The 71661-nt window shown below is 47.4% G+C and overlaps 7 non-coding genes across 7 annotated transcripts; all 7 read left to right on the top strand.

The window, feature by feature from the left end:
* Nucleotides 1-4413: 4413 nt before the first annotated feature.
* LOC137500686 (5S ribosomal RNA) lies at nt 4414-4532 on the top strand. The gene has a single exon (XR_011018195.1). It is a non-coding gene; the product is annotated as a 5S ribosomal RNA (ribosomal RNA).
* Nucleotides 4533-13812: 9280 nt separating this feature from the next.
* Nucleotides 13813-13931, top strand: LOC137500678 (5S ribosomal RNA). Its single transcript, XR_011018187.1, has one exon. It is a non-coding gene; the product is annotated as a 5S ribosomal RNA (ribosomal RNA).
* A 9281-nt stretch (nt 13932-23212) lies between these two features.
* LOC137500667 (5S ribosomal RNA) lies at nt 23213-23331 on the top strand. Its single transcript, XR_011018176.1, has one exon. It is a non-coding gene; the product is annotated as a 5S ribosomal RNA (ribosomal RNA).
* Nucleotides 23332-37441: 14110 nt separating this feature from the next.
* On the top strand, nt 37442-37560 carry LOC137500658 (5S ribosomal RNA). The gene has a single exon (XR_011018166.1). It is a non-coding gene; the product is annotated as a 5S ribosomal RNA (ribosomal RNA).
* A 14195-nt stretch (nt 37561-51755) lies between these two features.
* On the top strand, nt 51756-51874 carry LOC137500647 (5S ribosomal RNA). The gene has a single exon (XR_011018155.1). It is a non-coding gene; the product is annotated as a 5S ribosomal RNA (ribosomal RNA).
* A 9281-nt stretch (nt 51875-61155) lies between these two features.
* On the top strand, nt 61156-61274 carry LOC136886947 (5S ribosomal RNA). Its single transcript, XR_010861898.1, has one exon. It is a non-coding gene; the product is annotated as a 5S ribosomal RNA (ribosomal RNA).
* A 9281-nt stretch (nt 61275-70555) lies between these two features.
* Nucleotides 70556-70674, top strand: LOC136886954 (5S ribosomal RNA). Its single transcript, XR_010861905.1, has one exon. It is a non-coding gene; the product is annotated as a 5S ribosomal RNA (ribosomal RNA).
* The last annotated feature ends 987 nt before the right edge of the window (nt 70675-71661 follow it).

Below are 71661 nucleotides of genomic sequence, written 5' to 3'. Positions count from 1 at the left end.
CAAGGTGGACTCTGAGAAGCTGGCCCCTTTCATCAAGAAGTACCTGAAATCTGCCGTGGCTTCCGGAGAGCTGGTCCAGACCAAGGGGAAGGGAGCTTCAGGTTCCTTCAAGCTCGCTTCGGCTGCCAAGCCGGAGAAGGCCAGCGCAGCCCCTGTCAAGCGGTCCGCTGCCCCCAAGGAGAAGCGCATCCCCAAGGCGAAGAAGGCTGGTGGAGCCAAGGCTGCAGCCAAGAAAGCCATTTCCAAAAAGCCTGCCGAGAAGAAGAAGGCCGCTCCTGCTCCCAAACCCAAGCAGAAGGCTCCTTCCAAGGCTAAGAAGGCCGCCAAGGTGCCCACTAAGAAACCTAAGGCACCTAAGCCTAAAAAGGCCGCTAAGCCCAAGGCCTCGCCTAAAAAGGCACCAGCAAAAAGGAAGTGAGGACATTTCATGTTCTTGCTTCCTTCTACACGCACCTCTTGCTCTCGTAGGAGCAGAGGAAAAACGGCCCTTATCAGGGCCATCAATTTTATTCCCCAAGAGAGCATATTATGTCAGTCACTGTCCAAGGCTGGAACCCTGGCCTCTCCTATCTCTGCCTCCTAAACAGGCTAGTTTGTCTCATTGCGGGGCGACTCACTCTTCAAATTTCATTATTATTGTACTTAACTACATTTTTCTTTATCCTTACTTACTGCACTTTTGCTGTTGCTGTTGTTGTTGTTATTATTATTATTATTATTATTATTATTATTATTATTATTATTACTATCACGTCCTAGATATTAATTAATGAATTATTGTACTCAATACTCAAGATTATTATTATTATTATTATTATTATTATTATTATTATTATTATTGTTATTATTATTATATTCTGTTACTCTTAGATTTTTCCTTGAACCTAGAGGAACCACTAGCTTTTTTTCTTTTCGTTTTCCTTCTATCCTAGACCAGAGAGACAATAACTACTCTTCTAGGAAATTTTGGTGGCCCTGAAAAGGGCCGTTTGGTAAAGCTCCAGCCATAAGACAAGCACCGGACTTAGGCACGTTCGCCACGGATGCGGCGGGCGAGCTGGATGTCCTTAGGCATGATGGTGACACGCTTGGCGTGGATGGCACACAAGTTGGTGTCTTCAAAAAGACCCACCAGGTAGGCCTCACTGGCCTCCTGCAAGGCCATGACAGCCGAGCTCTGGAAGCGCAGGTCGGTCTTGAAGTCCTGAGCTATCTCTCTCACCAGCCGCTGGAAGGGCAGCTTGCGGATCAGAAGCTCAGTGCTCTTCTGGTAGCGTCTGATCTCACGCAGGGCCACGGTACCGGGCCTGTAGCGATGAGGCTTCTTCACTCCTCCGGTGGCAGGCGCGCTCTTACGGGCAGCCTTGGTGGCCAGTTGCTTGCGCGGGGCCTTGCCTCCGGTAGATTTACGTGCAGTCTGCTTAGTACGGGCCATCACGTGCTCACTGTCGACTCGTCCCAGGAAGAATGGTTCGGGGGCTTGCTGCCCGACTGTTTTATTGCTTCGCTTCCCCCACCCTCGGTAGCAGCTGCACTCCCATTGGCCGGGCGGTGCTGACGTCACCGGGGCCAGGCACTTTCAACAAAAGCGAGGGGCCTCGAGTGCCAGCCGCATTCTAGCTCTGAACTCGCAGCTCTACTGATCTATCATGACCGGACGAGGCAAGGGAGGCAAGGGACTCGGCAAAGGAGGCGCCAAGCGTCACAGGAAGGTGCTCCGAGACAACATCCAGGGCATCACTAAGCCTGCCATCAGACGTCTCGCTCGCAGAGGTGGAGTCAAGCGTATTTCGGGACTTATCTACGAGGAGACCCGTGGCGTGCTCAAGGTATTCCTGGAGAACGTTATCCGGGATGCCGTCACCTACACCGAGCACGCCAAGAGGAAGACCGTGACCGCCATGGATGTCGTCTATGCTCTCAAGAGGCAGGGACGCACCCTGTACGGTTTTGGTGGTTAAGTCTCCTCCGAGCGTGCTCCCGTTTGTGAGCATGCAGTATTTAAAAAACGGCCCTTTTCAGGGCCACCACTTACCTCTCAAAAGAGCACAGAGTCCCACTTACAGTACTCCTCTAACGTAGCTTGCGCTATTCTCCCTCTCAAAACAGTCATCTCCCCGAAACCTGCACGGAAAAAAGCCCTCATTATCAGTTATGATGTCTACATTTTAATGCTAACAAGAGAAAACAAACATTATCTTCCTTGCTGTGCACGTCTAAAAGACAAAGTATTGTAAATATACTACTTTAAGTATCCTTTCCTTTCCTTTCTAGTTAAGTGTGTGTTCTTACATGCATAGGTTGGTAGTATCCAGCAGTCAAGAACAGAATTATACAGCATAAATGAAATGAAAAGAAATCTATAATGTACTTCCTTCTTCCTTCCCTTCTGAAAATTAAATATTAAGAGGGGCCTGGAGCTACCTTACTCATTTCCCCCTTAAATAAATAACCTCAAAGGAAAGGCTATTCTTGTGCTCTCCTGGCTAATGTTACAGATGCCCTCATATTTGCAGTGTCTCATTATTGTTATTATTATCATTATTATTAGGAGAGTTGTCTGAACTGCTCTATCACTTCAGGATTTCTCCATACTTCTGCTAAGATAGCTATAGCAGCATGATAGACAAACAGCTCTTATCTTAAGGAGTTGGTGGCCCTGAAAAGGGCCGTTTATTTATATTTTTCCGGTGAGCCAACGCCCTGACCGAGAACAGGAACTTAAGCCTTCTTCTCGGTCTTCTTAGGCAGGAGCACTGCCTGGATGTTGGGCAGAACACCACCCTGGGCAATGGTCACTCCAGACAGCAACTTGTTCAACTCCTCGTCGTTACGGATGGCCAACTGTAAGTGACGAGGGATGATCCTGGTCTTCTTGTTGTCACGGGCTGCATTGCCCGCCAACTCAAGAACTTCAGCTGCCAGGTATTCCATGACTGCAGCCAGGTACACAGGAGCCCCAGCACCCACTCGCTCAGCGTAGTTTCCCTTGCGGAGGAGACGGTGGATACGGCCGACAGGGAACTGCAGGCCTGCACGGCTGGAGCGACTCTTGGACTTGCCCTTCACTTTTCCTCCCTTTCCTCGTCCTGACATGATGCTATGATGCTCTGCTGCTCTACTTCGAAGGGAAAATGATACCGAATCACTCTGCGCACCAGTTTTGTAGCCTGCAAGGTTGCTCAACGTTACGAGCCAACCAATAAGGCTGCAGTAAGCTTGCGCTCATTGGCTAGTCGCATGCAGCCCTCTCGGTCTTAAAAAGAATTGCAAGGGGGCCGAAAAATTTACTTTCTAGGAGACATCCCAGACAACCATGCCACCCAAGACAAGCGGAAAGGCAGCCAAGAAAGCCGGCAAGGCCCAGAAGAACATCTCCAAGGGAGACAAGAAGAAGAAGCGCAAGAGGAAGGAAAGCTATGCCATCTACATCTACAAGGTGCTTAAACAGGTACATCCTGATACTGGCATCTCCAGCAAGGCGATGAGCATCATGAACAGCTTTGTCAACGACATCTTCGAGCGCATCGCCGCTGAGGCTTCCCGTCTGGCCCACTACAACAAGCGCTCCACCATCACCAGTCGGGAGATCCAGACTGCCGTCCGCCTCCTGTTGCCCGGTGAGCTGGCCAAGCACGCCGTCAGTGAGGGTACCAAGGCAGTTACCAAATACACCAGCTCCAAGTAAGGTGCCAGGTTTTCTGCCTTGCTGCATTCTTAACAAACGGCCCTTTTCAGGGCCACCACACCTTTAAAAAAAAGAGCAGCATCTGTTAGCCTTGTTATCAACTCCACTCTGATTTTATCTATCTGTCCTACTTCATATACATCGAAAGACAGTGCAAAACATTCAAATCATAAGCTAAGGAGGGAAGAACTACTACTACTACTACTACTACATTACCTTATTGCTAAAAATCCTCCTGCTTTGTCCTTTACAATGAAAACCAGACCAAGCCCCATGGCACTACAGCCCCTAAGCAAGCAGGCTGAGTGGACCTCAAAGCAGCCATTAGATCGAGGTAAAATTCCTTTGCCTGGCCGGGAATTGAACCCGGGCCCCCCAGCTACGAGGCAGGCACGCTGCCCCTGCGCTACAGCGCCGGCCCCTTCACAACCACCTTCAGTAATTATTATTATTATTATTATTATTATTATTACAACCCTCGACACTTCCCGTGTGTGTGTGCGCGCGCGCGCCAGCGCGCGCGTTTTTTTGGGGTTAGGTTACGAGAAGTGGGGTTAAGTCGAGTTAGGGTACGTTTCGCCGCGGAGCGCGACAACCACCCGCGCCCGCTCCGCGACGGCGACCTCCGAGCACACCCCTGCACCATTGCCAACGCCCCCGCGCCACAAAGACCTCCAGGAAACTCGCTTTGCGGTTCGTATGGACGTTTCAAGCTCCGTTCTCTCGCCAACGGCCATACCATGTTGAATACACCGGTTCTCGTCCGATCACCGCAGTTAAGCAACATTGGGCGTGGTCAGTACTTGGATGGGTGACCGCTTGGGAACACCACGTGCCGTTGGCTCAATTCCCTTTTTACCAAGTTTCCCAGTCCCAGTACGACAACTTACTTTCAACTTTTGCCTCAGGCCAGCAGAAATTGCTTAAATCACGTTTTTTGTTACGTCTGAAACTAGCTAGACCTTTTGCTGCTCTTCGACCCCGTGGCTATACAGGAACGAAGCTTAGCGTAGTATTGCATTTCCTCCTAGGTGACCGGCCTAACCTGGCGGCGGCGACATCATCATCATCGTTGTTGTTATTATTATTATTATTATTATTATTATTATTATTATTATTATTATTATTATTATTATTATTCGTCGTCTCTCTCTCTCTCTCTCTCTCTCTCTCTCTCTCTCTCTGTGTGTGTGTGTGTGTGTGTGTGTGTGTGTGTGTGTGTGTGTGTGTGTGTCGACCTAGGGGACCCTTGCTGAGCCTAGCACCGCTTCCAATTACTCGTGCCAGGATTTTAACTTTCGTACCTCCTATCGTACGTCCCTATGTCTAAACTTGCTGTTCTTATTCTTTTAGGTTAGTGTAGCTTATCCTGCAGGCCTCTTATGGCACATAACATCATTCTACGTCCTATTTCTCCCAATATTAAGATTATTAAAGGGCGGAACGAGGCTTCTAAACTCCCCGCCCACCTTGAAAATCGCGAGGAAGGTGGTTTCCATGCAACGTCATCGACACTGTCGTGATTACAATGAAAGCCATGTCCTAGCAACCGACCGCGGCATTTAGCAGCCCCTCAAAGAGTCGAACAATTTCCTTTTATGTTCTTTCAGGTAAGTAGCTATTCAAATTACGACACGGTTCGGCAATAAGTTACAAGTTTGTAGTACGCTCGTGTCTCTCCCGGGCTTCCTTACGAACGGTAGGGCACCAGTGCAGTACAGTGGCCTACACACAGCCCGCTATCTTCGAAGTGCGTGTGTTGCGATGTAACGTAGTTTTGAAGCCTAGGAACTTGTAAAACTCTTTCATTTCTATCAAAGACGAGACGCCCTTCAAATAAGACTGAGAAGGTAACCTTTTGACGACAAGGGTTAGTTCAAAGAGTCGTGACGTTTTAGGTTAGGTGAAGGGAGGAAAGCACTCGTTTTTGTTGTTTGTACGTCAGCTGACCGATCTTTTGGCAAGTGATAAATTGAGTAGAACGAATCGGAACTCCGTATAGTTACTGTTACCGTCCTAGAATTAAAATTAGACCATTCTGAGCCCTACTTGACAGGTTCGACACCGGCTCACTCGTGTGATATTTCGATGGTCTGTAGATATGGGCGCATAAAAAGAACTCCTGCGGGACAAACTTCCGGCACCTCGGCATCTACGAAAGGCGTAAGATAATAGTGAACATAACCTTACTAGTAGTACCACCACCACCATTACTGCTACTAATACGACTATTACTTAAGGCAGTGGACAATTTCGAACTCAAGCAATAATGTGTCCTTTTGCTGACCACCTGATCACTGCCTCTTGCCTTACTACTACAGGCTAGCGTTCAAGGAAAGAAAGAAAGAAAGAAAGAAAGAAAGAAATAAGTTACCGTTCTTCCCAAGTCAGGTTAGGATTTCTGCATCAGACACGGCTAGGGCTGATCGTGGATCTACTAGTACCTAACATGCTAAATTGTGCTCCGTTATATCATCACCAGTCGTGAAGTCACACCTGCATCTTCTAATTACAGGGTAGATGCTACATATTTCGGGCAATATATAACCCAGGTTTGGCTTGGATAACCTAAAAATATTCAGGTACTGGGTCTGGCCTGGTTATATCAAGTGTCACCCTAGATCAGCAGGGCTAAGAATCATCAGGTCTCTGTCATGAATTTAAATGGCTTAGTACCCCTCATTATGGTGTACTTCTCTTCATATTTGAGGGAAGAGGAGTAAAACTTAAAACTTTATTGCCTGTCTTAAACCACCTACTTTCTTTGGGGTATTGTCTAGCACAAACTTCTAAGGCGACCACATCACACAGCCCGATGCTCGAATACTGCTTGGGCAGGGGTGTAGGTGGTGGTTAGTGGTTGCAAGAAGGGTCCTGGAAGGGAGGGATAATAAGCCAGTACGCCACTTGCTCTTAAGTCTGTACCTTTCATTATACGGTTTCATTAACTATTTTTTACACCTGCCCTGTAGTATGGTACCATTTAGTAAGAGGTCTCTAGAGTTTGGCCTAGTACAACCTTCAATGAAAGTAGTTTTCAGGAGTGGTTAGGTACCCCTATACTTACTTTCTTTCTTTCTTTCTTTCTTTCTTTCTTTCTTTCTTTCTTGGATTACAAGGTGTCGGTAAAGCAGCTGATCGTTGCTTATGTACAAAAAAATGTTCATACATGGGCTTTCATTCGCTGAGGTAAATGATAATGATAATAATAATAATAATAATAATAATAATAATAATAATAATAATAATAATAATAATAATGGCAAGAACACAAAGGGTCCTTTTCTCTGCAGCTGATTTTTAGCATGAAGGACAGAGGCTGTCATGATGATGATGATTACCGAGTGATACCGTTAAGCTAAAACCCAGTAGGGGATTAATATTAACAGCAGGGAACGTTGTGCAGAATCATTCAGTAAAGATGTAATGGCAGGGGGAGGGGGGGAAGAGGGCGTTCAGTATAATACACCATCAACCCAAGTACAGTGCATATTTAGCTCTATGTTATGTAATGCTCTCTCTGCTCTCTGTACCTTTATTTGGCCCTACAACTTGTCTCACCAAGTGAAGGAGATCTTACACATAGTTACTGTACTGTACTTAATTTCACGCTGACTTCAACTGCTAGTAGGATACGCACGTCGAACCATGCAGAAACCTGCACGATTTCAAACGACTGCCGACTAGATAGCGACTAGGCCGAAGAAAGAAAGGGCATCTTATAAATCGAGAGCGACAATTCATTTTCGAGGTTAGGGTTACCGCTTGGTTCTCTTAGCCAAAGAAATCATGAAACCATTTTGCGAGTAAAAACTGATGTTACCTGAATTTTGGATACAGTTATTACTACCATCATCATCATCATCATCATCATCATCATCATCATCGTCATACGCTACTCTGTATGATGAAGGTGGGTAGCAAGATCGAGTCTCGGCGCGATCAGTTGGCTTCAAATTCTGCTTCACCTCGTTCAGAGTATACATATTCAAGGTAAAAACACTAGCTTCTCTCAAAAAATAAACTCCTATTGAAGGGTCATTAAACACAACTTCTTCTTCTTCTTCTTCTTCTTCTTCTTCTTCTTCTTCTTCTTCTTCTTCTTCTTATTATTATTATTATTATTATTATTATTATTATTATTATTATTATTATTATTATTATTATTATTATTATTTTCCTTTCTTTCTTTCTTTCTTTCTTTCTGTCTTTCTTTCTTTCTTTCTTTCTTTCTTTCTTTCTTTCTTTCAGGACCATTTAAGTGAGATGTTAGCTGTATGAGTGTTGCAGCACCTCAAACCTTTACATTTTTTCCCTTGTAAGTTGTGGCAATGTCTTGCAGAGAAGTTTGTTGGGAAACCATGGTCCTTCCTTCCTTCCTTCCTTCCTTCCTTCCTTCCTTCCTTCCTTCCTTCCTTCCTTCCTTCCTTCCAATAAATCTGCTGAGTTGCTGTCTCAAAGGGTCTCTCATCCTAAAGAAATTTGACCGAAGGTAAGGGATGTTGCCAGGTCTATCAAACTGACAGACTTATCATCTCCTGGTACAGGAAATCTGTTCTTTGAAGAGTCTGGACTGACTGCCCCTTCCTCCGTCACGGTGTTCTCGATCCTGCCTTCGCAGCCCACTGGAGGCAGTAAGATACGACTCACAATGCCTCCATCCAGCAGGCGAGGGGTGAAGCCTCTCCTGAGGCGGTACAGGCTCTGTAGCGAACTGGAAATTTAATTATGCCCTAAGAAACATCTAGAGGTTCCCTTGGGCAGGCTGTCCCTTTTCCCAACCTGAGCTTTCGACCCCCGACAGGGGCTGAAAGCTGCTGGATGTGAGAGACTGTACAGAGTTGAGAGCCTTATAAATAGAGGCCTAAAGGCTAGGACTTTACGAGATTGGCGCTACCAGCAGGAAAGCAGGAGTCGAACGAGTCATGGAGGCTAGCTTCTAACTTATGTCCTTTATCCTGTAGGTCCTTTCAAGCAAAGCTACAAGAGGCAGATTACAGCAGGTCTGCTTCACTCTGTGGAAAACTACCTAAAGGCTGACTTGCCTTTGCTCTCACTCGGAAGGGGTTAGAGCCTGAGGATGGCCGTTCAGCTCCATTGCTAGAGGAAGGATTGGGCTTCCTTCAGGTAAGAGGGGGTCACTCCCGGGGGCGTCGCGACGACGACGGCCGCCCCTAAACGTCGGCATGGAGAGGCGGCTGGTGAAATGCTGCCCATCGAACGCACCTCCATCAGGACGCCCGAAGCAAGGTGACGAGTACTTCTGCCACCTGAGGAGCAGCGTCAAACCTTTGACTATCCCTTCCTAACCGAACCCTGATTGTAACCCACCCCTTAAAGACGCAGGGAGCACGAGAAAGGAGCTAGGAAGCACGTCCCCAACTTGTCGCCGCGCAACCCACCCGACAGCCAGCCACTGCTGTTTCCTGCGCGGTCCGAGTAGCCTGATACACTCAGATAACCAGGGGAGCGCGCGAACACATTCTCATCGTGACCATGGCTGACACAGCAACAGCATCGGCAGCATCTGCACCCGCCTCGGCTCCGGCCCAGGCGTCGCCCAAGAAGAGCAAGGCTTCTGCATCGAAGAAACCTCGCACCAAGCCTGCCCATCCGAAAACCTCCGAGATGGTGGGCAGTGCCATCAAGAGCCTGAAGGAACGAGGTGGATCTTCTCTGCAGGCTATCAAGAAGTACATCTCTGCCAACTACAAGGTGGACTCTGAGAAGCTGGCCCCTTTCATCAAGAAGTACCTGAAATCTGCCGTGGCTTCCGGAGAGCTGGTCCAGACCAAGGGGAAGGGAGCTTCAGGTTCCTTCAAGCTCGCTTCGGCTGCCAAGCCGGAGAAGGCCAGCGCAGCCCCTGTCAAGCGGTCCGCTGCCCCCAAGGAGAAGCGCATCCCCAAGGCGAAGAAGGCTGGTGGAGCCAAGGCTGCAGCCAAGAAAGCCATTTCCAAAAAGCCTGCCGAGAAGAAGAAGGCCGCTCCTGCTCCCAAACCCAAGCAGAAGGCTCCTTCCAAGGCTAAGAAGGCCGCCAAGGTGCCCACTAAGAAACCTAAGGCACCTAAGCCTAAAAAGGCCGCTAAGCCCAAGGCCTCGCCTAAAAAGGCACCAGCAAAAAGGAAGTGAGGACATTTCATGTTCTTGCTTCCTTCTACACGCACCTCTTGCTCTCGTAGGAGCAGAGGAAAAACGGCCCTTATCAGGGCCATCAATTTTATTCCCCAAGAGAGCATATTATGTCAGTCACTGTCCAAGGCTGGAACCCTGGCCTCTCCTATCTCTGCCTCCTAAACAGGCTAGTTTGTCTCATTGCGGGGCGACTCACTCTTCAAATTTCATTATTATTGTACTTAACTACATTTTTCTTTATCCTTACTTACTGCACTTTTGCTGTTGCTGTTGTTGTTGTTATTATTATTATTATTATTATTATTATTATTATTATTATTATTACTATCACGTCCTAGATATTAATTAATGAATTATTGTACTCAATACTCAAGATTATTATTATTATTATTATTATTATTATTATTATTATTATTATTGTTATTATTATTATATTCTGTTACTCTTAGATTTTTCCTTGAACCTAGAGGAACCACTAGCTTTTTTTCTTTTCGTTTTCCTTCTATCCTAGACCAGAGAGACAATAACTACTCTTCTAGGAAATTTTGGTGGCCCTGAAAAGGGCCGTTTGGTAAAGCTCCAGCCATAAGACAAGCACCGGACTTAGGCACGTTCGCCACGGATGCGGCGGGCGAGCTGGATGTCCTTAGGCATGATGGTGACACGCTTGGCGTGGATGGCACACAAGTTGGTGTCTTCAAAAAGACCCACCAGGTAGGCCTCACTGGCCTCCTGCAAGGCCATGACAGCCGAGCTCTGGAAGCGCAGGTCGGTCTTGAAGTCCTGAGCTATCTCTCTCACCAGCCGCTGGAAGGGCAGCTTGCGGATCAGAAGCTCAGTGCTCTTCTGGTAGCGTCTGATCTCACGCAGGGCCACGGTACCGGGCCTGTAGCGATGAGGCTTCTTCACTCCTCCGGTGGCAGGCGCGCTCTTACGGGCAGCCTTGGTGGCCAGTTGCTTGCGCGGGGCCTTGCCTCCGGTAGATTTACGTGCAGTCTGCTTAGTACGGGCCATCACGTGCTCACTGTCGACTCGTCCCAGGAAGAATGGTTCGGGGGCTTGCTGCCCGACTGTTTTATTGCTTCGCTTCCCCCACCCTCGGTAGCAGCTGCACTCCCATTGGCCGGGCGGTGCTGACGTCACCGGGGCCAGGCACTTTCAACAAAAGCGAGGGGCCTCGAGTGCCAGCCGCATTCTAGCTCTGAACTCGCAGCTCTACTGATCTATCATGACCGGACGAGGCAAGGGAGGCAAGGGACTCGGCAAAGGAGGCGCCAAGCGTCACAGGAAGGTGCTCCGAGACAACATCCAGGGCATCACTAAGCCTGCCATCAGACGTCTCGCTCGCAGAGGTGGAGTCAAGCGTATTTCGGGACTTATCTACGAGGAGACCCGTGGCGTGCTCAAGGTATTCCTGGAGAACGTTATCCGGGATGCCGTCACCTACACCGAGCACGCCAAGAGGAAGACCGTGACCGCCATGGATGTCGTCTATGCTCTCAAGAGGCAGGGACGCACCCTGTACGGTTTTGGTGGTTAAGTCTCCTCCGAGCGTGCTCCCGTTTGTGAGCATGCAGTATTTAAAAAACGGCCCTTTTCAGGGCCACCACTTACCTCTCAAAAGAGCACAGAGTCCCACTTACAGTACTCCTCTAACGTAGCTTGCGCTATTCTCCCTCTCAAAACAGTCATCTCCCCGAAACCTGCACGGAAAAAAGCCCTCATTATCAGTTATGATGTCTACATTTTAATGCTAACAAGAGAAAACAAACATTATCTTCCTTGCTGTGCACGTCTAAAAGACAAAGTATTGTAAATATACTACTTTAAGTATCCTTTCCTTTCCTTTCTAGTTAAGTGTGTGTTCTTACATGCATAGGTTGGTAGTATCCAGCAGTCAAGAACAGAATTATACAGCATAAATGAAATGAAAAGAAATCTATAATGTACTTCCTTCTTCCTTCCCTTCTGAAAATTAAATATTAAGAGGGGCCTGGAGCTACCTTACTCATTTCCCCCTTAAATAAATAACCTCAAAGGAAAGGCTATTCTTGTGCTCTCCTGGCTAATGTTACAGATGCCCTCATATTTGCAGTGTCTCATTATTGTTATTATTATCATTATTATTAGGAGAGTTGTCTGAACTGCTCTATCACTTCAGGATTTCTCCATACTTCTGCTAAGATAGCTATAGCAGCATGATAGACAAACAGCTCTTATCTTAAGGAGTTGGTGGCCCTGAAAAGGGCCGTTTATTTATATTTTTCCGGTGAGCCAACGCCCTGACCGAGAACAGGAACTTAAGCCTTCTTCTCGGTCTTCTTAGGCAGGAGCACTGCCTGGATGTTGGGCAGAACACCACCCTGGGCAATGGTCACTCCAGACAGCAACTTGTTCAACTCCTCGTCGTTACGGATGGCCAACTGTAAGTGACGAGGGATGATCCTGGTCTTCTTGTTGTCACGGGCTGCATTGCCCGCCAACTCAAGAACTTCAGCTGCCAGGTATTCCATGACTGCAGCCAGGTACACAGGAGCCCCAGCACCCACTCGCTCAGCGTAGTTTCCCTTGCGGAGGAGACGGTGGATACGGCCGACAGGGAACTGCAGGCCTGCACGGCTGGAGCGACTCTTGGACTTGCCCTTCACTTTTCCTCCCTTTCCTCGTCCTGACATGATGCTATGATGCTCTGCTGCTCTACTTCGAAGGGAAAATGATACCGAATCACTCTGCGCACCAGTTTTGTAGCCTGCAAGGTTGCTCAACGTTACGAGCCAACCAATAAGGCTGCAGTAAGCTTGCGCTCATTGGCTAGTCGCATGCAGCCCTCTCGGTCTTAAAAAGAATTGCAAGGGGGCCGAAAAATTTACTTTCTAGGAGACATCCCAGACAACCATGCCACCCAAGACAAGCGGAAAGGCAGCCAAGAAAGCCGGCAAGGCCCAGAAGAACATCTCCAAGGGAGACAAGAAGAAGAAGCGCAAGAGGAAGGAAAGCTATGCCATCTACATCTACAAGGTGCTTAAACAGGTACATCCTGATACTGGCATCTCCAGCAAGGCGATGAGCATCATGAACAGCTTTGTCAACGACATCTTCGAGCGCATCGCCGCTGAGGCTTCCCGTCTGGCCCACTACAACAAGCGCTCCACCATCACCAGTCGGGAGATCCAGACTGCCGTCCGCCTCCTGTTGCCCGGTGAGCTGGCCAAGCACGCCGTCAGTGAGGGTACCAAGGCAGTTACCAAATACACCAGCTCCAAGTAAGGTGCCAGGTTTTCTGCCTTGCTGCATTCTTAACAAACGGCCCTTTTCAGGGCCACCACACCTTTAAAAAAAAGAGCAGCATCTGTTAGCCTTGTTATCAACTCCACTCTGATTTTATCTATCTGTCCTACTTCATATACATCGAAAGACAGTGCAAAACATTCAAATCATAAGCTAAGGAGGGAAGAACTACTACTACTACTACTACTACATTACCTTATTGCTAAAAATCCTCCTGCTTTGTCCTTTACAATGAAAACCAGACCAAGCCCCATGGCACTACAGCCCCTAAGCAAGCAGGCTGAGTGGACCTCAAAGCAGCCATTAGATCGAGGTAAAATTCCTTTGCCTGGCCGGGAATTGAACCCGGGCCCCCCAGCTACGAGGCAGGCACGCTGCCCCTGCGCTACAGCGCCGGCCCCTTCACAACCACCTTCAGTAATTATTATTATTATTATTATTATTATTATTACAACCCTCGACACTTCCCGTGTGTGTGTGCGCGCGCGCGCCAGCGCGCGCGTTTTTTTGGGGTTAGGTTACGAGAAGTGGGGTTAAGTCGAGTTAGGGTACGTTTCGCCGCGGAGCGCGACAACCACCCGCGCCCGCTCCGCGACGGCGACCTCCGAGCACACCCCTGCACCATTGCCAACGCCCCCGCGCCACAAAGACCTCCAGGAAACTCGCTTTGCGGTTCGTATGGACGTTTCAAGCTCCGTTCTCTCGCCAACGGCCATACCATGTTGAATACACCGGTTCTCGTCCGATCACCGCAGTTAAGCAACATTGGGCGTGGTCAGTACTTGGATGGGTGACCGCTTGGGAACACCACGTGCCGTTGGCTCAATTCCCTTTTTACCAAGTTTCCCAGTCCCAGTACGACAACTTACTTTCAACTTTTGCCTCAGGCCAGCAGAAATTGCTTAAATCACGTTTTTTGTTACGTCTGAAACTAGCTAGACCTTTTGCTGCTCTTCGACCCCGTGGCTATACAGGAACGAAGCTTAGCGTAGTATTGCATTTCCTCCTAGGTGACCGGCCTAACCTGGCGGCGGCGACATCATCATCATCGTTGTTGTTATTATTATTATTATTATTATTATTATTATTATTATTATTATTATTATTATTATTATTATTCGTCGTCTCTCTCTCTCTCTCTCTCTCTCTCTCTCTCTCTCTGTGTGTGTGTGTGTGTGTGTGTGTGTGTGTGTGTGTGTGTGTGTGTGTGTCGACCTAGGGGACCCTTGCTGAGCCTAGCACCGCTTCCAATTACTCGTGCCAGGATTTTAACTTTCGTACCTCCTATCGTACGTCCCTATGTCTAAACTTGCTGTTCTTATTCTTTTAGGTTAGTGTAGCTTATCCTGCAGGCCTCTTATGGCACATAACATCATTCTACGTCCTATTTCTCCCAATATTAAGATTATTAAAGGGCGGAACGAGGCTTCTAAACTCCCCGCCCACCTTGAAAATCGCGAGGAAGGTGGTTTCCATGCAACGTCATCGACACTGTCGTGATTACAATGAAAGCCATGTCCTAGCAACCGACCGCGGCATTTAGCAGCCCCTCAAAGAGTCGAACAATTTCCTTTTATGTTCTTTCAGGTAAGTAGCTATTCAAATTACGACACGGTTCGGCAATAAGTTACAAGTTTGTAGTACGCTCGTGTCTCTCCCGGGCTTCCTTACGAACGGTAGGGCACCAGTGCAGTACAGTGGCCTACACACAGCCCGCTATCTTCGAAGTGCGTGTGTTGCGATGTAACGTAGTTTTGAAGCCTAGGAACTTGTAAAACTCTTTCATTTCTATCAAAGACGAGACGCCCTTCAAATAAGACTGAGAAGGTAACCTTTTGACGACAAGGGTTAGTTCAAAGAGTCGTGACGTTTTAGGTTAGGTGAAGGGAGGAAAGCACTCGTTTTTGTTGTTTGTACGTCAGCTGACCGATCTTTTGGCAAGTGATAAATTGAGTAGAACGAATCGGAACTCCGTATAGTTACTGTTACCGTCCTAGAATTAAAATTAGACCATTCTGAGCCCTACTTGACAGGTTCGACACCGGCTCACTCGTGTGATATTTCGATGGTCTGTAGATATGGGCGCATAAAAAGAACTCCTGCGGGACAAACTTCCGGCACCTCGGCATCTACGAAAGGCGTAAGATAATAGTGAACATAACCTTACTAGTAGTACCACCACCACCATTACTGCTACTAATACGACTATTACTTAAGGCAGTGGACAATTTCGAACTCAAGCAATAATGTGTCCTTTTGCTGACCACCTGATCACTGCCTCTTGCCTTACTACTACAGGCTAGCGTTCAAGGAAAGAAAGAAAGAAAGAAAGAAAGAAAGAAATAAGTTACCGTTCTTCCCAAGTCAGGTTAGGATTTCTGCATCAGACACGGCTAGGGCTGATCGTGGATCTACTAGTACCTAACATGCTAAATTGTGCTCCGTTATATCATCACCAGTCGTGAAGTCACACCTGCATCTTCTAATTACAGGGTAGATGCTACATATTTCGGGCAATATATAACCCAGGTTTGGCTTGGATAACCTAAAAATATTCAGGTACTGGGTCTGGCCTGGTTATATCAAGTGTCACCCTAGATCAGCAGGGCTAAGAATCATCAGGTCTCTGTCATGAATTTAAATGGCTTAGTACCCCTCATTATGGTGTACTTCTCTTCATATTTGAGGGAAGAGGAGTAAAACTTAAAACTTTATTGCCTGTCTTAAACCACCTACTTTCTTTGGGGTATTGTCTAGCACAAACTTCTAAGGCGACCACATCACACAGCCCGATGCTCGAATACTGCTTGGGCAGGGGTGTAGGTGGTGGTTAGTGGTTGCAAGAAGGGTCCTGGAAGGGAGGGATAATAAGCCAGTACGCCACTTGCTCTTAAGTCTGTACCTTTCATTATACGGTTTCATTAACTATTTTTTACACCTGCCCTGTAGTATGGTACCATTTAGTAAGAGGTCTCTAGAGTTTGGCCTAGTACAACCTTCAATGAAAGTAGTTTTCAGGAGTGGTTAGGTACCCCTATACTTACTTTCTTTCTTTCTTTCTTTCTTTCTTTCTTTCTTTCTTTCTTGGATTACAAGGTGTCGGTAAAGCAGCTGATCGTTGCTTATGTACAAAAAAATGTTCATACATGGGCTTTCATTCGCTGAGGTAAATGATAATGATAATAATAATAATAATAATAATAATAATAATAATAATAATAATAATAATAATAATAATGGCAAGAACACAAAGGGTCCTTTTCTCTGCAGCTGATTTTTAGCATGAAGGACAGAGGCTGTCATGATGATGATGATTACCGAGTGATACCGTTAAGCTAAAACCCAGTAGGGGATTAATATTAACAGCAGGGAACGTTGTGCAGAATCATTCAGTAAAGATGTAATGGCAGGGGGAGGGGGGGAAGAGGGCGTTCAGTATAATACACCATCAACCCAAGTACAGTGCATATTTAGCTCTATGTTATGTAATGCTCTCTCTGCTCTCTGTACCTTTATTTGGCCCTACAACTTGTCTCACCAAGTGAAGGAGATCTTACACATAGTTACTGTACTGTACTTAATTTCACGCTGACTTCAACTGCTAGTAGGATACGCACGTCGAACCATGCAGAAACCTGCACGATTTCAAACGACTGCCGACTAGATAGCGACTAGGCCGAAGAAAGAAAGGGCATCTTATAAATCGAGAGCGACAATTCATTTTCGAGGTTAGGGTTACCGCTTGGTTCTCTTAGCCAAAGAAATCATGAAACCATTTTGCGAGTAAAAACTGATGTTACCTGAATTTTGGATACAGTTATTACTACCATCATCATCATCATCATCATCATCATCATCATCATCGTCATACGCTACTCTGTATGATGAAGGTGGGTAGCAAGATCGAGTCTCGGCGCGATCAGTTGGCTTCAAATTCTGCTTCACCTCGTTCAGAGTATACATATTCAAGGTAAAAACACTAGCTTCTCTCAAAAAATAAACTCCTATTGAAGGGTCATTAAACACAACTTCTTCTTCTTCTTCTTCTTCTTCTTCTTCTTCTTCTTCTTCTTCTTCTTCTTCTTCTTCTTCTTATTATTATTATTATTATTATTATTATTATTATTATTATTATTATTATTATTATTATTATTATTTTCCTTTCTTTCTTTCTTTCTTTCTTTCTGTCTTTCTTTCTTTCTTTCTTTCTTTCTTTCTTTCTTTCTTTCAGGACCATTTAAGTGAGATGTTAGCTGTATGAGTGTTGCAGCACCTCAAACCTTTACATTTTTTCCCTTGTAAGTTGTGGCAATGTCTTGCAGAGAAGTTTGTTGGGAAACCATGGTCCTTCCTTCCTTCCTTCCTTCCTTCCTTCCTTCCTTCCTTCCTTCCTTCCTTCCTTCCTTCCTTCCAATAAATCTGCTGAGTTGCTGTCTCAAAGGGTCTCTCATCCTAAAGAAATTTGACCGAAGGTAAGGGATGTTGCCAGGTCTATCAAACTGACAGACTTATCATCTCCTGGTACAGGAAATCTGTTCTTTGAAGAGTCTGGACTGACTGCCCCTTCCTCCGTCACGGTGTTCTCGATCCTGCCTTCGCAGCCCACTGGAGGCAGTAAGATACGACTCACAATGCCTCCATCCAGCAGGCGAGGGGTGAAGCCTCTCCTGAGGCGGTACAGGCTCTGTAGCGAACTGGAAATTTAATTATGCCCTAAGAAACATCTAGAGGTTCCCTTGGGCAGGCTGTCCCTTTTCCCAACCTGAGCTTTCGACCCCCGACAGGGGCTGAAAGCTGCTGGATGTGAGAGACTGTACAGAGTTGAGAGCCTTATAAATAGAGGCCTAAAGGCTAGGACTTTACGAGATTGGCGCTACCAGCAGGAAAGCAGGAGTCGAACGAGTCATGGAGGCTAGCTTCTAACTTATGTCCTTTATCCTGTAGGTCCTTTCAAGCAAAGCTACAAGAGGCAGATTACAGCAGGTCTGCTTCACTCTGTGGAAAACTACCTAAAGGCTGACTTGCCTTTGCTCTCACTCGGAAGGGGTTAGAGCCTGAGGATGGCCGTTCAGCTCCATTGCTAGAGGAAGGATTGGGCTTCCTTCAGGTAAGAGGGGGTCACTCCCGGGGGCGTCGCGACGACGACGGCCGCCCCTAAACGTCGGCATGGAGAGGCGGCTGGTGAAATGCTGCCCATCGAACGCACCTCCATCAGGACGCCCGAAGCAAGGTGACGAGTACTTCTGCCACCTGAGGAGCAGCGTCAAACCTTTGACTATCCCTTCCTAACCGAACCCTGATTGTAACCCACCCCTTAAAGACGCAGGGAGCACGAGAAAGGAGCTAGGAAGCACGTCCCCAACTTGTCGCCGCGCAACCCACCCGACAGCCAGCCACTGCTGTTTCCTGCGCGGTCCGAGTAGCCTGATACACTCAGATAACCAGGGGAGCGCGCGAACACATTCTCATCGTGACCATGGCTGACACAGCAACAGCATCGGCAGCATCTGCACCCGCCTCGGCTCCGGCCCAGGCGTCGCCCAAGAAGAGCAAGGCTTCTGCATCGAAGAAACCTCGCACCAAGCCTGCCCATCCGAAAACCTCCGAGATGGTGGGCAGTGCCATCAAGAGCCTGAAGGAACGAGGTGGATCTTCTCTGCAGGCTATCAAGAAGTACATCTCTGCCAACTACAAGGTGGACTCTGAGAAGCTGGCCCCTTTCATCAAGAAGTACCTGAAATCTGCCGTGGCTTCCGGAGAGCTGGTCCAGACCAAGGGGAAGGGAGCTTCAGGTTCCTTCAAGCTCGCTTCGGCTGCCAAGCCGGAGAAGGCCAGCGCAGCCCCTGTCAAGCGGTCCGCTGCCCCCAAGGAGAAGCGCATCCCCAAGGCGAAGAAGGCTGGTGGAGCCAAGGCTGCAGCCAAGAAAGCCATTTCCAAAAAGCCTGCCGAGAAGAAGAAGGCCGCTCCTGCTCCCAAACCCAAGCAGAAGGCTCCTTCCAAGGCTAAGAAGGCCGCCAAGGTGCCCACTAAGAAACCTAAGGCACCTAAGCCTAAAAAGGCCGCTAAGCCCAAGGCCTCGCCTAAAAAGGCACCAGCAAAAAGGAAGTGAGGACATTTCATGTTCTTGCTTCCTTCTACACGCACCTCTTGCTCTCGTAGGAGCAGAGGAAAAACGGCCCTTATCAGGGCCATCAATTTTATTCCCCAAGAGAGCATATTATGTCAGTCACTGTCCAAGGCTGGAACCCTGGCCTCTCCTATCTCTGCCTCCTAAACAGGCTAGTTTGTCTCATTGCGGGGCGACTCACTCTTCAAATTTCATTATTATTGTACTTAACTACATTTTTCTTTATCCTTACTTACTGCACTTTTGCTGTTGCTGTTGTTGTTGTTATTATTATTATTATTATTATTATTATTATTATTATTATTATTACTATCACGTCCTAGATATTAATTAATGAATTATTGTACTCAATACTCAAGATTATTATTATTATTATTATTATTATTATTATTATTATTATTATTGTTATTATTATTATATTCTGTTACTCTTAGATTTTTCCTTGAACCTAGAGGAACCACTAGCTTTTTTTCTTTTCGTTTTCCTTCTATCCTAGACCAGAGAGACAATAACTACTCTTCTAGGAAATTTTGGTGGCCCTGAAAAGGGCCGTTTGGTAAAGCTCCAGCCATAAGACAAGCACCGGACTTAGGCACGTTCGCCACGGATGCGGCGGGCGAGCTGGATGTCCTTAGGCATGATGGTGACACGCTTGGCGTGGATGGCACACAAGTTGGTGTCTTCAAAAAGACCCACCAGGTAGGCCTCACTGGCCTCCTGCAAGGCCATGACAGCCGAGCTCTGGAAGCGCAGGTCGGTCTTGAAGTCCTGAGCTATCTCTCTCACCAGCCGCTGGAAGGGCAGCTTGCGGATCAGAAGCTCAGTGCTCTTCTGGTAGCGTCTGATCTCACGCAGGGCCACGGTACCGGGCCTGTAGCGATGAGGCTTCTTCACTCCTCCGGTGGCAGGCGCGCTCTTACGGGCAGCCTTGGTGGCCAGTTGCTTGCGCGGGGCCTTGCCTCCGGTAGATTTACGTGCAGTCTGCTTAGTACGGGCCATCACGTGCTCACTGTCGACTCGTCCCAGGAAGAATGGTTCGGGGGCTTGCTGCCCGACTGTTTTATTGCTTCGCTTCCCCCACCCTCGGTAGCAGCTGCACTCCCATTGGCCGGGCGGTGCTGACGTCACCGGGGCCAGGCACTTTCAACAAAAGCGAGGGGCCTCGAGTGCCAGCCGCATTCTAGCTCTGAACTCGCAGCTCTACTGATCTATCATGACCGGACGAGGCAAGGGAGGCAAGGGACTCGGCAAAGGAGGCGCCAAGCGTCACAGGAAGGTGCTCCGAGACAACATCCAGGGCATCACTAAGCCTGCCATCAGACGTCTCGCTCGCAGAGGTGGAGTCAAGCGTATTTCGGGACTTATCTACGAGGAGACCCGTGGCGTGCTCAAGGTATTCCTGGAGAACGTTATCCGGGATGCCGTCACCTACACCGAGCACGCCAAGAGGAAGACCGTGACCGCCATGGATGTCGTCTATGCTCTCAAGAGGCAGGGACGCACCCTGTACGGTTTTGGTGGTTAAGTCTCCTCCGAGCGTGCTCCCGTTTGTGAGCATGCAGTATTTAAAAAACGGCCCTTTTCAGGGCCACCACTTACCTCTCAAAAGAGCACAGAGTCCCACTTACAGTACTCCTCTAACGTAGCTTGCGCTATTCTCCCTCTCAAAACAGTCATCTCCCCGAAACCTGCACGGAAAAAAGCCCTCATTATCAGTTATGATGTCTACATTTTAATGCTAACAAGAGAAAACAAACATTATCTTCCTTGCTGTGCACGTCTAAAAGACAAAGTATTGTAAATATACTACTTTAAGTATCCTTTCCTTTCCTTTCTAGTTAAGTGTGTGTTCTTACATGCATAGGTTGGTAGTATCCAGCAGTCAAGAACAGAATTATACAGCATAAATGAAATGAAAAGAAATCTATAATGTACTTCCTTCTTCCTTCCCTTCTGAAAATTAAATATTAAGAGGGGCCTGGAGCTACCTTACTCATTTCCCCCTTAAATAAATAACCTCAAAGGAAAGGCTATTCTTGTGCTCTCCTGGCTAATGTTACAGATGCCCTCATATTTGCAGTGTCTCATTATTGTTATTATTATCATTATTATTAGGAGAGTTGTCTGAACTGCTCTATCACTTCAGGATTTCTCCATACTTCTGCTAAGATAGCTATAGCAGCATGATAGACAAACAGCTCTTATCTTAAGGAGTTGGTGGCCCTGAAAAGGGCCGTTTATTTATATTTTTCCGGTGAGCCAACGCCCTGACCGAGAACAGGAACTTAAGCCTTCTTCTCGGTCTTCTTAGGCAGGAGCACTGCCTGGATGTTGGGCAGAACACCACCCTGGGCAATGGTCACTCCAGACAGCAACTTGTTCAACTCCTCGTCGTTACGGATGGCCAACTGTAAGTGACGAGGGATGATCCTGGTCTTCTTGTTGTCACGGGCTGCATTGCCCGCCAACTCAAGAACTTCAGCTGCCAGGTATTCCATGACTGCAGCCAGGTACACAGGAGCCCCAGCACCCACTCGCTCAGCGTAGTTTCCCTTGCGGAGGAGACGGTGGATACGGCCGACAGGGAACTGCAGGCCTGCACGGCTGGAGCGACTCTTGGACTTGCCCTTCACTTTTCCTCCCTTTCCTCGTCCTGACATGATGCTATGATGCTCTGCTGCTCTACTTCGAAGGGAAAATGATACCGAATCACTCTGCGCACCAGTTTTGTAGCCTGCAAGGTTGCTCAACGTTACGAGCCAACCAATAAGGCTGCAGTAAGCTTGCGCTCATTGGCTAGTCGCATGCAGCCCTCTCGGTCTTAAAAAGAATTGCAAGGGGGCCGAAAAATTTACTTTCTAGGAGACATCCCAGACAACCATGCCACCCAAGACAAGCGGAAAGGCAGCCAAGAAAGCCGGCAAGGCCCAGAAGAACATCTCCAAGGGAGACAAGAAGAAGAAGCGCAAGAGGAAGGAAAGCTATGCCATCTACATCTACAAGGTGCTTAAACAGGTACATCCTGATACTGGCATCTCCAGCAAGGCGATGAGCATCATGAACAGCTTTGTCAACGACATCTTCGAGCGCATCGCCGCTGAGGCTTCCCGTCTGGCCCACTACAACAAGCGCTCCACCATCACCAGTCGGGAGATCCAGACTGCCGTCCGCCTCCTGTTGCCCGGTGAGCTGGCCAAGCACGCCGTCAGTGAGGGTACCAAGGCAGTTACCAAATACACCAGCTCCAAGTAAGGTGCCAGGTTTTCTGCCTTGCTGCATTCTTAACAAACGGCCCTTTTCAGGGCCACCACACCTTTAAAAAAAAGAGCAGCATCTGTTAGCCTTGTTATCAACTCCACTCTGATTTTATCTATCTGTCCTACTTCATATACATCGAAAGACAGTGCAAAACATTCAAATCATAAGCTAAGGAGGGAAGAACTACTACTACTACTACTACTACATTACCTTATTGCTAAAAATCCTCCTGCTTTGTCCTTTACAATGAAAACCAGACCAAGCCCCATGGCACTACAGCCCCTAAGCAAGCAGGCTGAGTGGACCTCAAAGCAGCCATTAGATCGAGGTAAAATTCCTTTGCCTGGCCGGGAATTGAACCCGGGCCCCCCAGCTACGAGGCAGGCACGCTGCCCCTGCGCTACAGCGCCGGCCCCTTCACAACCACCTTCAGTAATTATTATTATTATTATTATTATTATTATTACAACCCTCGACACTTCCCGTGTGTGTGTGCGCGCGCGCGCCAGCGCGCGCGTTTTTTTGGGGTTAGGTTACGAGAAGTGGGGTTAAGTCGAGTTAGGGTACGTTTCGCCGCGGAGCGCGACAACCACCCGCGCCCGCTCCGCGACGGCGACCTCCGAGCACACCCCTGCACCATTGCCAACGCCCCCGCGCCACAAAGACCTCCAGGAAACTCGCTTTGCGGTTCGTATGGACGTTTCAAGCTCCGTTCTCTCGCCAACGGCCATACCATGTTGAATACACCGGTTCTCGTCCGATCACCGCAGTTAAGCAACATTGGGCGTGGTCAGTACTTGGATGGGTGACCGCTTGGGAACACCACGTGCCGTTGGCTCAATTCCCTTTTTACCAAGTTTCCCAGTCCCAGTACGACAACTTACTTTCAACTTTTGCCTCAGGCCAGCAGAAATTGCTTAAATCACGTTTTTTGTTACGTCTGAAACTAGCTAGACCTTTTGCTGCTCTTCGACCCCGTGGCTATACAGGAACGAAGCTTAGCGTAGTATTGCATTTCCTCCTAGGTGACCGGCCTAACCTGGCGGCGGCGACATCATCATCATCGTTGTTGTTATTATTATTATTATTATTATTATTATTATTATTATTATTATTATTATTATTATTATTATTCGTCGTCTCTCTCTCTCTCTCTCTCTCTCTCTCTCTCTCTCTGTGTGTGTGTGTGTGTGTGTGTGTGTGTGTGTGTGTGTGTGTGTGTGTGTCGACCTAGGGGACCCTTGCTGAGCCTAGCACCGCTTCCAATTACTCGTGCCAGGATTTTAACTTTCGTACCTCCTATCGTACGTCCCTATGTCTAAACTTGCTGTTCTTATTCTTTTAGGTTAGTGTAGCTTATCCTGCAGGCCTCTTATGGCACATAACATCATTCTACGTCCTATTTCTCCCAATATTAAGATTATTAAAGGGCGGAACGAGGCTTCTAAACTCCCCGCCCACCTTGAAAATCGCGAGGAAGGTGGTTTCCATGCAACGTCATCGACACTGTCGTGATTACAATGAAAGCCATGTCCTAGCAACCGACCGCGGCATTTAGCAGCCCCTCAAAGAGTCGAACAATTTCCTTTTATGTTCTTTCAGGTAAGTAGCTATTCAAATTACGACACGGTTCGGCAATAAGTTACAAGTTTGTAGTACGCTCGTGTCTCTCCCGGGCTTCCTTACGAACGGTAGGGCACCAGTGCAGTACAGTGGCCTACACACAGCCCGCTATCTTCGAAGTGCGTGTGTTGCGATGTAACGTAGTTTTGAAGCCTAGGAACTTGTAAAACTCTTTCATTTCTATCAAAGACGAGACGCCCTTCAAATAAGACTGAGAAGGTAACCTTTTGACGACAAGGGTTAGTTCAAAGAGTCGTGACGTTTTAGGTTAGGTGAAGGGAGGAAAGCACTCGTTTTTGTTGTTTGTACGTCAGCTGACCGATCTTTTGGCAAGTGATAAATTGAGTAGAACGAATCGGAACTCCGTATAGTTACTGTTACCGTCCTAGAATTAAAATTAGACCATTCTGAGCCCTACTTGACAGGTTCGACACCGGCTCACTCGTGTGATATTTCGATGGTCTGTAGATATGGGCGCATAAAAAGAACTCCTGCGGGACAAACTTCCGGCACCTCGGCATCTACGAAAGGCGTAAGATAATAGTGAACATAACCTTACTAGTAGTACCACCACCACCATTACTGCTACTAATACGACTATTACTTAAGGCAGTGGACAATTTCGAACTCAAGCAATAATGTGTCCTTTTGCTGACCACCTGATCACTGCCTCTTGCCTTACTACTACAGGCTAGCGTTCAAGGAAAGAAAGAAAGAAAGAAAGAAAGAAAGAAATAAGTTACCGTTCTTCCCAAGTCAGGTTAGGATTTCTGCATCAGACACGGCTAGGGCTGATCGTGGATCTACTAGTACCTAACATGCTAAATTGTGCTCCGTTATATCATCACCAGTCGTGAAGTCACACCTGCATCTTCTAATTACAGGGTAGATGCTACATATTTCGGGCAATATATAACCCAGGTTTGGCTTGGATAACCTAAAAATATTCAGGTACTGGGTCTGGCCTGGTTATATCAAGTGTCACCCTAGATCAGCAGGGCTAAGAATCATCAGGTCTCTGTCATGAATTTAAATGGCTTAGTACCCCTCATTATGGTGTACTTCTCTTCATATTTGAGGGAAGAGGAGTAAAACTTAAAACTTTATTGCCTGTCTTAAACCACCTACTTTCTTTGGGGTATTGTCTAGCACAAACTTCTAAGGCGACCACATCACACAGCCCGATGCTCGAATACTGCTTGGGCAGGGGTGTAGGTGGTGGTTAGTGGTTGCAAGAAGGGTCCTGGAAGGGAGGGATAATAAGCCAGTACGCCACTTGCTCTTAAGTCTGTACCTTTCATTATACGGTTTCATTAACTATTTTTTACACCTGCCCTGTAGTATGGTACCATTTAGTAAGAGGTCTCTAGAGTTTGGCCTAGTACAACCTTCAATGAAAGTAGTTTTCAGGAGTGGTTAGGTACCCCTATACTTACTTTCTTTCTTTCTTTCTTTCTTTCTTTCTTTCTTTCTTTCTTGGATTACAAGGTGTCGGTAAAGCAGCTGATCGTTGCTTATGTACAAAAAAATGTTCATACATGGGCTTTCATTCGCTGAGGTAAATGATAATGATAATAATAATAATAATAATAATAATAATAATAATAATAATAATAATAATAATAATAATGGCAAGAACACAAAGGGTCCTTTTCTCTGCAGCTGATTTTTAGCATGAAGGACAGAGGCTGTCATGATGATGATGATTACCGAGTGATACCGTTAAGCTAAAACCCAGTAGGGGATTAATATTAACAGCAGGGAACGTTGTGCAGAATCATTCAGTAAAGATGTAATGGCAGGGGGAGGGGGGGAAGAGGGCGTTCAGTATAATACACCATCAACCCAAGTACAGTGCATATTTAGCTCTATGTTATGTAATGCTCTCTCTGCTCTCTGTACCTTTATTTGGCCCTACAACTTGTCTCACCAAGTGAAGGAGATCTTACACATAGTTACTGTACTGTACTTAATTTCACGCTGACTTCAACTGCTAGTAGGATACGCACGTCGAACCATGCAGAAACCTGCACGATTTCAAACGACTGCCGACTAGATAGCGACTAGGCCGAAGAAAGAAAGGGCATCTTATAAATCGAGAGCGACAATTCATTTTCGAGGTTAGGGTTACCGCTTGGTTCTCTTAGCCAAAGAAATCATGAAACCATTTTGCGAGTAAAAACTGATGTTACCTGAATTTTGGATACAGTTATTACTACCATCATCATCATCATCATCATCATCATCATCATCATCGTCATACGCTACTCTGTATGATGAAGGTGGGTAGCAAGATCGAGTCTCGGCGCGATCAGTTGGCTTCAAATTCTGCTTCACCTCGTTCAGAGTATACATATTCAAGGTAAAAACACTAGCTTCTCTCAAAAAATAAACTCCTATTGAAGGGTCATTAAACACAACTTCTTCTTCTTCTTCTTCTTCTTCTTCTTCTTCTTCTTCTTCTTCTTCTTCTTCTTCTTCTTCTTCTTATTATTATTATTATTATTATTATTATTATTATTATTATTATTATTATTATTATTATTATTATTTTCCTTTCTTTCTTTCTTTCTTTCTTTCTGTCTTTCTTTCTTTCTTTCTTTCTTTCTTTCTTTCTTTCTTTCAGGACCATTTAAGTGAGATGTTAGCTGTATGAGTGTTGCAGCACCTCAAACCTTTACATTTTTTCCCTTGTAAGTTGTGGCAATGTCTTGCAGAGAAGTTTGTTGGGAAACCATGGTCCTTCCTTCCTTCCTTCCTTCCTTCCTTCCTTCCTTCCTTCCTTCCTTCCTTCCTTCCTTCCTTCCAATAAATCTGCTGAGTTGCTGTCTCAAAGGGTCTCTCATCCTAAAGAAATTTGACCGAAGGTAAGGGATGTTGCCAGGTCTATCAAACTGACAGACTTATCATCTCCTGGTACAGGAAATCTGTTCTTTGAAGAGTCTGGACTGACTGCCCCTTCCTCCGTCACGGTGTTCTCGATCCTGCCTTCGCAGCCCACTGGAGGCAGTAAGATACGACTCACAATGCCTCCATCCAGCAGGCGAGGGGTGAAGCCTCTCCTGAGGCGGTACAGGCTCTGTAGCGAACTGGAAATTTAATTATGCCCTAAGAAACATCTAGAGGTTCCCTTGGGCAGGCTGTCCCTTTTCCCAACCTGAGCTTTCGACCCCCGACAGGGGCTGAAAGCTGCTGGATGTGAGAGACTGTACAGAGTTGAGAGCCTTATAAATAGAGGCCTAAAGGCTAGGACTTTACGAGATTGGCGCTACCAGCAGGAAAGCAGGAGTCGAACGAGTCATGGAGGCTAGCTTCTAACTTATGTCCTTTATCCTGTAGGTCCTTTCAAAAGCTACAAGAGGCAGATTACAGCAGGTCTGCTTCACTCTGTGGAAAACTACCTAAAGGCTGACTTGCCTTTGCTCTCACTCGGAAGGGGTTAGAGCCTGAGGATGGCCGTTCAGCTCCATTGCTAGAGGAAGGATTGGGCTTCCTTCAGGTAAGAGGGGGTCACTCCCGGGGGCGTCGCGACGACGACGGCCGCCCCTAAACGTCGGCATGGAGAGGCGGCTGGTGAAATGCTGCCCATCGAACGCACCTCCATCAGGACGCCCGAAGCAAGGTGACGAGTACTTCTGCCACCTGAGGAGCAGCGTCAAACCTTTGACTATCCCTTCCTAACCGAACCCTGATTGTAACCCACCCCTTAAAGACGCAGGGAGCACGAGAAAGGAGCTAGGAAGCACGTCCCCAACTTGTCGCCGCGCAACCCACCCGACAGCCAGCCACTGCTGTTTCCTGCGCGGTCCGAGTAGCCTGATACACTCAGATAACCAGGGGAGCGCGCGAACACATTCTCATCGTGACCATGGCTGACACAGCAACAGCATCGGCAGCATCTGCACCCGCCTCGGCTCCGGCCCAGGCGTCGCCCAAGAAGAGCAAGGCTTCTGCATCGAAGAAACCTCGCACCAAGCCTGCCCATCCGAAAACCTCCGAGATGGTGGGCAGTGCCATCAAGAGCCTGAAGGAACGAGGTGGATCTTCTCTGCAGGCTATCAAGAAGTACATCTCTGCCAACTACAAGGTGGACTCTGAGAAGCTGGCCCCTTTCATCAAGAAGTACCTGAAATCTGCCGTGGCTTCCGGAGAGCTGGTCCAGACCAAGGGGAAGGGAGCTTCAGGTTCCTTCAAGCTCGCTTCGGCTGCCAAGCCGGAGAAGGCCAGCGCAGCCCCTGTCAAGCGGTCCGCTGCCCCCAAGGAGAAGCGCATCCCCAAGGCGAAGAAGGCTGGTGGAGCCAAGGCTGCAGCCAAGAAAGCCATTTCCAAAAAGCCTGCCGAGAAGAAGAAGGCCGCTCCTGCTCCCAAACCCAAGCAGAAGGCTCCTTCCAAGGCTAAGAAGGCCGCCAAGGTGCCCACTAAGAAACCTAAGGCACCTAAGCCTAAAAAGGCCGCTAAGCCCAAGGCCTCGCCTAAAAAGGCACCAGCAAAAAGGAAGTGAGGACATTTCATGTTCTTGCTTCCTTCTACACGCACCTCTTGCTCTCGTAGGAGCAGAGGAAAAACGGCCCTTATCAGGGCCATCAATTTTATTCCCCAAGAGAGCATATTATGTCAGTCACTGTCCAAGGCTGGAACCCTGGCCTCTCCTATCTCTGCCTCCTAAACAGGCTAGTTTGTCTCATTGCGGGGCGACTCACTCTTCAAATTTCATTATTATTGTACTTAACTACATTTTTCTTTATCCTTACTTACTGCACTTTTGCTGTTGCTGTTGTTGTTGTTATTATTATTATTATTATTATTATTATTATTATTATTATTATTACTATCACGTCCTAGATATTAATTAATGAATTATTGTACTCAATACTCAAGATTATTATTATTATTATTATTATTATTATTATTATTATTATTATTGTTATTATTATTATATTCTGTTACTCTTAGATTTTTCCTTGAACCTAGAGGAACCACTAGCTTTTTTTCTTTTCGTTTTCCTTCTATCCTAGACCAGAGAGACAATAACTACTCTTCTAGGAAATTTTGGTGGCCCTGAAAAGGGCCGTTTGGTAAAGCTCCAGCCATAAGACAAGCACCGGACTTAGGCACGTTCGCCACGGATGCGGCGGGCGAGCTGGATGTCCTTAGGCATGATGGTGACACGCTTGGCGTGGATGGCACACAAGTTGGTGTCTTCAAAAAGACCCACCAGGTAGGCCTCACTGGCCTCCTGCAAGGCCATGACAGCCGAGCTCTGGAAGCGCAGGTCGGTCTTGAAGTCCTGAGCTATCTCTCTCACCAGCCGCTGGAAGGGCAGCTTGCGGATCAGAAGCTCAGTGCTCTTCTGGTAGCGTCTGATCTCACGCAGGGCCACGGTACCGGGCCTGTAGCGATGAGGCTTCTTCACTCCTCCGGTGGCAGGCGCGCTCTTACGGGCAGCCTTGGTGGCCAGTTGCTTGCGCGGGGCCTTGCCTCCGGTAGATTTACGTGCAGTCTGCTTAGTACGGGCCATCACGTGCTCACTGTCGACTCGTCCCAGGAAGAATGGTTCGGGGGCTTGCTGCCCGACTGTTTTATTGCTTCGCTTCCCCCACCCTCGGTAGCAGCTGCACTCCCATTGGCCGGGCGGTGCTGACGTCACCGGGGCCAGGCACTTTCAACAAAAGCGAGGGGCCTCGAGTGCCAGCCGCATTCTAGCTCTGAACTCGCAGCTCTACTGATCTATCATGACCGGACGAGGCAAGGGAGGCAAGGGACTCGGCAAAGGAGGCGCCAAGCGTCACAGGAAGGTGCTCCGAGACAACATCCAGGGCATCACTAAGCCTGCCATCAGACGTCTCGCTCGCAGAGGTGGAGTCAAGCGTATTTCGGGACTTATCTACGAGGAGACCCGTGGCGTGCTCAAGGTATTCCTGGAGAACGTTATCCGGGATGCCGTCACCTACACCGAGCACGCCAAGAGGAAGACCGTGACCGCCATGGATGTCGTCTATGCTCTCAAGAGGCAGGGACGCACCCTGTACGGTTTTGGTGGTTAAGTCTCCTCCGAGCGTGCTCCCGTTTGTGAGCATGCAGTATTTAAAAAACGGCCCTTTTCAGGGCCACCACTTACCTCTCAAAAGAGCACAGAGTCCCACTTACAGTACTCCTCTAACGTAGCTTGCGCTATTCTCCCTCTCAAAACAGTCATCTCCCCGAAACCTGCACGGAAAAAAGCCCTCATTATCAGTTATGATGTCTACATTTTAATGCTAACAAGAGAAAACAAACATTATCTTCCTTGCTGTGCACGTCTAAAAGACAAAGTATTGTAAATATACTACTTTAAGTATCCTTTCCTTTCCTTTCTAGTTAAGTGTGTGTTCTTACATGCATAGGTTGGTAGTATCCAGCAGTCAAGAACAGAATTATACAGCATAAATGAAATGAAAAGAAATCTATAATGTACTTCCTTCTTCCTTCCCTTCTGAAAATTAAATATTAAGAGGGGCCTGGAGCTACCTTACTCATTTCCCCCTTAAATAAATAACCTCAAAGGAAAGGCTATTCTTGTGCTCTCCTGGCTAATGTTACAGATGCCCTCATATTTGCAGTGTCTCATTATTGTTATTATTATCATTATTATTAGGAGAGTTGTCTGAACTGCTCTATCACTTCAGGATTTCTCCATACTTCTGCTAAGATAGCTATAGCAGCATGATAGACAAACAGCTCTTATCTTAAGGAGTTGGTGGCCCTGAAAAGGGCCGTTTATTTATATTTTTCCGGTGAGCCAACGCCCTGACCGAGAACAGGAACTTAAGCCTTCTTCTCGGTCTTCTTAGGCAGGAGCACTGCCTGGATGTTGGGCAGAACACCACCCTGGGCAATGGTCACTCCAGACAGCAACTTGTTCAACTCCTCGTCGTTACGGATGGCCAACTGTAAGTGACGAGGGATGATCCTGGTCTTCTTGTTGTCACGGGCTGCATTGCCCGCCAACTCAAGAACTTCAGCTGCCAGGTATTCCATGACTGCAGCCAGGTACACAGGAGCCCCAGCACCCACTCGCTCAGCGTAGTTTCCCTTGCGGAGGAGACGGTGGATACGGCCGACAGGGAACTGCAGGCCTGCACGGCTGGAGCGACTCTTGGACTTGCCCTTCACTTTTCCTCCCTTTCCTCGTCCTGACATGATGCTATGATGCTCTGCTGCTCTACTTCGAAGGGAAAATGATACCGAATCACTCTGCGCACCAGTTTTGTAGCCTGCAAGGTTGCTCAACGTTACGAGCCAACCAATAAGGCTGCAGTAAGCTTGCGCTCATTGGCTAGTCGCATGCAGCCCTCTCGGTCTTAAAAAGAATTGCAAGGGGCAGAGCTCCTCGCAGCCGAGGTGTGCTAACTGTGGGGGCAATCATGCTGCCTCTTACCCCGGATGTCCCTTCCTCAAAAATGCAATCCGTTCGCACTACAGGCATGCCAACCATCTCAACCAACCCTCTCCACTACTGAATCACTCCACCCTTCCATCCTTCTCACCAACCGTTCAACCTCCCAGCTACGACAATTCCACACTTATCCACCTGCTACTAAGCCTTCTCTATTCCCAACTAACCCCTCAAGCTCCACCAATGCCAAGCAGACAACTGATTGTTCATTAAACTACCCTGTCATCCCCTGTCAAGATTCCTGCCCTGACAAGACTCCTATCCTCACTAGACTGCCTTCTCCTTTTCTAACCAGGTAACCAACAGCAACAAGACCCTGCCACCTAGCACTATTAAACTAGAAAACTAATAGCACAGCGAAGAGGGGGGTTTTCATCTCTGACGTGGCGAACCAGTTTTCTCCACCGACAGATTGCTTTCTCCCCCCACTAGAGTAAATTGAGAACAGTGACTTCTTTCCCGCCTCTAGGGAACGACGCAGATACAGACGAGTAGGGGGGCCTTCTGTTGCCCCGGGGCTCTCGACCACTAGATATCAACAAAAAAAAAAAAAAAAAAAAAAAAAAAAAAAAAAAAAAGAGCTCCTCGCAAGAAAGCCAGGGCGAGGCCATGGATGTATCAGCCCCCAAAAAAGTCTCTGTTCCCCCCATAGTGGTAGCTGATAAGTCGGAGTATCAGCGCCACTATAAATACTTAAAATCGCGCTGCACTGGTAACATCAGGGTAATCAATACCAGGGATGCCCTGAAGTTTCATGCAGAAAACGAGCATGATTACCTACTGCTGAAGCAGTATTTCGAAGATAATGGAAAGAGCTTCTATACTCACCAGCTCGCGAGTAAGAGGCTTCTAAAAGTTATCATTCGAAATATTGTTTCCACAGTGGACGTAGACTGGGTTCGAGAGGAACTCATAGCACTTGGATACCAACCTCAGGACGTGTACCAGTACACACGACGTGATGCCACGTCCAAGAAGGTGGTACCTCTAAGTGTTATGAGCGTCACCCTCCCGAAGGACAAATTCTCGGAGACTATTTACTCCGTCAGGCACTTATGCGGGTGCTCTGTGAAAATTGAAGCTTTCAGGGGCCGTGAGGGCCCCTCTCAGTGCCACCGATGTCAGAGGTGGGGGCACACCGCTAACTATTGTAAAATGCCTCTGAGATGTGTGAAATGCGGTGAAAACCACTCAGCTGCTGCCTGCCCCTTAAATCCGGAGGCACCAGCTAAGTGTGCTAACTGCCTGGGTGAACACCCAGCCTCCTGGAGGGGATGCCAGCTGTTCCGCAATATTATGGAACAGAAGGTCGTCAGGGAGGTCTTGAAAACCGAGAAGCGAAAGGCTCTCCCCCCCTCCCGTGCAGTAGATCCCAACTTTTCCTATGCAGCTGCTGCTGGAGGCGCCCAGGCCGCCCCCGCCCCTGAATCGAACCCTGCCCCCTCAGTGGAAGCGTCACCCATCTCCGACTTCTCGGGCATGAGTGACATTTTGAACCTCGTGAGGCAGATTAATTTTTCAAAATTACTGCCCATTATTAAAGACACCATAACTAAACTGAGGACTTGTGAAACCGTGATTGACAAAATTGGAGTCCTGTTAAGTGCTGCTTTTCAGTACTTTTCAGAACCTTAATGAGGCAGTCACTGTTTGACAATGGACCTCAGAATTTGTGCGTGGAATTGCAAGGGTGTTTCTGCTCAGAGATACGAACTTGAGTCGTTTATCTCTGAGCATAACATCGATATCCTCCTGCTAGGGGAAACATGGCTGAAACCTCATATGCCCTTCAAAATTAAGAACTTTGCGGTATACCGCAAAGATAGAATTGACAGAGAGGGCGGGGGCGTGGCCGTGCTGATTAAGTCCAAGCTTACTCATCACGTCATAGACCCCCTCCCTCTCGGAGCTATTGAGTCTCTCGGTATCGAGATTAGACACAGTAATTATCATTATCGTATTTTTGCGGCCTATCTCCCCCCCAGTGCTCCGCTTCATACAGCGGAGCTTGATATCTTGCTTAAAAATCCTAGCCATACGCCCTCTATCATCGGAGGCGACTTGAATTCCAAGCACACCGACTGGAACTCCAGGACTATAAATCCTAGGGGGAGAATACTCCAGCAACATATGGTAGATACCGACATCAGTGTATATGCTCCCACGGAGCCCACCTTCTATCCGGATAATGGTGGCCCGCCTGATGTCCTAGATGTCGCAGTCACCAAATATTACAGCAGGGCTATTGATTTTCTAGTCCCTGATGAACTAAATTCTGACCACAAGCCTATCATCTTTAATCTTACCTGGGTTAGGCTCGACGAGCCGTCTCTTCCTACTTCTAAACTAAACCTTGACTACCACAAATTCACGTGGCATGTCAATAAAAACCTGAAAACATTTCCGATTACTAGCACGAATGATGTTGACCGCGCGATTGCGCACCTTAACAATAAGGTCTGCAACGCCAGGAAATACATCATTCGAGCTGCTAAATTTAATAACAATAATAATAATAATCATTCTCAGAACTCTCCCGGTTCTGAGAATGACACTACTCCGGATCTCCTTAAGGATTTGATCCAAATTAAAAATAGATATAGGAAGAGGTGGCAACGATTCCGGGACCCAGCTGACCGGGCGGAATACCAGGAACTAGCCCGCGAAGTCCGCAATCGCTTGCTGGAACGTAAGATTGAAAGATGGGAGGAATTCTGCCGACATCTTTCGGAGCACGAGTCAGAGCGCGACTTTTGGCGTGTAACTCGCGGTCTGACTCGAACCCAGGAACCCCGGCGTGCCATCCATGGACGGCACGGCCTGGTGTTCTCCCCCTATGATAAAGCCGAGGCTTTTGCGGATACCATTGAAAGCCAGTGCGTAACTCACAACTTAGCTGACGATGACGATGACGATGACGAACGACGGACCCGTGAGATACGCAGAAAAGCCTTGGCTTTCGAAAGACAATGGACACCAGACTTTAACGTACCTGACTTCCAGCCCCGCGAGGTTCGCAGGGTAATTAAAAATTTAAATGAGAAGAAGTCTCCCGGTGATGACAGGGTTTCTAACAAGGAAATCAAATCACTGCCATATAGAGCAGTAATCTTCCTAGCTACCATATTTTCGGCCTGTATCAAACTGGGATACTTCCCTGACGTCTGGAAGACTGGTAAAATGATAGTCTTCCCGAAGCCAGGGAAGGATAAATTATTCCCTCAAAATTATCGTCCGATAACCCTGTTATCACATATCTCTAAGATATTCGAGAGACTTCTTCTCTCACGCCTTAACGGATACCTTAGCACCCGCAACATACTGCGACCTGAGCAGTTTGGGTTCAGGTCCAGGCGCAGTGCCCCCCTTGCGGTGCTGCGCCTGACACAGTATGTCACAAGGTCGTTCAATATGCGCCGTAGCGTGCCAGCAGTATTTTTCGATGTAGAGAAAGCTTTTGACACTGTCTGGCACGATAATCTCATAGTGAAACTTCTGGAACTATATAAAGTTCCTTCTTACCTTGTCAAAATTATCCAGTCATATTTGACTAACAGGAAATTTTATATTTCCTGTGAAGGGGAGCAATCCACCCCTCGGGTACTTAGAGCTGGAGTCCCACAGGGTGGAGTGCTAAGCCCCACACTCTACGGCCTATATGTGAACGATCTTCCCACACTAGATGGAGTTGAGATCCAGCAGTATGCGGATGACATAGCCATTTACATCGGCATGAAACGAAATGACTATGCCGTCCGACGACTGCAACAATGGATCGATTCCTTCCGGGAGTGGTGTCTCCGGAACAAGGTGAAAATAAATGCGGAGAAAACACAAGCAATTGTTTTCACCCGGCGCCGGCCTAGCCTTGATCGTCTCACTATTAATAAAGTCCCCGTGTCTTGGACTAACAAAATTAAATACCTTGGCCTAATTCTGGACAGAACTTTGTCCTGGAGATACAATATAGAACAGGCCAGACAGCGTGCCACAGCACGGATGAAAGCGCTGAGACCTCTGCTAGGCAATAAGTATATCTCTACCACCATCAAGAGAAATATTTACCTAGCATGTATCAGGCCCATCCTGCTGTATGGCTGTGAGGCCTGGGGCTATATTGCAAAGACTCCACTGTCAAAATTACAAACTTTTCAGAATAAGACACTACGAATGATGACCAGAGCACCTTATCTGAAATCTAACAAGAGGATACGGGCTGAGCTTCGTATCCCCACACTTAGATCTCAGATAAATAAAGTAGTGAGGATGACCAGGGCTAGGATCCTCTCGAACCTATCAGAGGACCCTGGTATTCTATTACTAAAACGGATCATGAGGACCAAGAAGCCGAGTACTCGCCTGAAGTACCGTGGCCCTTGGATCCTCTATGACCTGCCTTAATTTTTCGAACCTGCCAACCCTTTCGGCCTTTTGCAAATTGACACATTCCTCTCACTAAATATCTCAAAATTCTTTCCCTGTTAGGGGCTGTTTGTTAAGAAGGGCTCTTATATTTAATACTTCACTCCGACTTCTTTATTTGAAAACAAATTAGTAGCGAATTGGGGGTTTCTTTTCTGACGATAGGCCTCTGGCCTATCTGACAGATGGTTTTTCCCCCGCCAGTGCAGTGAGATCAGAGACTTCCTGCCTCATCGGCCAAACCTAGGAAACAGATGAGTAGGGGGGCATCATTTTCGCCCCGGGGCTCCCATCCACTGGCCATCAACAAAAAAAAAAAAAAAAAAAAAAAAGCCGAAAAATTTACTTTCTAGGAGACATCCCAGACAACCATGCCACCCAAGACAAGCGGAAAGGCAGCCAAGAAAGCCGGCAAGGCCCAGAAGAACATCTCCAAGGGAGACAAGAAGAAGAAGCGCAAGAGGAAGGAAAGCTATGCCATCTACATCTACAAGGTGCTTAAACAGGTACATCCTGATACTGGCATCTCCAGCAAGGCGATGAGCATCATGAACAGCTTTGTCAACGACATCTTCGAGCGCATCGCCGCTGAGGCTTCCCGTCTGGCCCACTACAACAAGCGCTCCACCATCACCAGTCGGGAGATCCAGACTGCCGTCCGCCTCCTGTTGCCCGGTGAGCTGGCCAAGCACGCCGTCAGTGAGGGTACCAAGGCAGTTACCAAATACACCAGCTCCAAGTAAGGTGCCAGGTTTTCTGCCTTGCTGCATTCTTAACAAACGGCCCTTTTCAGGGCCACCACACCTTTAAAAAAAAGAGCAGCATCTGTTAGCCTTGTTATCAACTCCACTCTGATTTTATCTATCTGTCCTACTTCATATACATCGAAAGACAGTGCAAAACATTCAAATCATAAGCTAAGGAGGGAAGAACTACTACTACTACTACTACTACATTACCTTATTGCTAAAAATCCTCCTGCTTTGTCCTTTACAATGAAAACCAGACCAAGCCCCATGGCACTACAGCCCCTAAGCAAGCAGGCTGAGTGGACCTCAAAGCAGCCATTAGATCGAGGTAAAATTCCTTTGCCTGGCCGGGAATTGAACCCGGGCCCCCCAGCTACGAGGCAGGCACGCTGCCCCTGCGCTACAGCGCCGGCCCCTTCACAACCACCTTCAGTAATTATTATTATTATTATTATTATTATTATTACAACCCTCGACACTTCCCGTGTGTGTGTGCGCGCGCGCGCCAGCGCGCGCGTTTTTTTGGGGTTAGGTTACGAGAAGTGGGGTTAAGTCGAGTTAGGGTACGTTTCGCCGCGGAGCGCGACAACCACCCGCGCCCGCTCCGCGACGGCGACCTCCGAGCACACCCCTGCACCATTGCCAACGCCCCCGCGCCACAAAGACCTCCAGGAAACTCGCTTTGCGGTTCGTATGGACGTTTCAAGCTCCGTTCTCTCGCCAACGGCCATACCATGTTGAATACACCGGTTCTCGTCCGATCACCGCAGTTAAGCAACATTGGGCGTGGTCAGTACTTGGATGGGTGACCGCTTGGGAACACCACGTGCCGTTGGCTCAATTCCCTTTTTACCAAGTTTCCCAGTCCCAGTACGACAACTTACTTTCAACTTTTGCCTCAGGCCAGCAGAAATTGCTTAAATCACGTTTTTTGTTACGTCTGAAACTAGCTAGACCTTTTGCTGCTCTTCGACCCCGTGGCTATACAGGAACGAAGCTTAGCGTAGTATTGCATTTCCTCCTAGGTGACCGGCCTAACCTGGCGGCGGCGACATCATCATCATCGTTGTTGTTATTATTATTATTATTATTATTATTATTATTATTATTATTATTATTATTATTATTATTCGTCGTCTCTCTCTCTCTCTCTCTCTCTCTCTCTCTCTCTCTGTGTGTGTGTGTGTGTGTGTGTGTGTGTGTGTGTGTGTGTGTGTGTGTGTCGACCTAGGGGACCCTTGCTGAGCCTAGCACCGCTTCCAATTACTCGTGCCAGGATTTTAACTTTCGTACCTCCTATCGTACGTCCCTATGTCTAAACTTGCTGTTCTTATTCTTTTAGGTTAGTGTAGCTTATCCTGCAGGCCTCTTATGGCACATAACATCATTCTACGTCCTATTTCTCCCAATATTAAGATTATTAAAGGGCGGAACGAGGCTTCTAAACTCCCCGCCCACCTTGAAAATCGCGAGGAAGGTGGTTTCCATGCAACGTCATCGACACTGTCGTGATTACAATGAAAGCCATGTCCTAGCAACCGACCGCGGCATTTAGCAGCCCCTCAAAGAGTCGAACAATTTCCTTTTATGTTCTTTCAGGTAAGTAGCTATTCAAATTACGACACGGTTCGGCAATAAGTTACAAGTTTGTAGTACGCTCGTGTCTCTCCCGGGCTTCCTTACGAACGGTAGGGCACCAGTGCAGTACAGTGGCCTACACACAGCCCGCTATCTTCGAAGTGCGTGTGTTGCGATGTAACGTAGTTTTGAAGCCTAGGAACTTGTAAAACTCTTTCATTTCTATCAAAGACGAGACGCCCTTCAAATAAGACTGAGAAGGTAACCTTTTGACGACAAGGGTTAGTTCAAAGAGTCGTGACGTTTTAGGTTAGGTGAAGGGAGGAAAGCACTCGTTTTTGTTGTTTGTACGTCAGCTGACCGATCTTTTGGCAAGTGATAAATTGAGTAGAACGAATCGGAACTCCGTATAGTTACTGTTACCGTCCTAGAATTAAAATTAGACCATTCTGAGCCCTACTTGACAGGTTCGACACCGGCTCACTCGTGTGATATTTCGATGGTCTGTAGATATGGGCGCATAAAAAGAACTCCTGCGGGACAAACTTCCGGCACCTCGGCATCTACGAAAGGCGTAAGATAATAGTGAACATAACCTTACTAGTAGTACCACCACCACCATTACTGCTACTAATACGACTATTACTTAAGGCAGTGGACAATTTCGAACTCAAGCAATAATGTGTCCTTTTGCTGACCACCTGATCACTGCCTCTTGCCTTACTACTACAGGCTAGCGTTCAAGGAAAGAAAGAAAGAAAGAAAGAAAGAAAGAAATAAGTTACCGTTCTTCCCAAGTCAGGTTAGGATTTCTGCATCAGACACGGCTAGGGCTGATCGTGGATCTACTAGTACCTAACATGCTAAATTGTGCTCCGTTATATCATCACCAGTCGTGAAGTCACACCTGCATCTTCTAATTACAGGGTAGATGCTACATATTTCGGGCAATATATAACCCAGGTTTGGCTTGGATAACCTAAAAATATTCAGGTACTGGGTCTGGCCTGGTTATATCAAGTGTCACCCTAGATCAGCAGGGCTAAGAATCATCAGGTCTCTGTCATGAATTTAAATGGCTTAGTACCCCTCATTATGGTGTACTTCTCTTCATATTTGAGGGAAGAGGAGTAAAACTTAAAACTTTATTGCCTGTCTTAAACCACCTACTTTCTTTGGGGTATTGTCTAGCACAAACTTCTAAGGCGACCACATCACACAGCCCGATGCTCGAATACTGCTTGGGCAGGGGTGTAGGTGGTGGTTAGTGGTTGCAAGAAGGGTCCTGGAAGGGAGGGATAATAAGCCAGTACGCCACTTGCTCTTAAGTCTGTACCTTTCATTATACGGTTTCATTAACTATTTTTTACACCTGCCCTGTAGTATGGTACCATTTAGTAAGAGGTCTCTAGAGTTTGGCCTAGTACAACCTTCAATGAAAGTAGTTTTCAGGAGTGGTTAGGTACCCCTATACTTACTTTCTTTCTTTCTTTCTTTCTTTCTTTCTTTCTTTCTTTCTTGGATTACAAGGTGTCGGTAAAGCAGCTGATCGTTGCTTATGTACAAAAAAATGTTCATACATGGGCTTTCATTCGCTGAGGTAAATGATAATGATAATAATAATAATAATAATAATAATAATAATAATAATAATAATAATAATAATAATAATGGCAAGAACACAAAGGGTCCTTTTCTCTGCAGCTGATTTTTAGCATGAAGGACAGAGGCTGTCATGATGATGATGATTACCGAGTGATACCGTTAAGCTAAAACCCAGTAGGGGATTAATATTAACAGCAGGGAACGTTGTGCAGAATCATTCAGTAAAGATGTAATGGCAGGGGGAGGGGGGGAAGAGGGCGTTCAGTATAATACACCATCAACCCAAGTACAGTGCATATTTAGCTCTATGTTATGTAATGCTCTCTCTGCTCTCTGTACCTTTATTTGGCCCTACAACTTGTCTCACCAAGTGAAGGAGATCTTACACATAGTTACTGTACTGTACTTAATTTCACGCTGACTTCAACTGCTAGTAGGATACGCACGTCGAACCATGCAGAAACCTGCACGATTTCAAACGACTGCCGACTAGATAGCGACTAGGCCGAAGAAAGAAAGGGCATCTTATAAATCGAGAGCGACAATTCATTTTCGAGGTTAGGGTTACCGCTTGGTTCTCTTAGCCAAAGAAATCATGAAACCATTTTGCGAGTAAAAACTGATGTTACCTGAATTTTGGATACAGTTATTACTACCATCATCATCATCATCATCATCATCATCATCATCATCGTCATACGCTACTCTGTATGATGAAGGTGGGTAGCAAGATCGAGTCTCGGCGCGATCAGTTGGCTTCAAATTCTGCTTCACCTCGTTCAGAGTATACATATTCAAGGTAAAAACACTAGCTTCTCTCAAAAAATAAACTCCTATTGAAGGGTCATTAAACACAACTTCTTCTTCTTCTTCTTCTTCTTCTTCTTCTTCTTCTTCTTCTTCTTCTTCTTCTTCTTCTTATTATTATTATTATTATTATTATTATTATTATTATTATTATTATTATTATTATTATTATTATTTTCCTTTCTTTCTTTCTTTCTTTCTTTCTGTCTTTCTTTCTTTCTTTCTTTCTTTCTTTCTTTCTTTCTTTCTTTCAGGACCATTTAAGTGAGATGTTAGCTGTATGAGTGTTGCAGCACCTCAAACCTTTACATTTTTTCCCTTGTAAGTTGTGGCAATGTCTTGCAGAGAAGTTTGTTGGGAAACCATGGTCCTTCCTTCCTTCCTTCCTTCCTTCCTTCCTTCCTTCCTTCCTTCCTTCCTTCCTTCCTTCCTTCCAATAAATCTGCTGAGTTGCTGTCTCAAAGGGTCTCTCATCCTAAAGAAATTTGACCGAAGGTAAGGGATGTTGCCAGGTCTATCAAACTGACAGACTTATCATCTCCTGGTACAGGAAATCTGTTCTTTGAAGAGTCTGGACTGACTGCCCCTTCCTCCGTCACGGTGTTCTCGATCCTGCCTTCGCAGCCCACTGGAGGCAGTAAGATACGACTCACAATGCCTCCATCCAGCAGGCGAGGGGTGAAGCCTCTCCTGAGGCGGTACAGGCTCTGTAGCGAACTGGAAATTTAATTATGCCCTAAGAAACATCTAGAGGTTCCCTTGGGCAGGCTGTCCCTTTTCCCAACCTGAGCTTTCGACCCCCGACAGGGGCTGAAAGCTGCTGGATGTGAGAGACTGTACAGAGTTGAGAGCCTTATAAATAGAGGCCTAAAGGCTAGGACTTTACGAGATTGGCGCTACCAGCAGGAAAGCAGGAGTCGAACGAGTCATGGAGGCTAGCTTCTAACTTATGTCCTTTATCCTGTAGGTCCTTTCAAGCAAAGCTACAAGAGGCAGATTACAGCAGGTCTGCTTCACTCTGTGGAAAACTACCTAAAGGCTGACTTGCCTTTGCTCTCACTCGGAAGGGGTTAGAGCCTGAGGATGGCCGTTCAGCTCCATTGCTAGAGGAAGGATTGGGCTTCCTTCAGGTAAGAGGGGGTCACTCCCGGGGGCGTCGCGACGACGACGGCCGCCCCTAAACGTCGGCATGGAGAGGCGGCTGGTGAAATGCTGCCCATCGAACGCACCTCCATCAGGACGCCCGAAGCAAGGTGACGAGTACTTCTGCCACCTGAGGAGCAGCGTCAAACCTTTGACTATCCCTTCCTAACCGAACCCTGATTGTAACCCACCCCTTAAAGACGCAGGGAGCACGAGAAAGGAGCTAGGAAGCACGTCCCCAACTTGTCGCCGCGCAACCCACCCGACAGCCAGCCACTGCTGTTTCCTGCGCGGTCCGAGTAGCCTGATACACTCAGATAACCAGGGGAGCGCGCGAACACATTCTCATCGTGACCATGGCTGACACAGCAACAGCATCGGCAGCATCTGCACCCGCCTCGGCTCCGGCCCAGGCGTCGCCCAAGAAGAGCAAGGCTTCTGCATCGAAGAAACCTCGCACCAAGCCTGCCCATCCGAAAACCTCCGAGATGGTGGGCAGTGCCATCAAGAGCCTGAAGGAACGAGGTGGATCTTCTCTGCAGGCTATCAAGAAGTACATCTCTGCCAACTACAAGGTGGACTCTGAGAAGCTGGCCCCTTTCATCAAGAAGTACCTGAAATCTGCCGTGGCTTCCGGAGAGCTGGTCCAGACCAAGGGGAAGGGAGCTTCAGGTTCCTTCAAGCTCGCTTCGGCTGCCAAGCCGGAGAAGGCCAGCGCAGCCCCTGTCAAGCGGTCCGCTGCCCCCAAGGAGAAGCGCATCCCCAAGGCGAAGAAGGCTGGTGGAGCCAAGGCTGCAGCCAAGAAAGCCATTTCCAAAAAGCCTGCCGAGAAGAAGAAGGCCGCTCCTGCTCCCAAACCCAAGCAGAAGGCTCCTTCCAAGGCTAAGAAGGCCGCCAAGGTGCCCACTAAGAAACCTAAGGCACCTAAGCCTAAAAAGGCCGCTAAGCCCAAGGCCTCGCCTAAAAAGGCACCAGCAAAAAGGAAGTGAGGACATTTCATGTTCTTGCTTCCTTCTACACGCACCTCTTGCTCTCGTAGGAGCAGAGGAAAAACGGCCCTTATCAGGGCCATCAATTTTATTCCCCAAGAGAGCATATTATGTCAGTCACTGTCCAAGGCTGGAACCCTGGCCTCTCCTATCTCTGCCTCCTAAACAGGCTAGTTTGTCTCATTGCGGGGCGACTCACTCTTCAAATTTCATTATTATTGTACTTAACTACATTTTTCTTTATCCTTACTTACTGCACTTTTGCTGTTGCTGTTGTTGTTGTTATTATTATTATTATTATTATTATTATTATTATTATTATTATTACTATCACGTCCTAGATATTAATTAATGAATTATTGTACTCAATACTCAAGATTATTATTATTATTATTATTATTATTATTATTATTATTATTATTGTTATTATTATTATATTCTGTTACTCTTAGATTTTTCCTTGAACCTAGAGGAACCACTAGCTTTTTTTCTTTTCGTTTTCCTTCTATCCTAGACCAGAGAGACAATAACTACTCTTCTAGGAAATTTTGGTGGCCCTGAAAAGGGCCGTTTGGTAAAGCTCCAGCCATAAGACAAGCACCGGACTTAGGCACGTTCGCCACGGATGCGGCGGGCGAGCTGGATGTCCTTAGGCATGATGGTGACACGCTTGGCGTGGATGGCACACAAGTTGGTGTCTTCAAAAAGACCCACCAGGTAGGCCTCACTGGCCTCCTGCAAGGCCATGACAGCCGAGCTCTGGAAGCGCAGGTCGGTCTTGAAGTCCTGAGCTATCTCTCTCACCAGCCGCTGGAAGGGCAGCTTGCGGATCAGAAGCTCAGTGCTCTTCTGGTAGCGTCTGATCTCACGCAGGGCCACGGTACCGGGCCTGTAGCGATGAGGCTTCTTCACTCCTCCGGTGGCAGGCGCGCTCTTACGGGCAGCCTTGGTGGCCAGTTGCTTGCGCGGGGCCTTGCCTCCGGTAGATTTACGTGCAGTCTGCTTAGTACGGGCCATCACGTGCTCACTGTCGACTCGTCCCAGGAAGAATGGTTCGGGGGCTTGCTGCCCGACTGTTTTATTGCTTCGCTTCCCCCACCCTCGGTAGCAGCTGCACTCCCATTGGCCGGGCGGTGCTGACGTCACCGGGGCCAGGCACTTTCAACAAAAGCGAGGGGCCTCGAGTGCCAGCCGCATTCTAGCTCTGAACTCGCAGCTCTACTGATCTATCATGACCGGACGAGGCAAGGGAGGCAAGGGACTCGGCAAAGGAGGCGCCAAGCGTCACAGGAAGGTGCTCCGAGACAACATCCAGGGCATCACTAAGCCTGCCATCAGACGTCTCGCTCGCAGAGGTGGAGTCAAGCGTATTTCGGGACTTATCTACGAGGAGACCCGTGGCGTGCTCAAGGTATTCCTGGAGAACGTTATCCGGGATGCCGTCACCTACACCGAGCACGCCAAGAGGAAGACCGTGACCGCCATGGATGTCGTCTATGCTCTCAAGAGGCAGGGACGCACCCTGTACGGTTTTGGTGGTTAAGTCTCCTCCGAGCGTGCTCCCGTTTGTGAGCATGCAGTATTTAAAAAACGGCCCTTTTCAGGGCCACCACTTACCTCTCAAAAGAGCACAGAGTCCCACTTACAGTACTCCTCTAACGTAGCTTGCGCTATTCTCCCTCTCAAAACAGTCATCTCCCCGAAACCTGCACGGAAAAAAGCCCTCATTATCAGTTATGATGTCTACATTTTAATGCTAACAAGAGAAAACAAACATTATCTTCCTTGCTGTGCACGTCTAAAAGACAAAGTATTGTAAATATACTACTTTAAGTATCCTTTCCTTTCCTTTCTAGTTAAGTGTGTGTTCTTACATGCATAGGTTGGTAGTATCCAGCAGTCAAGAACAGAATTATACAGCATAAATGAAATGAAAAGAAATCTATAATGTACTTCCTTCTTCCTTCCCTTCTGAAAATTAAATATTAAGAGGGGCCTGGAGCTACCTTACTCATTTCCCCCTTAAATAAATAACCTCAAAGGAAAGGCTATTCTTGTGCTCTCCTGGCTAATGTTACAGATGCCCTCATATTTGCAGTGTCTCATTATTGTTATTATTATCATTATTATTAGGAGAGTTGTCTGAACTGCTCTATCACTTCAGGATTTCTCCATACTTCTGCTAAGATAGCTATAGCAGCATGATAGACAAACAGCTCTTATCTTAAGGAGTTGGTGGCCCTGAAAAGGGCCGTTTATTTATATTTTTCCGGTGAGCCAACGCCCTGACCGAGAACAGGAACTTAAGCCTTCTTCTCGGTCTTCTTAGGCAGGAGCACTGCCTGGATGTTGGGCAGAACACCACCCTGGGCAATGGTCACTCCAGACAGCAACTTGTTCAACTCCTCGTCGTTACGGATGGCCAACTGTAAGTGACGAGGGATGATCCTGGTCTTCTTGTTGTCACGGGCTGCATTGCCCGCCAACTCAAGAACTTCAGCTGCCAGGTATTCCATGACTGCAGCCAGGTACACAGGAGCCCCAGCACCCACTCGCTCAGCGTAGTTTCCCTTGCGGAGGAGACGGTGGATACGGCCGACAGGGAACTGCAGGCCTGCACGGCTGGAGCGACTCTTGGACTTGCCCTTCACTTTTCCTCCCTTTCCTCGTCCTGACATGATGCTATGATGCTCTGCTGCTCTACTTCGAAGGGAAAATGATACCGAATCACTCTGCGCACCAGTTTTGTAGCCTGCAAGGTTGCTCAACGTTACGAGCCAACCAATAAGGCTGCAGTAAGCTTGCGCTCATTGGCTAGTCGCATGCAGCCCTCTCGGTCTTAAAAAGAATTGCAAGGGGGCCGAAAAATTTTAGCATTCGAGAACAATCTGGCAACTTGTACGGACGCTACGTACTGCTTTCTCCCGCTGTGTGACTGGTGTGAGCTCTTTCTTGGTGGTGCAAACGTTAATACCTTACAGTATATACAGTGAATAGCTAAAGTGGATTAAGTACCAATCCTTTTGGCAAATTCCCTGCTATATAACTGGTAAGTGCTATCGCTTGCTGTTGTTTGCTTGCTCTGGTGTGCCTGTCTTGGTAACTTCGTAGTTGCATGATGGCTAACTCCCCGCCACCGGGAGGTGGTGGAGATGATTTCCCTCCTCTTGCTGACACGATAAAGCGCGCTAGGTGCGATAATCGCACTACGTCGGCATCTAGAGCCGGCTCTACCATTAATCTTCTCACTTCTCTCACAAGGGAGAAGTTTGAGGAATATTCCAGAACCGGTGATTTTCCGGCTCACTTGGCTGCCGCCTTCCGCAGCAATCATTCTGTGGCTAAGAAAATTAGAAACATGTACGCTAGAGAGAAACAGGCCAGAAGGGAACTACGTCCCAAGCCTGTTCCTACCTCTAATTCGTTTAGTGTGCTGGCTTCCTTGCCCACTGAGGGCAATATGTCTGCGGCTGATTTAGTCCCCCTCCCCCCTGCCCCCGCTCCTGCACCTCAACCCTCTACGAGCGCTGCCCCCTCTCAGCCTCCTAGGCCTGATAGGGTCGCGGGTTCGACCCCAAATAACAATGAGACAGGGCAGAGCTCCTCTCAAGAAAACCAGGGCGAGGCCATGGATGTTTCGACCCCGAAAAAAGTCTCTGTTCCCCCTATAGTGGTGCATGATAAATCAGAATATCAGCGCCACTATAATTACTTGAGGACCCGCTGCACTGGAAATATCAGAGTCATCAATACTAGGGATGCTCTGAAATTCCACGCGGAAAATGAGCAGGATTACCAACTGTTGAAACAGTATTTCGAGGAGAACAACAAGAGCTTTTACACGCACCAGCTCGCGAGTAAAAGGCTCCTCAAAGTGATCATTCGGAATATTGTTTCAACAGTAGACGTGGACTGGGTTCGAGAGGAACTCATAGCACTCGGATATCAACCACAGGACGTGTATCAGTACACGCGACGTGATGCTACGTCCAAGAAAGTGATACCCTTGAGTGTTATGAGTGTAACACTCCCGAAGGATAAATTCTCCGAGACCATTTACTCACTCAAATATTTGTGTGGGTGTGCGGTCAAAATTGAGGCTTTTAGGGGCCGTGAAGGCCCATCTCAATGCTATCGATGCCAGCGGTGGGGGCACACCGCTAATTACTGTAAAATGCCTAGGAGGTGCGTAAAGTGTGGTGAAAACCATGCAGCTGCTGCCTGCCCCCTAAACCCGGAGGCACCAGCTAAGTGCGCCAACTGCCAGGGCGAACACCCCGCCTCCTGGAGGGGATGCCAGCTGTTCCGGAACATTATGGAACAGAAAATGGTTAGGGAGGTCTTGAAAACCGAGAAGCGAAAGGTCCTCCCCCCCTCCCGCGAAGTTGATCCCAACTTCTCGTACGCAGCTGCTGCTGGAGGTGCCCAGGCGGCCCCCGCCCCTGCATCGAACCCTGCCCCCTCAGAGGAAGCGTCACCCATCTCCGACTTTTCGGGCATGAGTGACATTTTGAACCTTGTGAGGCAAATTAATTTTTCTAAACTGCTACCTATCATTAAAGACACGATGACCAAACTAAGGTCATGTGAAACAATGATAGACAAGATTGGAGTCCTGTTAAGTGCTGTTTTTCAGTACTTTTCAGAGCCCTAAAGAGGCTGTCATTGTTTGACTATGGACCTTAGGGTTTGTGCCTGGAATTGCAAGGGTGTTTCTGCTCAGAGATACGAACTCGAGTCGTTTATCTCTGAGCACAACATTGATATCCTCCTTCTAGGGGAAACATGGCTGAAACCCCATATGCCTTTCAAAATTAAGAACTTTGCGGTATACCGCAAAGATAGAGCTGACAGAGAGGGCGGGGGAGTGGCTGTGCTGATTAAGTCTAAGCTTACTCATCACGTCATCGACCCTCTCCCTCTTGGAGCTATTGAGTCTCTCGGTATCGAGATTAGACATGATAACTATCATTATCGAATTTTTGCGGCCTATCTCCCCCCCAAAGCTCCGCTTCACACGGCTGAGCTAGATATTTTACTTAATAATCAAAGCCATACGCCCTCTATCATTGGAGGCGACTTGAATTCCAAGCACACCGACTGGAACTCCAGGACTATTAATCCTAGGGGGAGAATACTCCAGCAACATTCACTTGATACTGACATCAGTGTATATGCCCCCACGGAGCCCACCTTCTATCCGGATAATGGTGGCCTACCTGATGTCTTAGATGTCGCAGTCACTAAGTATTACAACAGGGCTATTGATTTCTTAGTCCCTGACGAATTAAATTCGGATCATAAACCCATCATTTTCAATCTTACCTGGGTTAGGCTTGAAGAGCCGTCACTTCCTGTACCTAAATTAAATCTTGACTACCACAAATTCACGTGGCATGTCAACAAAAATTTGAAAACCTTTCCGGTCACCAGCGAGAATGATGTGGACCGTGCGATTGCGCACCTTAATAATAAGGTCAGCAATGCACGGAAATACATCATTCGAGCAGCCAAAATTAATAATAATAATAATAATAATCGTTCTCAGCACTGTCCTGGTTCTGAGGATGATACCACACCGGATCTCCTTAAGGATTTGATCCAAATTAAAAATAGATACAGGAAGAGATGGCAACGATTCCGGGACCCCGCTGACCGGGCGGAATACCAGGAATTAGCCCGCGAAGTCCGCAATCGCTTGCTGGAGCGTAAGATTGAAAGATGGGAGGAGTTCTGCCGACATCTTTCAGAGCATGAGTCAGAACGCGACTTTTGGCGTGTCACTCGCGGTCTGACTCGAACCCAGGAACCCCGGCGTGCCATCCACGGCCGGCACGGCCTGGTGTTCTCCCCTTATGATAAAGCTGAGGCTTTTGCGGATACTATTGAAAGCCAGTGCGTAACTCACAACTTAGCTGACGATGACGATGACGATGACGAACGACGGACCCGTGAGATACGCAGAAAAGCCTTGGCTTTCGAAAGACAATGGACACCTGACTTTAACGTACCTGACTTCCAGCCTCGCGAGGTTCGCAGGGCTATTAAAAATTTAAACGAGAAGAAGTCTCCCGGTGATGACAGGGTTACAAATAAAGAAATTAAGTCACTGCCATACAGGGCAGTAATTTTCTTAGCTACCATTTTTTCGGCCTGCATAAAACTGGGATACTTCCCTGACGTCTGGAAGACTGGAAAAATGATAGTCTTCCCGAAGCCAGGGAAGGATAAATTATTCCCTCAAAATTATCGTCCGATAACCCTGTTATCACATATCTCTAAGATATTCGAGAGACTTCTTCTCTCACGCCTCAATGGATACCTAAGCACCCGCAACATACTGCGACCTGAGCAGTTTGGGTTCAGGTCCAGGCGCAGTGCCCCCCTTGCGGCGCTGCGCCTGACACAGTATGTCACAAGGTCGTTCAATATGCGCCGTAGCGTGCCAGCAGTATTTTTCGACGTAGAGAAAGCTTTCGACACTGTCTGGCACGATAATTTAATAGTGAAACTTCTGGAACTATATCAAGTTCCTACATACCTAGTCAAAATTATTCAGTCATATTTGACTAACAGGAAATTTTATATTTCCTGTGAAGGGGAGCAATCTACCCCTCGGGCACTCAGAGCTGGAGTCCCACAGGGTGGAGTGCTGAGCCCCACTCTCTACGGCCTATATGTGAACGATCTTCCCACACGAGACGGAGTAGAGATCCAGCAGTATGCGGATGACATAGCCATTTACATCGGCATGAAACGAAATGACTATGCCGTCCGACGACTGCAACAATGGATCGATTCCTTCTGGGAGTGGTGTCTCCGGAACAAGGTGAAAATAAATGCGGACAAAACACAGGCAATTGTTTTCACCCGGCGCCGGCCTAACCTTGATCGCCTCACTATTAATAACGTCCCCGTGTCTTGGACTAACCAAATTAAATACCTTGGCCTAATATTGGACAGAACTTTGTCCTGGAGATACAATATAGAACAGGCCCGGCAGCGTGCCACGGCACGGATGAAAGCACTGAGACCTCTGCTAGGCAATAAATATATCTCTACCACCATCAAGAGAAATATTTACCTAGCATGTATTAGGCCCATCCTGCTGTATGGCTGCGAGGCCTGGGGCTATATTGCCAAGACTCCGCTTTCCAAATTACAAACCTTTCAGAATAAGACACTACGAATGATGACCAGAGCACCATATCTGAAATCTAACAAGAGGATACGGGCTGAGCTTCGTATCCCCACACTTAGATCTCAGATAAATAAAATAGTGAGGATGACCAGGGCTAGGATCCTCTCGAACCTATCAGAGGACCCTGGTATTCTTTTATTAAAACGGATCATGAGGACCAAGAAGCCGCGGACTCGCCTGAAGTACCGTGGCCCTTGGATCACTTATGATCTGTTTTAAAATTCGAACCTGCCAACCCTTTCGGCCTTTTGCAAATTAATACCAATGACCCACTAAATTACGTCAAAATTTTTCCCCTGTTAAGTGCCGTTTGTTAAGAAGGACCCAATTTCCTAGTAAATTACTCTCTTGAGCACAAACTAGTAGCGATGAGGGGGTTTCTTCTCTGACGATAGGCCCTTGGTCTATCTGACAGATTGCTTTATCCCCCACCAGTGTAGCGCGAACAGAGACTTCCTGCCTCATTGGCAAACCTTGGAAACAGATGAGTAGGGGGGCATTATTTTCGCCCCGGGGCTCCCATCCACTGGCCATCAATCAACCGCAAAAAAAAAAAAAAAAAAAAAAAAAAAAAGCCGAAAAATTTACTTTCTAGGAGACATCCCAGACAACCATGCCACCCAAGACAAGCGGAAAGGCAGCCAAGAAAGCCGGCAAGGCCCAGAAGAACATCTCCAAGGGAGACAAGAAGAAGAAGCGCAAGAGGAAGGAAAGCTATGCCATCTACATCTACAAGGTGCTTAAACAGGTACATCCTGATACTGGCATCTCCAGCAAGGCGATGAGCATCATGAACAGCTTTGTCAACGACATCTTCGAGCGCATCGCCGCTGAGGCTTCCCGTCTGGCCCACTACAACAAGCGCTCCACCATCACCAGTCGGGAGATCCAGACTGCCGTCCGCCTCCTGTTGCCCGGTGAGCTGGCCAAGCACGCCGTCAGTGAGGGTACCAAGGCAGTTACCAAATACACCAGCTCCAAGTAAGGTGCCAGGTTTTCTGCCTTGCTGCATTCTTAACAAACGGCCCTTTTCAGGGCCACCACACCTTTAAAAAAAAGAGCAGCATCTGTTAGCCTTGTTATCAACTCCACTCTGATTTTATCTATCTGTCCTACTTCATATACATCGAAAGACAGTGCAAAACATTCAAATCATAAGCTAAGGAGGGAAGAACTACTACTACTACTACTACTACATTACCTTATTGCTAAAAATCCTCCTGCTTTGTCCTTTACAATGAAAACCAGACCAAGCCCCATGGCACTACAGCCCCTAAGCAAGCAGGCTGAGTGGACCTCAAAGCAGCCATTAGATCGAGGTAAAATTCCTTTGCCTGGCCGGGAATTGAACCCGGGCCCCCCAGCTACGAGGCAGGCACGCTGCCCCTGCGCTACAGCGCCGGCCCCTTCACAACCACCTTCAGTAATTATTATTATTATTATTATTATTATTATTACAACCCTCGACACTTCCCGTGTGTGTGTGCGCGCGCGCGCCAGCGCGCGCGTTTTTTTGGGGTTAGGTTACGAGAAGTGGGGTTAAGTCGAGTTAGGGTACGTTTCGCCGCGGAGCGCGACAACCACCCGCGCCCGCTCCGCGACGGCGACCTCCGAGCACACCCCTGCACCATTGCCAACGCCCCCGCGCCACAAAGACCTCCAGGAAACTCGCTTTGCGGTTCGTATGGACGTTTCAAGCTCCGTTCTCTCGCCAACGGCCATACCATGTTGAATACACCGGTTCTCGTCCGATCACCGCAGTTAAGCAACATTGGGCGTGGTCAGTACTTGGATGGGTGACCGCTTGGGAACACCACGTGCCGTTGGCTCAATTCCCTTTTTACCAAGTTTCCCAGTCCCAGTACGACAACTTACTTTCAACTTTTGCCTCAGGCCAGCAGAAATTGCTTAAATCACGTTTTTTGTTACGTCTGAAACTAGCTAGACCTTTTGCTGCTCTTCGACCCCGTGGCTATACAGGAACGAAGCTTAGCGTAGTATTGCATTTCCTCCTAGGTGACCGGCCTAACCTGGCGGCGGCGACATCATCATCATCGTTGTTGTTATTATTATTATTATTATTATTATTATTATTATTATTATTATTATTATTATTATTATTCGTCGTCTCTCTCTCTCTCTCTCTCTCTCTCTCTCTCTCTCTGTGTGTGTGTGTGTGTGTGTGTGTGTGTGTGTGTGTGTGTGTGTGTGTGTCGACCTAGGGGACCCTTGCTGAGCCTAGCACCGCTTCCAATTACTCGTGCCAGGATTTTAACTTTCGTACCTCCTATCGTACGTCCCTATGTCTAAACTTGCTGTTCTTATTCTTTTAGGTTAGTGTAGCTTATCCTGCAGGCCTCTTATGGCACATAACATCATTCTACGTCCTATTTCTCCCAATATTAAGATTATTAAAGGGCGGAACGAGGCTTCTAAACTCCCCGCCCACCTTGAAAATCGCGAGGAAGGTGGTTTCCATGCAACGTCATCGACACTGTCGTGATTACAATGAAAGCCATGTCCTAGCAACCGACCGCGGCATTTAGCAGCCCCTCAAAGAGTCGAACAATTTCCTTTTATGTTCTTTCAGGTAAGTAGCTATTCAAATTACGACACGGTTCGGCAATAAGTTACAAGTTTGTAGTACGCTCGTGTCTCTCCCGGGCTTCCTTACGAACGGTAGGGCACCAGTGCAGTACAGTGGCCTACACACAGCCCGCTATCTTCGAAGTGCGTGTGTTGCGATGTAACGTAGTTTTGAAGCCTAGGAACTTGTAAAACTCTTTCATTTCTATCAAAGACGAGACGCCCTTCAAATAAGACTGAGAAGGTAACCTTTTGACGACAAGGGTTAGTTCAAAGAGTCGTGACGTTTTAGGTTAGGTGAAGGGAGGAAAGCACTCGTTTTTGTTGTTTGTACGTCAGCTGACCGATCTTTTGGCAAGTGATAAATTGAGTAGAACGAATCGGAACTCCGTATAGTTACTGTTACCGTCCTAGAATTAAAATTAGACCATTCTGAGCCCTACTTGACAGGTTCGACACCGGCTCACTCGTGTGATATTTCGATGGTCTGTAGATATGGGCGCATAAAAAGAACTCCTGCGGGACAAACTTCCGGCACCTCGGCATCTACGAAAGGCGTAAGATAATAGTGAACATAACCTTACTAGTAGTACCACCACCACCATTACTGCTACTAATACGACTATTACTTAAGGCAGTGGACAATTTCGAACTCAAGCAATAATGTGTCCTTTTGCTGACCACCTGATCACTGCCTCTTGCCTTACTACTACAGGCTAGCGTTCAAGGAAAGAAAGAAAGAAAGAAAGAAAGAAAGAAATAAGTTACCGTTCTTCCCAAGTCAGGTTAGGATTTCTGCATCAGACACGGCTAGGGCTGATCGTGGATCTACTAGTACCTAACATGCTAAATTGTGCTCCGTTATATCATCACCAGTCGTGAAGTCACACCTGCATCTTCTAATTACAGGGTAGATGCTACATATTTCGGGCAATATATAACCCAGGTTTGGCTTGGATAACCTAAAAATATTCAGGTACTGGGTCTGGCCTGGTTATATCAAGTGTCACCCTAGATCAGCAGGGCTAAGAATCATCAGGTCTCTGTCATGAATTTAAATGGCTTAGTACCCCTCATTATGGTGTACTTCTCTTCATATTTGAGGGAAGAGGAGTAAAACTTAAAACTTTATTGCCTGTCTTAAACCACCTACTTTCTTTGGGGTATTGTCTAGCACAAACTTCTAAGGCGACCACATCACACAGCCCGATGCTCGAATACTGCTTGGGCAGGGGTGTAGGTGGTGGTTAGTGGTTGCAAGAAGGGTCCTGGAAGGGAGGGATAATAAGCCAGTACGCCACTTGCTCTTAAGTCTGTACCTTTCATTATACGGTTTCATTAACTATTTTTTACACCTGCCCTGTAGTATGGTACCATTTAGTAAGAGGTCTCTAGAGTTTGGCCTAGTACAACCTTCAATGAAAGTAGTTTTCAGGAGTGGTTAGGTACCCCTATACTTACTTTCTTTCTTTCTTTCTTTCTTTCTTTCTTTCTTTCTTTCTTGGATTACAAGGTGTCGGTAAAGCAGCTGATCGTTGCTTATGTACAAAAAAATGTTCATACATGGGCTTTCATTCGCTGAGGTAAATGATAATGATAATAATAATAATAATAATAATAATAATAATAATAATAATAATAATAATAATAATAATAATGGCAAGAACACAAAGGGTCCTTTTCTCTGCAGCTGATTTTTAGCATGAAGGACAGAGGCTGTCATGATGATGATGATTACCGAGTGATACCGTTAAGCTAAAACCCAGTAGGGGATTAATATTAACAGCAGGGAACGTTGTGCAGAATCATTCAGTAAAGATGTAATGGCAGGGGGAGGGGGGGAAGAGGGCGTTCAGTATAATACACCATCAACCCAAGTACAGTGCATATTTAGCTCTATGTTATGTAATGCTCTCTCTGCTCTCTGTACCTTTATTTGGCCCTACAACTTGTCTCACCAAGTGAAGGAGATCTTACACATAGTTACTGTACTGTACTTAATTTCACGCTGACTTCAACTGCTAGTAGGATACGCACGTCGAACCATGCAGAAACCTGCACGATTTCAAACGACTGCCGACTAGATAGCGACTAGGCCGAAGAAAGAAAGGGCATCTTATAAATCGAGAGCGACAATTCATTTTCGAGGTTAGGGTTACCGCTTGGTTCTCTTAGCCAAAGAAATCATGAAACCATTTTGCGAGTAAAAACTGATGTTACCTGAATTTTGGATACAGTTATTACTACCATCATCATCATCATCATCATCATCATCATCATCATCGTCATACGCTACTCTGTATGATGAAGGTGGGTAGCAAGATCGAGTCTCGGCGCGATCAGTTGGCTTCAAATTCTGCTTCACCTCGTTCAGAGTATACATATTCAAGGTAAAAACACTAGCTTCTCTCAAAAAATAAACTCCTATTGAAGGGTCATTAAACACAACTTCTTCTTCTTCTTCTTCTTCTTCTTCTTCTTCTTCTTCTTCTTCTTCTTCTTCTTCTTCTTATTATTATTATTATTATTATTATTATTATTATTATTATTATTATTATTATTATTATTATTATTATTTTCCTTTCTTTCTTTCTTTCTTTCTTTCTGTCTTTCTTTCTTTCTTTCTTTCTTTCTTTCTTTCTTTCTTTCAGGACCATTTAAGTGAGATGTTAGCTGTATGAGTGTTGCAGCACCTCAAACCTTTACATTTTTTCCCTTGTAAGTTGTGGCAATGTCTTGCAGAGAAGTTTGTTGGGAAACCATGGTCCTTCCTTCCTTCCTTCCTTCCTTCCTTCCTTCCTTCCTTCCTTCCTTCCTTCCTTCCTTCCTTCCAATAAATCTGCTGAGTTGCTGTCTCAAAGGGTCTCTCATCCTAAAGAAATTTGACCGAAGGTAAGGGATGTTGCCAGGTCTATCAAACTGACAGACTTATCATCTCCTGGTACAGGAAATCTGTTCTTTGAAGAGTCTGGACTGACTGCCCCTTCCTCCGTCACGGTGTTCTCGATCCTGCCTTCGCAGCCCACTGGAGGCAGTAAGATACGACTCACAATGCCTCCATCCAGCAGGCGAGGGGTGAAGCCTCTCCTGAGGCGGTACAGGCTCTGTAGCGAACTGGAAATTTAATTATGCCCTAAGAAACATCTAGAGGTTCCCTTGGGCAGGCTGTCCCTTTTCCCAACCTGAGCTTTCGACCCCCGACAGGGGCTGAAAGCTGCTGGATGTGAGAGACTGTACAGAGTTGAGAGCCTTATAAATAGAGGCCTAAAGGCTAGGACTTTACGAGATTGGCGCTACCAGCAGGAAAGCAGGAGTCGAACGAGTCATGGAGGCTAGCTTCTAACTTATGTCCTTTATCCTGTAGGTCCTTTCAAGCAAAGCTACAAGAGGCAGATTACAGCAGGTCTGCTTCACTCTGTGGAAAACTACCTAAAGGCTGACTTGCCTTTGCTCTCACTCGGAAGGGGTTAGAGCCTGAGGATGGCCGTTCAGCTCCATTGCTAGAGGAAGGATTGGGCTTCCTTCAGGTAAGAGGGGGTCACTCCCGGGGGCGTCGCGACGACGACGGCCGCCCCTAAACGTCGGCATGGAGAGGCGGCTGGTGAAATGCTGCCCATCGAACGCACCTCCATCAGGACGCCCGAAGCAAGGTGACGAGTACTTCTGCCACCTGAGGAGCAGCGTCAAACCTTTGACTATCCCTTCCTAACCGAACCCTGATTGTAACCCACCCCTTAAAGACGCAGGGAGCACGAGAAAGGAGCTAGGAAGCACGTCCCCAACTTGTCGCCGCGCAACCCACCCGACAGCCAGCCACTGCTGTTTCCTGCGCGGTCCGAGTAGCCTGATACACTCAGATAACCAGGGGAGCGCGCGAACACATTCTCATCGTGACCATGGCTGACACAGCAACAGCATCGGCAGCATCTGCACCCGCCTCGGCTCCGGCCCAGGCGTCGCCCAAGAAGAGCAAGGCTTCTGCATCGAAGAAACCTCGCACCAAGCCTGCCCATCCGAAAACCTCCGAGATGGTGGGCAGTGCCATCAAGAGCCTGAAGGAACGAGGTGGATCTTCTCTGCAGGCTATCAAGAAGTACATCTCTGCCAACTACAAGGTGGACTCTGAGAAGCTGGCCCCTTTCATCAAGAAGTACCTGAAATCTGCCGTGGCTTCCGGAGAGCTGGTCCAGACCAAGGGGAAGGGAGCTTCAGGTTCCTTCAAGCTCGCTTCGGCTGCCAAGCCGGAGAAGGCCAGCGCAGCCCCTGTCAAGCGGTCCGCTGCCCCCAAGGAGAAGCGCATCCCCAAGGCGAAGAAGGCTGGTGGAGCCAAGGCTGCAGCCAAGAAAGCCATTTCCAAAAAGCCTGCCGAGAAGAAGAAGGCCGCTCCTGCTCCCAAACCCAAGCAGAAGGCTCCTTCCAAGGCTAAGAAGGCCGCCAAGGTGCCCACTAAGAAACCTAAGGCACCTAAGCCTAAAAAGGCCGCTAAGCCCAAGGCCTCGCCTAAAAAGGCACCAGCAAAAAGGAAGTGAGGACATTTCATGTTCTTGCTTCCTTCTACACGCACCTCTTGCTCTCGTAGGAGCAGAGGAAAAACGGCCCTTATCAGGGCCATCAATTTTATTCCCCAAGAGAGCATATTATGTCAGTCACTGTCCAAGGCTGGAACCCTGGCCTCTCCTATCTCTGCCTCCTAAACAGGCTAGTTTGTCTCATTGCGGGGCGACTCACTCTTCAAATTTCATTATTATTGTACTTAACTACATTTTTCTTTATCCTTACTTACTGCACTTTTGCTGTTGCTGTTGTTGTTGTTATTATTATTATTATTATTATTATTATTATTATTATTATTATTACTATCACGTCCTAGATATTAATTAATGAATTATTGTACTCAATACTCAAGATTATTATTATTATTATTATTATTATTATTATTATTATTATTATTGTTATTATTATTATATTCTGTTACTCTTAGATTTTTCCTTGAACCTAGAGGAACCACTAGCTTTTTTTCTTTTCGTTTTCCTTCTATCCTAGACCAGAGAGACAATAACTACTCTTCTAGGAAATTTTGGTGGCCCTGAAAAGGGCCGTTTGGTAAAGCTCCAGCCATAAGACAAGCACCGGACTTAGGCACGTTCGCCACGGATGCGGCGGGCGAGCTGGATGTCCTTAGGCATGATGGTGACACGCTTGGCGTGGATGGCACACAAGTTGGTGTCTTCAAAAAGACCCACCAGGTAGGCCTCACTGGCCTCCTGCAAGGCCATGACAGCCGAGCTCTGGAAGCGCAGGTCGGTCTTGAAGTCCTGAGCTATCTCTCTCACCAGCCGCTGGAAGGGCAGCTTGCGGATCAGAAGCTCAGTGCTCTTCTGGTAGCGTCTGATCTCACGCAGGGCCACGGTACCGGGCCTGTAGCGATGAGGCTTCTTCACTCCTCCGGTGGCAGGCGCGCTCTTACGGGCAGCCTTGGTGGCCAGTTGCTTGCGCGGGGCCTTGCCTCCGGTAGATTTACGTGCAGTCTGCTTAGTACGGGCCATCACGTGCTCACTGTCGACTCGTCCCAGGAAGAATGGTTCGGGGGCTTGCTGCCCGACTGTTTTATTGCTTCGCTTCCCCCACCCTCGGTAGCAGCTGCACTCCCATTGGCCGGGCGGTGCTGACGTCACCGGGGCCAGGCACTTTCAACAAAAGCGAGGGGCCTCGAGTGCCAGCCGCATTCTAGCTCTGAACTCGCAGCTCTACTGATCTATCATGACCGGACGAGGCAAGGGAGGCAAGGGACTCGGCAAAGGAGGCGCCAAGCGTCACAGGAAGGTGCTCCGAGACAACATCCAGGGCATCACTAAGCCTGCCATCAGACGTCTCGCTCGCAGAGGTGGAGTCAAGCGTATTTCGGGACTTATCTACGAGGAGACCCGTGGCGTGCTCAAGGTATTCCTGGAGAACGTTATCCGGGATGCCGTCACCTACACCGAGCACGCCAAGAGGAAGACCGTGACCGCCATGGATGTCGTCTATGCTCTCAAGAGGCAGGGACGCACCCTGTACGGTTTTGGTGGTTAAGTCTCCTCCGAGCGTGCTCCCGTTTGTGAGCATGCAGTATTTAAAAAACGGCCCTTTTCAGGGCCACCACTTACCTCTCAAAAGAGCACAGAGTCCCACTTACAGTACTCCTCTAACGTAGCTTGCGCTATTCTCCCTCTCAAAACAGTCATCTCCCCGAAACCTGCACGGAAAAAAGCCCTCATTATCAGTTATGATGTCTACATTTTAATGCTAACAAGAGAAAACAAACATTATCTTCCTTGCTGTGCACGTCTAAAAGACAAAGTATTGTAAATATACTACTTTAAGTATCCTTTCCTTTCCTTTCTAGTTAAGTGTGTGTTCTTACATGCATAGGTTGGTAGTATCCAGCAGTCAAGAACAGAATTATACAGCATAAATGAAATGAAAAGAAATCTATAATGTACTTCCTTCTTCCTTCCCTTCTGAAAATTAAATATTAAGAGGGGCCTGGAGCTACCTTACTCATTTCCCCCTTAAATAAATAACCTCAAAGGAAAGGCTATTCTTGTGCTCTCCTGGCTAATGTTACAGATGCCCTCATATTTGCAGTGTCTCATTATTGTTATTATTATCATTATTATTAGGAGAGTTGTCTGAACTGCTCTATCACTTCAGGATTTCTCCATACTTCTGCTAAGATAGCTATAGCAGCATGATAGACAAACAGCTCTTATCTTAAGGAGTTGGTGGCCCTGAAAAGGGCCGTTTATTTATATTTTTCCGGTGAGCCAACGCCCTGACCGAGAACAGGAACTTAAGCCTTCTTCTCGGTCTTCTTAGGCAGGAGCACTGCCTGGATGTTGGGCAGAACACCACCCTGGGCAATGGTCACTCCAGACAGCAACTTGTTCAACTCCTCGTCGTTACGGATGGCCAACTGTAAGTGACGAGGGATGATCCTGGTCTTCTTGTTGTCACGGGCTGCATTGCCCGCCAACTCAAGAACTTCAGCTGCCAGGTATTCCATGACTGCAGCCAGGTACACAGGAGCCCCAGCACCCACTCGCTCAGCGTAGTTTCCCTTGCGGAGGAGACGGTGGATACGGCCGACAGGGAACTGCAGGCCTGCACGGCTGGAGCGACTCTTGGACTTGCCCTTCACTTTTCCTCCCTTTCCTCGTCCTGACATGATGCTATGATGCTCTGCTGCTCTACTTCGAAGGGAAAATGATACCGAATCACTCTGCGCACCAGTTTTGTAGCCTGCAAGGTTGCTCAACGTTACGAGCCAACCAATAAGGCTGCAGTAAGCTTGCGCTCATTGGCTAGTCGCATGCAGCCCTCTCGGTCTTAAAAAGAATTGCAAGGGGGCCGAAAAATTTACTTTCTAGGAGACATCCCAGACAACCATGCCACCCAAGACAAGCGGAAAGGCAGCCAAGAAAGCCGGCAAGGCCCAGAAGAACATCTCCAAGGGAGACAAGAAGAAGAAGCGCAAGAGGAAGGAAAGCTATGCCATCTACATCTACAAGGTGCTTAAACAGGTACATCCTGATACTGGCATCTCCAGCAAGGCGATGAGCATCATGAACAGCTTTGTCAACGACATCTTCGAGCGCATCGCCGCTGAGGCTTCCCGTCTGGCCCACTACAACAAGCGCTCCACCATCACCAGTCGGGAGATCCAGACTGCCGTCCGCCTCCTGTTGCCCGGTGAGCTGGCCAAGCACGCCGTCAGTGAGGGTACCAAGGCAGTTACCAAATACACCAGCTCCAAGTAAGGTGCCAGGTTTTCTGCCTTGCTGCATTCTTAACAAACGGCCCTTTTCAGGGCCACCACACCTTTAAAAAAAAGAGCAGCATCTGTTAGCCTTGTTATCAACTCCACTCTGATTTTATCTATCTGTCCTACTTCATATACATCGAAAGACAGTGCAAAACATTCAAATCATAAGCTAAGGAGGGAAGAACTACTACTACTACTACTACTACATTACCTTATTGCTAAAAATCCTCCTGCTTTGTCCTTTACAATGAAAACCAGACCAAGCCCCATGGCACTACAGCCCCTAAGCAAGCAGGCTGAGTGGACCTCAAAGCAGCCATTAGATCGAGGTAAAATTCCTTTGCCTGGCCGGGAATTGAACCCGGGCCCCCCAGCTACGAGGCAGGCACGCTGCCCCTGCGCTACAGCGCCGGCCCCTTCACAACCACCTTCAGTAATTATTATTATTATTATTATTATTATTATTACAACCCTCGACACTTCCCGTGTGTGTGTGCGCGCGCGCGCCAGCGCGCGCGTTTTTTTGGGGTTAGGTTACGAGAAGTGGGGTTAAGTCGAGTTAGGGTACGTTTCGCCGCGGAGCGCGACAACCACCCGCGCCCGCTCCGCGACGGCGACCTCCGAGCACACCCCTGCACCATTGCCAACGCCCCCGCGCCACAAAGACCTCCAGGAAACTCGCTTTGCGGTTCGTATGGACGTTTCAAGCTCCGTTCTCTCGCCAACGGCCATACCATGTTGAATACACCGGTTCTCGTCCGATCACCGCAGTTAAGCAACATTGGGCGTGGTCAGTACTTGGATGGGTGACCGCTTGGGAACACCACGTGCCGTTGGCTCAATTCCCTTTTTACCAAGTTTCCCAGTCCCAGTACGACAACTTACTTTCAACTTTTGCCTCAGGCCAGCAGAAATTGCTTAAATCACGTTTTTTGTTACGTCTGAAACTAGCTAGACCTTTTGCTGCTCTTCGACCCCGTGGCTATACAGGAACGAAGCTTAGCGTAGTATTGCATTTCCTCCTAGGTGACCGGCCTAACCTGGCGGCGGCGACATCATCATCATCGTTGTTGTTATTATTATTATTATTATTATTATTATTATTATTATTATTATTATTATTATTATTATTATTCGTCGTCTCTCTCTCTCTCTCTCTCTCTCTCTCTCTCTCTCTGTGTGTGTGTGTGTGTGTGTGTGTGTGTGTGTGTGTGTGTGTGTGTGTGTCGACCTAGGGGACCCTTGCTGAGCCTAGCACCGCTTCCAATTACTCGTGCCAGGATTTTAACTTTCGTACCTCCTATCGTACGTCCCTATGTCTAAACTTGCTGTTCTTATTCTTTTAGGTTAGTGTAGCTTATCCTGCAGGCCTCTTATGGCACATAACATCATTCTACGTCCTATTTCTCCCAATATTAAGATTATTAAAGGGCGGAACGAGGCTTCTAAACTCCCCGCCCACCTTGAAAATCGCGAGGAAGGTGGTTTCCATGCAACGTCATCGACACTGTCGTGATTACAATGAAAGCCATGTCCTAGCAACCGACCGCGGCATTTAGCAGCCCCTCAAAGAGTCGAACAATTTCCTTTTATGTTCTTTCAGGTAAGTAGCTATTCAAATTACGACACGGTTCGGCAATAAGTTACAAGTTTGTAGTACGCTCGTGTCTCTCCCGGGCTTCCTTACGAACGGTAGGGCACCAGTGCAGTACAGTGGCCTACACACAGCCCGCTATCTTCGAAGTGCGTGTGTTGCGATGTAACGTAGTTTTGAAGCCTAGGAACTTGTAAAACTCTTTCATTTCTATCAAAGACGAGACGCCCTTCAAATAAGACTGAGAAGGTAACCTTTTGACGACAAGGGTTAGTTCAAAGAGTCGTGACGTTTTAGGTTAGGTGAAGGGAGGAAAGCACTCGTTTTTGTTGTTTGTACGTCAGCTGACCGATCTTTTGGCAAGTGATAAATTGAGTAGAACGAATCGGAACTCCGTATAGTTACTGTTACCGTCCTAGAATTAAAATTAGACCATTCTGAGCCCTACTTGACAGGTTCGACACCGGCTCACTCGTGTGATATTTCGATGGTCTGTAGATATGGGCGCATAAAAAGAACTCCTGCGGGACAAACTTCCGGCACCTCGGCATCTACGAAAGGCGTAAGATAATAGTGAACATAACCTTACTAGTAGTACCACCACCACCATTACTGCTACTAATACGACTATTACTTAAGGCAGTGGACAATTTCGAACTCAAGCAATAATGTGTCCTTTTGCTGACCACCTGATCACTGCCTCTTGCCTTACTACTACAGGCTAGCGTTCAAGGAAAGAAAGAAAGAAAGAAAGAAAGAAAGAAATAAGTTACCGTTCTTCCCAAGTCAGGTTAGGATTTCTGCATCAGACACGGCTAGGGCTGATCGTGGATCTACTAGTACCTAACATGCTAAATTGTGCTCCGTTATATCATCACCAGTCGTGAAGTCACACCTGCATCTTCTAATTACAGGGTAGATGCTACATATTTCGGGCAATATATAACCCAGGTTTGGCTTGGATAACCTAAAAATATTCAGGTACTGGGTCTGGCCTGGTTATATCAAGTGTCACCCTAGATCAGCAGGGCTAAGAATCATCAGGTCTCTGTCATGAATTTAAATGGCTTAGTACCCCTCATTATGGTGTACTTCTCTTCATATTTGAGGGAAGAGGAGTAAAACTTAAAACTTTATTGCCTGTCTTAAACCACCTACTTTCTTTGGGGTATTGTCTAGCACAAACTTCTAAGGCGACCACATCACACAGCCCGATGCTCGAATACTGCTTGGGCAGGGGTGTAGGTGGTGGTTAGTGGTTGCAAGAAGGGTCCTGGAAGGGAGGGATAATAAGCCAGTACGCCACTTGCTCTTAAGTCTGTACCTTTCATTATACGGTTTCATTAACTATTTTTTACACCTGCCCTGTAGTATGGTACCATTTAGTAAGAGGTCTCTAGAGTTTGGCCTAGTACAACCTTCAATGAAAGTAGTTTTCAGGAGTGGTTAGGTACCCCTATACTTACTTTCTTTCTTTCTTTCTTTCTTTCTTTCTTTCTTTCTTTCTTGGATTACAAGGTGTCGGTAAAGCAGCTGATCGTTGCTTATGTACAAAAAAATGTTCATACATGGGCTTTCATTCGCTGAGGTAAATGATAATGATAATAATAATAATAATAATAATAATAATAATAATAATAATAATAATAATAATAATAATGGCAAGAACACAAAGGGTCCTTTTCTCTGCAGCTGATTTTTAGCATGAAGGACAGAGGCTGTCATGATGATGATGATTACCGAGTGATACCGTTAAGCTAAAACCCAGTAGGGGATTAATATTAACAGCAGGGAACGTTGTGCAGAATCATTCAGTAAAGATGTAATGGCAGGGGGAGGGGGGGAAGAGGGCGTTCAGTATAATACACCATCAACCCAAGTACAGTGCATATTTAGCTCTATGTTATGTAATGCTCTCTCTGCTCTCTGTACCTTTATTTGGCCCTACAACTTGTCTCACCAAGTGAAGGAGATCTTACACATAGTTACTGTACTGTACTTAATTTCACGCTGACTTCAACTGCTAGTAGGATACGCACGTCGAACCATGCAGAAACCTGCACGATTTCAAACGACTGCCGACTAGATAGCGACTAGGCCGAAGAAAGAAAGGGCATCTTATAAATCGAGAGCGACAATTCATTTTCGAGGTTAGGGTTACCGCTTGGTTCTCTTAGCCAAAGAAATCATGAAACCATTTTGCGAGTAAAAACTGATGTTACCTGAATTTTGGATACAGTTATTACTACCATCATCATCATCATCATCATCATCATCATCATCATCGTCATACGCTACTCTGTATGATGAAGGTGGGTAGCAAGATCGAGTCTCGGCGCGATCAGTTGGCTTCAAATTCTGCTTCACCTCGTTCAGAGTATACATATTCAAGGTAAAAACACTAGCTTCTCTCAAAAAATAAACTCCTATTGAAGGGTCATTAAACACAACTTCTTCTTCTTCTTCTTCTTCTTCTTCTTCTTCTTCTTCTTCTTCTTCTTCTTCTTCTTCTTCTTATTATTATTATTATTATTATTATTATTATTATTATTATTATTATTATTATTATTATTATTATTTTCCTTTCTTTCTTTCTTTCTTTCTTTCTGTCTTTCTTTCTTTCTTTCTTTCTTTCTTTCTTTCTTTCTTTCAGGACCATTTAAGTGAGATGTTAGCTGTATGAGTGTTGCAGCACCTCAAACCTTTACATTTTTTCCCTTGTAAGTTGTGGCAATGTCTTGCAGAGAAGTTTGTTGGGAAACCATGGTCCTTCCTTCCTTCCTTCCTTCCTTCCTTCCTTCCTTCCTTCCTTCCTTCCTTCCTTCCTTCCTTCCAATAAATCTGCTGAGTTGCTGTCTCAAAGGGTCTCTCATCCTAAAGAAATTTGACCGAAGGTAAGGGATGTTGCCAGGTCTATCAAACTGACAGACTTATCATCTCCTGGTACAGGAAATCTGTTCTTTGAAGAGTCTGGACTGACTGCCCCTTCCTCCGTCACGGTGTTCTCGATCCTGCCTTCGCAGCCCACTGGAGGCAGTAAGATACGACTCACAATGCCTCCATCCAGCAGGCGAGGGGTGAAGCCTCTCCTGAGGCGGTACAGGCTCTGTAGCGAACTGGAAATTTAATTATGCCCTAAGAAACATCTAGAGGTTCCCTTGGGCAGGCTGTCCCTTTTCCCAACCTGAGCTTTCGACCCCCGACAGGGGCTGAAAGCTGCTGGATGTGAGAGACTGTACAGAGTTGAGAGCCTTATAAATAGAGGCCTAAAGGCTAGGACTTTACGAGATTGGCGCTACCAGCAGGAAAGCAGGAGTCGAACGAGTCATGGAGGCTAGCTTCTAACTTATGTCCTTTATCCTGTAGGTCCTTTCAAGCAAAGCTACAAGAGGCAGATTACAGCAGGTCTGCTTCACTCTGTGGAAAACTACCTAAAGGCTGACTTGCCTTTGCTCTCACTCGGAAGGGGTTAGAGCCTGAGGATGGCCGTTCAGCTCCATTGCTAGAGGAAGGATTGGGCTTCCTTCAGGTAAGAGGGGGTCACTCCCGGGGGCGTCGCGACGACGACGGCCGCCCCTAAACGTCGGCATGGAGAGGCGGCTGGTGAAATGCTGCCCATCGAACGCACCTCCATCAGGACGCCCGAAGCAAGGTGACGAGTACTTCTGCCACCTGAGGAGCAGCGTCAAACCTTTGACTATCCCTTCCTAACCGAACCCTGATTGTAACCCACCCCTTAAAGACGCAGGGAGCACGAGAAAGGAGCTAGGAAGCACGTCCCCAACTTGTCGCCGCGCAACCCACCCGACAGCCAGCCACTGCTGTTTCCTGCGCGGTCCGAGTAGCCTGATACACTCAGATAACCAGGGGAGCGCGCGAACACATTCTCATCGTGACCATGGCTGACACAGCAACAGCATCGGCAGCATCTGCACCCGCCTCGGCTCCGGCCCAGGCGTCGCCCAAGAAGAGCAAGGCTTCTGCATCGAAGAAACCTCGCACCAAGCCTGCCCATCCGAAAACCTCCGAGATGGTGGGCAGTGCCATCAAGAGCCTGAAGGAACGAGGTGGATCTTCTCTGCAGGCTATCAAGAAGTACATCTCTGCCAACTACAAGGTGGACTCTGAGAAGCTGGCCCCTTTCATCAAGAAGTACCTGAAATCTGCCGTGGCTTCCGGAGAGCTGGTCCAGACCAAGGGGAAGGGAGCTTCAGGTTCCTTCAAGCTCGCTTCGGCTGCCAAGCCGGAGAAGGCCAGCGCAGCCCCTGTCAAGCGGTCCGCTGCCCCCAAGGAGAAGCGCATCCCCAAGGCGAAGAAGGCTGGTGGAGCCAAGGCTGCAGCCAAGAAAGCCATTTCCAAAAAGCCTGCCGAGAAGAAGAAGGCCGCTCCTGCTCCCAAACCCAAGCAGAAGGCTCCTTCCAAGGCTAAGAAGGCCGCCAAGGTGCCCACTAAGAAACCTAAGGCACCTAAGCCTAAAAAGGCCGCTAAGCCCAAGGCCTCGCCTAAAAAGGCACCAGCAAAAAGGAAGTGAGGACATTTCATGTTCTTGCTTCCTTCTACACGCACCTCTTGCTCTCGTAGGAGCAGAGGAAAAACGGCCCTTATCAGGGCCATCAATTTTATTCCCCAAGAGAGCATATTATGTCAGTCACTGTCCAAGGCTGGAACCCTGGCCTCTCCTATCTCTGCCTCCTAAACAGGCTAGTTTGTCTCATTGCGGGGCGACTCACTCTTCAAATTTCATTATTATTGTACTTAACTACATTTTTCTTTATCCTTACTTACTGCACTTTTGCTGTTGCTGTTGTTGTTGTTATTATTATTATTATTATTATTATTATTATTATTATTATTATTACTATCACGTCCTAGATATTAATTAATGAATTATTGTACTCAATACTCAAGATTATTATTATTATTATTATTATTATTATTATTATTATTATTATTGTTATTATTATTATATTCTGTTACTCTTAGATTTTTCCTTGAACCTAGAGGAACCACTAGCTTTTTTTCTTTTCGTTTTCCTTCTATCCTAGACCAGAGAGACAATAACTACTCTTCTAGGAAATTTTGGTGGCCCTGAAAAGGGCCGTTTGGTAAAGCTCCAGCCATAAGACAAGCACCGGACTTAGGCACGTTCGCCACGGATGCGGCGGGCGAGCTGGATGTCCTTAGGCATGATGGTGACACGCTTGGCGTGGATGGCACACAAGTTGGTGTCTTCAAAAAGACCCACCAGGTAGGCCTCACTGGCCTCCTGCAAGGCCATGACAGCCGAGCTCTGGAAGCGCAGGTCGGTCTTGAAGTCCTGAGCTATCTCTCTCACCAGCCGCTGGAAGGGCAGCTTGCGGATCAGAAGCTCAGTGCTCTTCTGGTAGCGTCTGATCTCACGCAGGGCCACGGTACCGGGCCTGTAGCGATGAGGCTTCTTCACTCCTCCGGTGGCAGGCGCGCTCTTACGGGCAGCCTTGGTGGCCAGTTGCTTGCGCGGGGCCTTGCCTCCGGTAGATTTACGTGCAGTCTGCTTAGTACGGGCCATCACGTGCTCACTGTCGACTCGTCCCAGGAAGAATGGTTCGGGGGCTTGCTGCCCGACTGTTTTATTGCTTCGCTTCCCCCACCCTCGGTAGCAGCTGCACTCCCATTGGCCGGGCGGTGCTGACGTCACCGGGGCCAGGCACTTTCAACAAAAGCGAGGGGCCTCGAGTGCCAGCCGCATTCTAGCTCTGAACTCGCAGCTCTACTGATCTATCATGACCGGACGAGGCAAGGGAGGCAAGGGACTCGGCAAAGGAGGCGCCAAGCGTCACAGGAAGGTGCTCCGAGACAACATCCAGGGCATCACTAAGCCTGCCATCAGACGTCTCGCTCGCAGAGGTGGAGTCAAGCGTATTTCGGGACTTATCTACGAGGAGACCCGTGGCGTGCTCAAGGTATTCCTGGAGAACGTTATCCGGGATGCCGTCACCTACACCGAGCACGCCAAGAGGAAGACCGTGACCGCCATGGATGTCGTCTATGCTCTCAAGAGGCAGGGACGCACCCTGTACGGTTTTGGTGGTTAAGTCTCCTCCGAGCGTGCTCCCGTTTGTGAGCATGCAGTATTTAAAAAACGGCCCTTTTCAGGGCCACCACTTACCTCTCAAAAGAGCACAGAGTCCCACTTACAGTACTCCTCTAACGTAGCTTGCGCTATTCTCCCTCTCAAAACAGTCATCTCCCCGAAACCTGCACGGAAAAAAGCCCTCATTATCAGTTATGATGTCTACATTTTAATGCTAACAAGAGAAAACAAACATTATCTTCCTTGCTGTGCACGTCTAAAAGACAAAGTATTGTAAATATACTACTTTAAGTATCCTTTCCTTTCCTTTCTAGTTAAGTGTGTGTTCTTACATGCATAGGTTGGTAGTATCCAGCAGTCAAGAACAGAATTATACAGCATAAATGAAATGAAAAGAAATCTATAATGTACTTCCTTCTTCCTTCCCTTCTGAAAATTAAATATTAAGAGGGGCCTGGAGCTACCTTACTCATTTCCCCCTTAAATAAATAACCTCAAAGGAAAGGCTATTCTTGTGCTCTCCTGGCTAATGTTACAGATGCCCTCATATTTGCAGTGTCTCATTATTGTTATTATTATCATTATTATTAGGAGAGTTGTCTGAACTGCTCTATCACTTCAGGATTTCTCCATACTTCTGCTAAGATAGCTATAGCAGCATGATAGACAAACAGCTCTTATCTTAAGGAGTTGGTGGCCCTGAAAAGGGCCGTTTATTTATATTTTTCCGGTGAGCCAACGCCCTGACCGAGAACAGGAACTTAAGCCTTCTTCTCGGTCTTCTTAGGCAGGAGCACTGCCTGGATGTTGGGCAGAACACCACCCTGGGCAATGGTCACTCCAGACAGCAACTTGTTCAACTCCTCGTCGTTACGGATGGCCAACTGTAAGTGACGAGGGATGATCCTGGTCTTCTTGTTGTCACGGGCTGCATTGCCCGCCAACTCAAGAACTTCAGCTGCCAGGTATTCCATGACTGCAGCCAGGTACACAGGAGCCCCAGCACCCACTCGCTCAGCGTAGTTTCCCTTGCGGAGGAGACGGTGGATACGGCCGACAGGGAACTGCAGGCCTGCACGGCTGGAGCGACTCTTGGACTTGCCCTTCACTTTTCCTCCCTTTCCTCGTCCTGACATGATGCTATGATGCTCTGCTGCTCTACTTCGAAGGGAAAATGATACCGAATCACTCTGCGCACCAGTTTTGTAGCCTGCAAGGTTGCTCAACGTTACGAGCCAACCAATAAGGCTGCAGTAAGCTTGCGCTCATTGGCTAGTCGCATGCAGCCCTCTCGGTCTTAAAAAGAATTGCAAGGGGGCCGAAAAATTTACTTTCTAGGAGACATCCCAGACAACCATGCCACCCAAGACAAGCGGAAAGGCAGCCAAGAAAGCCGGCAAGGCCCAGAAGAACATCTCCAAGGGAGACAAGAAGAAGAAGCGCAAGAGGAAGGAAAGCTATGCCATCTACATCTACAAGGTGCTTAAACAGGTACATCCTGATACTGGCATCTCCAGCAAGGCGATGAGCATCATGAACAGCTTTGTCAACGACATCTTCGAGCGCATCGCCGCTGAGGCTTCCCGTCTGGCCCACTACAACAAGCGCTCCACCATCACCAGTCGGGAGATCCAGACTGCCGTCCGCCTCCTGTTGCCCGGTGAGCTGGCCAAGCACGCCGTCAGTGAGGGTACCAAGGCAGTTACCAAATACACCAGCTCCAAGTAAGGTGCCAGGTTTTCTGCCTTGCTGCATTCTTAACAAACGGCCCTTTTCAGGGCCACCACACCTTTAAAAAAAAGAGCAGCATCTGTTAGCCTTGTTATCAACTCCACTCTGATTTTATCTATCTGTCCTACTTCATATACATCGAAAGACAGTGCAAAACATTCAAATCATAAGCTAAGGAGGGAAGAACTACTACTACTACTACTACTACATTACCTTATTGCTAAAAATCCTCCTGCTTTGTCCTTTACAATGAAAACCAGACCAAGCCCCATGGCACTACAGCCCCTAAGCAAGCAGGCTGAGTGGACCTCAAAGCAGCCATTAGATCGAGGTAAAATTCCTTTGCCTGGCCGGGAATTGAACCCGGGCCCCCCAGCTACGAGGCAGGCACGCTGCCCCTGCGCTACAGCGCCGGCCCCTTCACAACCACCTTCAGTAATTATTATTATTATTATTATTATTATTATTACAACCCTCGACACTTCCCGTGTGTGTGTGCGCGCGCGCGCCAGCGCGCGCGTTTTTTTGGGGTTAGGTTACGAGAAGTGGGGTTAAGTCGAGTTAGGGTACGTTTCGCCGCGGAGCGCGACAACCACCCGCGCCCGCTCCGCGACGGCGACCTCCGAGCACACCCCTGCACCATTGCCAACGCCCCCGCGCCACAAAGACCTCCAGGAAACTCGCTTTGCGGTTCGTATGGACGTTTCAAGCTCCGTTCTCTCGCCAACGGCCATACCATGTTGAATACACCGGTTCTCGTCCGATCACCGCAGTTAAGCAACATTGGGCGTGGTCAGTACTTGGATGGGTGACCGCTTGGGAACACCACGTGCCGTTGGCTCAATTCCCTTTTTACCAAGTTTCCCAGTCCCAGTACGACAACTTACTTTCAACTTTTGCCTCAGGCCAGCAGAAATTGCTTAAATCACGTTTTTTGTTACGTCTGAAACTAGCTAGACCTTTTGCTGCTCTTCGACCCCGTGGCTATACAGGAACGAAGCTTAGCGTAGTATTGCATTTCCTCCTAGGTGACCGGCCTAACCTGGCGGCGGCGACATCATCATCATCGTTGTTGTTATTATTATTATTATTATTATTATTATTATTATTATTATTATTATTATTATTATTATTATTCGTCGTCTCTCTCTCTCTCTCTCTCTCTCTCTCTCTCTCTCTGTGTGTGTGTGTGTGTGTGTGTGTGTGTGTGTGTGTGTGTGTGTGTGTGTCGACCTAGGGGACCCTTGCTGAGCCTAGCACCGCTTCCAATTACTCGTGCCAGGATTTTAACTTTCGTACCTCCTATCGTACGTCCCTATGTCTAAACTTGCTGTTCTTATTCTTTTAGGTTAGTGTAGCTTATCCTGCAGGCCTCTTATGGCACATAACATCATTCTACGTCCTATTTCTCCCAATATTAAGATTATTAAAGGGCGGAACGAGGCTTCTAAACTCCCCGCCCACCTTGAAAATCGCGAGGAAGGTGGTTTCCATGCAACGTCATCGACACTGTCGTGATTACAATGAAAGCCATGTCCTAGCAACCGACCGCGGCATTTAGCAGCCCCTCAAAGAGTCGAACAATTTCCTTTTATGTTCTTTCAGGTAAGTAGCTATTCAAATTACGACACGGTTCGGCAATAAGTTACAAGTTTGTAGTACGCTCGTGTCTCTCCCGGGCTTCCTTACGAACGGTAGGGCACCAGTGCAGTACAGTGGCCTACACACAGCCCGCTATCTTCGAAGTGCGTGTGTTGCGATGTAACGTAGTTTTGAAGCCTAGGAACTTGTAAAACTCTTTCATTTCTATCAAAGACGAGACGCCCTT

This window comes from Anabrus simplex, chromosome 4, assembly GCF_040414725.1.
Source record: "Anabrus simplex isolate iqAnaSimp1 chromosome 4, ASM4041472v1, whole genome shotgun sequence".
Taxonomy (NCBI): Eukaryota; Metazoa; Arthropoda; class Insecta; order Orthoptera; family Tettigoniidae; genus Anabrus; species Anabrus simplex.
This window is presented reverse-complemented; position numbering and strand designations above follow the sequence as displayed.